We start from the raw sequence: 72,089 nt of genomic DNA on the forward strand, positions 1-72,089 counted from the left end.
AGTTTAGTTAGTTATTTAAAATAAATAAGTGTTATCTTTTTAAAAATATCCATACTACTAATCAAGCATATTGGCTAGAATTACTATTCTTACAAGGACTATCTTAAAAAAATAAATAAATAAATATGATATACAAAGTGAATTGGGATCTTACATTTATGACTAAAATAAAAGTCAAATGAGTTCTTATATTAAGGACTGGATGTAGTATTATTTTCACTTTTTCCTTTATCTGAAAATCCAGGAACAACGATAAATAATACAAAAGTAAGTAATTCATTGATATTTTAACATCACAATAGTTCTAAAACAAATTCAGCACGTCAAAAGAAATGAATGATACTCGGGTTCTAGAAAAAAATTTGAAAAGTGAATTGCAGATATGGATTTAAATAGTTATAAATAGGAATCGCATATGCAAGCTGCGTTATATTCAAAATATGAATGGGCCATAAAAATACCCGAATTTGGAATTGTCAGCCGGACCAATAACATTATTGCGGGTACATATTAGCGTGGTCTAAGCAATGTTTTTATTTTTTTTATTAGATCTTATTTACTTTCAAAGGCTTGGACCTCTTATCATTAGTTACAAATTTCTTTTTGGCACAAACGAGGAAGTATATCATACAATGCCTCCAACCCCAAGCCTCCTAAAACACTCGTAAAGAATGCTCCAATAAGCGGCGAGGAAGCCTGGTCATCCAGTTGGTAGAAACATATATATAGCCAGCAAAATCGCTAGGTCCAAAAGCAGTGGAAAACTACATTTCATTTTAGGAATAAAGTGAAGAAGATTGTTTGACAGTATAAGAACTTGTTGAAACAAGAAAAAGTGTCAATGCCTATAATACATACAATTTACACGCCCTGAAAGAATCCCAGCTATGCAAAGGTGAACCATCAGAGAAAGAATTAGTCTCCACGAATCATGCATGACTGATAAGGCTCCCTCTTTATTTCCAAGACTGTCGACAAGTTCTTGTTCAGTGGCTGTTTCCAGGGTTCTCCATCCATTTGCATATACGCCTTTTCCCACTCCCCACCTATAAGTTCCAATCGGACAGCTGCTGCCTGTAAAGGTAATTATAATTTATCGCCGGGATCACACAAATTTCACTATGCCAAATGATGGTAATTAGATTTGACATGTATGGTATGGACTACATTTTAGACTCGAGTACAAGGTAGACAATGATGGGATTCTTCGCATTCAAGGGAAAAAACGCTTAGTTGCATTTACACAGAAGGAGAAAATTGTGCCTGTGAAAAGAAAGCGGATTTCACACACATTTCTATTCTTTTTATGTCGCTATATACAATATATGAAATATCACCACAAAAGAATTCAATCAGATAGACAAGGCAGCAGGCTACTAGCTCACATGGCTCAAATCTCAGTCTTCTAAGATTATGTGGGCTAAATTAAAGGTTCATAGCCTAATTGCAAGGCAAAGATTTTCTTCATCTGAGAAATGATTAAACAAAAAATGTAGATTACATTTTATTAGTCGGCAGATAAGAGAGAAAGTTCATGTTGTCAATTAAAAACAAAAAACAGAGAGCAAGCAGAACTGAAATAGTGGCCATACGTCATCGCAGACCCAGTTCAAGCCTGCACCACAATGTCGTCCATCCAGATAATCAATGATTGTTTCAAAAGTGTTCAAAGTCAAATCAACCAACTCCGATAATAATTGTAAGAGTTAATTACTAGATGCGATGCCATAATTCTAACCAGTAGTCAATAGACCATCAATACAAATGTACCCTAAGCAAAGTTTTGGACACCATAAAGCAATACGAAAGTTGGAACCCCAATCCTCATAATTCCAAGTCCAGCAATGAAACATTCCACAAATGCAACTAAAATCTACTTTGACCCGGATGATTTCGAATGTTTTCAACCTCCAATACACCAATGTAAAATCTACTTTGATTCAAGTATTTAGGATCCGTTCACCCTCCAATACACCAATGTAAAATCTACTTTGACCCAAGTATCTACAATCCGTTCACCCTCCGATACACCAAGCAGTTAGGCATTCCTAAGTCATATTTTGCATTTCAAAAGCATAAATTACCAAAAACACAACCCATAAATAGTTTCAAACTAAAACACATGGTACCTGAGCAATGTGCTTCGCGGATATAAGTTCAAACATGACAAATGATGCATGCCATCCTTGTTTTAGGCCAAATATTTCCAGAAGTCCATCATCGACATGGGCTTCAACAAAGCGTCTCTGGAATTGCCAAAAAGTGTTTTCAGTGAACCTCCTAAAAATTTGCAAGATATACTTGACCACTTCATCAAGCAAGTTCATATTCAGTAATAATCACTTTTCAGGCAAATATAGTGCATGATGTGATACCACAAAGAGGGGGGAAAAAGTATTGCTTTATGGAAATATCTCTTGGAAAAGAAAAAATTAAATCCACAGTCCAGAGACCCAAGGGGCACAAAGAGAAGATATTAATGTCTCCAAAATAATACTTGGGTATCCCAGCCACTAAAAAGATATAATTGCAGAATGAATGATTTAATAGCTTAAAATTATCAGTATAACAAGAAATATTAGACGACAAGAATATAGTACCTTTTCCAAATACTCTGGTTTTGGTTTACCCCAGGGATTTCTTCCACTTCCATAGCTATGAAGATTCAGAGCAACTATTGCTCTTACACTGAAAGGAAATAACATAATCTTATCACATAAAAGGGGACAAACCAAAAAGAATAGCACAAAATTGACTGCTGATACACTATTATTTACTGAACGATTGGGCATCTATGAACATAGAAATATAAGAACCAAACCAAGATGTCATAAATTTAGCATAAAAAAGAGAAGAGACACAAAACCCCCTGCAACCGGACTGATGTCAAAAATAATGGTTTTCAATCTAATCGAGCATTTCTTCATTACCTTTTGACAAAAATGAACTAGCAAAGAAAATAAATACCTTGAAGGAACAGTAACCTTCTTCCAGTCTGAGCAATTGGCCTCTTTGATATGCATCCGCAATATGTTGTTAAGTCCCCTAATACCAGAAAATTAATACTTAAATCATTAAGGACAAAACAGGATATTATTAAGTCAATCATCATCCTTAATTAATGGAGTAAAGAACTTGAGTTCCTCGTGAAAAAAGTTTTCATGAGATTAGTGTAGATAATCAAGTTCAAATTTATGAACTGCATAGGAGTCAAAGGCATCAAGTGAAAATGCACATAAATAGAAACGTAATCCTGACAGAGAATATAAAGGAGAGTCAGAACAAAGGAAGAAAAAGAGGATGCATCTATATGGTCAGACAAATCAAAATTCAGATAATGTGTCACACCAACACAAGGGAAAAAGGAATTCCTAAAAACTTTTCTAACCAGCAAACATGCCTTAAATTCTCTTGCAAGTATATAAACGAACAACTTCAATTTTAGCAGGAAATTTGATCTCTAATGCTACAATAAAACATCACCATTCTTCCTTTGGCCACATAGCCCAGTTCAGGAGTATGGTCTTGCAATTCTACCTTAAATCACATATCATGGAAAACACTAAAGAAACAATATCTTCAGCTTGAAATCGAGTTTACCATTTTCATAAAAACAGATATATCCATGTAAAAAGTATTAAAATTGGAAAAGTATCGAAGTTTCCAGGTTAAGAAAGGATTGAACTACTTAGAGAAAGAGTTGTCATTGAGCACTTTATAAGCTTTGTAAGCTTCCACTTGAGGCTGATTTCTAAGCAGCCTTGATATTGATAGTTTAGTAAACCATGAGGTTGTGAAAATAGCTACTCTAAGAGTTGCTAATTATTCAGTAAAATACTGTGGATTATCAAAATGGTTATTTATACTGCATCCAAAATGAAAGGGGTATGGCCGCTTGTTTGCTTATCATGTTAGTCTAAACTTGATTACAGACAGTTTATAGACAAAGTTGTTGAGCCTTTAATAGTTCTTTTGAAAAATACAAAGAAAGAAAAGAGAAACAGAAAAGAAAACTTTGCCCCTTCCTTTTCTCCTTAGGTTCGTTCTCCCTGTTAAACATTGATATCATCGTATTAAGCAACATGGCAGAGAGCAGCTGGAAGAATGTCAAGGCAGTCATTTCAAGGAAGCAGTTCAAACAATTTTATGGAGTCATTTTTTTGCCAATGTAATTACGAAGAGAAATTTTAGTTTCTTAAATTCCTAAATCAATGGTTGAATTCTTTGGAGTTGGCTAACTAGTATTTATTCCTTTTCCTAGTGGATTGTACTTGTAACATACTATATGCAAATGGGAGAGTTAAGTGGCATTAAGAATTTAAAATAGTCTCACCTTAAACTTGGACTGCTGGTGCAAGGAGTGAAAAACCAGCCCTGGGTGCAACTGTAACCAGAATATATAATCTGCAACCCAGAAAATAAGATTGGTCCGCAATCATGTATAGGAATGACTAAAATCTATAATATAGTAAAAAGGGCTCCGAATAAATGGAAGATGTTGGCCAGTTAATGCAACGACAAAGAAGCTATTATAAACAAATAGCTGTACAAACACAAAAAATGAACTAGCTTTTCATAGATTACCTGCTCATACAGGTTACCATATAATTTAGTAATCTAACCAGAGGAGCCCTACTTTGGGGGTAAGAATAATTTAGGGTACCCAGGCAAGCATTAGCCAACTGGTCTAGGTATACCTTATTAGCAATTGGACCATTTGCAAGGTATGGCTTTTCCTCACGTAGATGATGGAAACCATAAGCCACTTGGGCATCCATTCCTGTATGATAAAATGGCAAACTATGAATAATAAGACTGTTCACAAATAGAATAGCAATTTATTTCTGGCATATGAAATAGCTATCATGTCAAACCTACAAGCAAAAACAGTGCATTCATAGTTTCAAAGTTTGTTTTGTACCCAAAAAATGAAACATGGAAAAGAGCTAAAACAAAATTTCATGTAAAGGCGTTCTCATTCAAATGACGAATTGCAACACCAATGGCATCATGCAGCTTGCAAAAGCTGCCGAGCCCATGCTTGCAAAGCAGTAGACTTTAAAGCCAATTTGACCCCATTCTTGAAATTTTCTCAGGATAAATAAATACTGGGCAGACCAATCAAATGGATAATCTCTTGAATTGACAAACAGTTGGCAAGACCATGATACAAATATTGTACACATCACAGTACCTATACTGAAATAATTGTAGAACACTCCTTCGTGACATTTAGCATTCTCGGGCAGTTTTCCCTCAACTTCCAGACCCTGCACACACAGGAAACATCCTATATTGAGAGAAATTTCTTTGCTGATATAACATGTAAATGGAATTAGAATAAATTATATTTGATACTACAAAACACAATTTAGCACATAAGCACTTTATTATTAGATTGCAAACTTCAACAGTAAGTATTTTCGAATATGCCGAAATAGCAATTATCAAGATATGTATGAGGGTTGGTTTTTAATGACTTGAAAAAAGCTTATGATCATTTGCCAACATAAGTATTTTGGAAAGCTTTGGAAAAGAAAGGTTGCATATATCAAAAACCATACAAGATATGTATGAGGAGGTAACTACTAATGTACGAACGTCTAGAAGTGAGACAAAAGACTTCCCTATTAAGGTTGGCCTGCAACAGGAATCTTCTTTGAGCCCTTACTTATTTAATACTATTCTAGACATTCTAACTGAGCTTATTTAAGAAAAAATTCCAAAGTTCATGTTTTTCACGGATGACATAGTTCTCATTGTTGAGTCTAAGAGAAGAATTAACTCCAGATTAGAGTTATGGAGAAAGACCTTGGAGTCAAAAGGTTTTCACTTGAGCAGGAGCAAAATAGAATATATGCATTGCAATTTTAGAGGGAGGCAAGTCAATGGTGATTTGGAGGTGAAAATGGGAAATCAAATCATTCCTCAAGTATTAAAGTTCAAATATCTAGGATCTATTATGCATTTGGATAGTGAAATTGATGGAAATGTTTCTCATAGAATACAAGTTGGGTGGTTAAAATAGAAGAAGGCTACCGGAGTTATTTGCAATAAAAAGGTACCTGAGAAGCTCAAGGGAATTCTATCGGACTGCTATAAGACCAGCTGTGTTGTATGGTAGTAAATGTTGGGCAATAAAGGGAAAACAAGAGCATAAAATTGTGGTAGCAGAAATGAGGATATTGAAATGGTGTGTGGTCATATAAGAAAAGATTAGATTCGAAATGAAAATATCAGAGTAAGAGTAGGTGTCGCATCTATCGAAAATGAAATGGTTGAATATCACTTGAGGTGGTTTGGGCATATGCAAAAAAAGCCATTGGAGGTGTTGATGAGAAGGGTAGATTAGACAGTATAGAGTCCCATAAAAAGAGGCAGAGAAAGACCGAGAAAAACACCCAATGAGGTCATTAAACAAGACATTCTAGTTAATATATCTAAAGATTTGGTTGTTGATAAAGCACAATGGTATCATGCCGTCCATGTAGCCAACTGTATCTAGTAGGATAAGGCTTGTTGTTGTTGCTAACATAGCAATTATCATAATAATTTAAGCGTTCTTAGTGTGAAAACAAACATTGAAGACTCCCAAGTCAATTTCACAACAATGCAAGAAAAACCTGTTCCATCTGCTTCCGCCTAATATAGTATAAGTTCTCTTCAGTTACACAAGACTGATAAAAAGCTCGACAATGATTAATTAATAAGGGTTTTTAGCATGTTTGGTTACAGCTTTTAAGAAACCAAAAGTCCTTTTGGGAACTTTCAAAAGCCAAAAGGTGTTTGGGTAATTTTTTGGCTTCAGAAAGTGCATCTGGAATGTTTTTGAAAGTCCATTTTGCCAACAGTTAATATGGATTACTTTCCAAAAGTTACTTTTCGCTTCTGAACTGTAAAAGTTGGTCTGAGTTACCTTTCAAATGACTTTCAGTTTATCAAGCTAATTTTTCCAAAAATGTATCCAAACATAAATTTCATTACAATAATTATTTAAAAACCAAACTGACTTTTGATAAATGGACCTTTTGTAAACAGACTTTTGACAAACTGAAAACCAACACTTTTAAGTGGCATTGAGAACGCAGAAAACACTTCAGGAGAAAGGAAAGACCCAAACCAAAATATATTATTTAAAGACTCAATTATGGTGTGCATTGACCCCTCAACCTTTACTTATACTAATACCATGACCAACAAAGACAATTATGCTTTAGAGAGCATACTTTTCGTGAGCGACCATCTCAACTGATCTTTACTACATGTGCTGCACCCCAAGACACCCAACAACATGGCGACACAAAGCACCCTTACTAGTGCCTAGTCTTCAGTATAGAAATCCCAGAATCTCTATTGCTTAGGGTACACTACAAATGAGAGTGGAGCATTAAGGAGTCAATATCATAAAGGATCAATTGGCAACAACTCTGACACAGATATCACAACCACAAGAGGAAATTGGGTCAACTTCATATGATACCTTATTCAAATATTTGCAAGGAAAATTATTGTCAAGGGCCACCCTTCAGCTTCCTACTTCCTTAAGGAAAGGTTGAATACTGTATGTATATTCTTAAATGTCGAAGCGGCTTAAAACCTACTCTACGGATCAAGCACAACATCATGACCACATAGAAAATCCTAGTCATGGAAATGAACATCAATGCTGTTATAAAAAATAAACATCCATGTGAACATGCACATGTCACAAAAAATATATGATAGATTCTGCGATCTAAGCTCAGTTGTGAACCATGTGTAGAGAACAAGCCCACGCACGTCCTTATATACCTGTACAGTCCAGGGGCTTCTCATTTTATTGTTACTTTATTTATTTCTTTCTTTCTCTAGAAGGTAGTTTGTTAGAATATTTTTCCACCTAATCTGTTCCTGTTATTTCTGAGATTAGGACCTGTGTGTTATCAAGATTTAAGTATTACATTCGATAGGGTTTTCTGTTAGCTCAGATCATCCTAGATATTAGCCAAGCTTCTACTTTTAAAACAAAATCTTCAGGGAGCTTACAAGTCTGATTTTTCACGATATGCACAAATTAAACATTGTTGAACAGTTTGTTATAGAAATATTTGTTATTTCCTTTGTTAAAGCAATCACATTCATGCCTTCAAGCAAAATCAAACTAATGACGTACTCCTTCAACAACTTCACATATAGAATTGCAATTGGCCGAAAGATGATGACAACAACAGCAACATCAATTACAACAACAATAAAATTTTCAAAATAAGATTCATAATATGCTCAACCTGAACCAGACGCCACAAAGAAAATCACATATTGCAAACCTTAAATAAAATGTAAGGTAGCATTGAATATGGTGCTTCAGAGAATATGAAAACTAAGTGTATACTGAAAGATACCAAAAACACAACCTCATCAAAATTTAACTCTTCGGTAGGCTTCAGAGAATATGGTGCTTTCAGAATTGTGCCATCTGGCATTGAAAGGGAAATTCGCCAACTGCATTAGAAAACACCAAGCCAGAAAAGACAACTAACAAATGTGAGAAAACAAGAAAGGTCATCAGAGCAAAGCGAACCTGGAAAAAGACAAACATTTCAGACAATTCTAGTAATCTACAGAATTTTGTCAATGTTGACATAGAAAATGAAAGCTGCACTTTAAACTCATAAACCCCATGCTTTCAATGATACTATTAATGGATATGTAAAGCAGCAAGCCTCTGATGTGTGATTTATAATTAATATAAGTTATGGTAGTTAAATGAATGTGGTAGTTATAATAGGTAGCCGTTAGGAGTTGGGAACCCATATAAAAGGGAAATATATGCAACTAAAAGCTTATGCTTTCAAGTAATCCAGTGAATTATTCAGTTTTCTCGATCCCCCAGTCTCTCTCTCTCTCTCTGTGTCATCCTCCTCCTCTCTTTTCTCTTTCTCTCTACCACTATCCATCAGCGTCAATCATTCAATTTTAGTAATCCATGTCCAGCACCTAAACAAACTGTGTCAAAATGAATATGAATATGATGGAAACTACTCCGGAATTCTGTGTTACTCACTGAACAGAAAACAATCCACAGGGTATATACAACCAAGAGGTAACCCTGTAGCCTAGTGCATTCGAGAACACTACTCTCCTTACCACTCTCTAACAATTTCCATGCCTCTCTCCGTAACCAATACTCACATATATCATTTCCCCTCTCTAACCGTCCCCCAAGTAAATGCCACAATTACCCTCAACGAACGACTCATGCACCCACCCTCATAGATCGGGTTACATATGGGCTTTCTTTCTAACATAAGTATACCGAGGCCCATGCTTAACAGAATATCAAGTAACTATTAATAAAAACTATCTATAATGATAGTAGTTACTACTATTAATATGATCAAATCTTGTCAGCTATTTGTTGAATTTTTTTTTTTTGCCACAGCGGAAAGATAATTGATAAAAGCTGCAATATCACACTGCAAAGCGCAAGCTTAAGATAAGCTTACCTATCCAAACGATGAATTGCACCAGTACTGGCCCTGTAAAGAGATCTCTTAATAGCTGACTTCCAAGCATAAGGAAACGACCCACCCTAACAGGATGCCAAAAGCACAGATTAAAAAAGTAGACAGCAGTAGTCCAGCCCAAAGTTTCCTCATCTATGGATGCTTACCCAACCAAAACTTCTAGATAGATCATTGCCCGTACCAAGTGGTACAATCCCAACAGGAGGAACTGGCAGTCGGCCTTCTCTATGAAGTTCTGTGAGACATCCTAACACCCAACCGACTGTACCATCACCTCCTGCAACCTGTCCAAACATTCAGCATAATCCAATGGCAATTATATCTTAGTAGGATATGGATTTAACTATGACAGAAGGAGAGGAATATTTTTTTTAAAAACTGTAAATTGGGCATAGAAAGCAAATTCATGATTGGAGTAGATTCTTCAACATACCATAACTCTTATTCTTTCACGACATTCTTTGGCACAAGAATCACCAAGACCAGCCAACATCTCCAAGCAACCTAACCCATACTTAACAAATTCATGAGGCTTCACATCTGATAGGTCAAAAACCTACGGTACAAAACATAATTACAAATTCATGAGGCTTCACATCTAACAGATCAAAAGCCTACAGCACAAAACATAATTAATCATGACTTGAAGCATAAAAAGAATAAAGAACAAAGCAAGAAAAAGCAATTCCAGCATTCATTTTGCCTCGTCTCAAACTAAATTTGAATTATTTGGCCAAAAAAAAAAGAAGAGAAACTAAACTTGAATTATGTTAATGTAACACAAATCTCATGTATAAGTATGTTCTAGAGCCAAGATAAACGAATCATCGTCATACTGACAACAAATGGGGGAAAGGAAGACAGATCAGATTAATGTTGAAGGTGTCTGTAACTAAGAATGGCTAATTCTAATTTTCAGTAGTTGAATTCTTCAATATTTCCTTTCTGATAATAAAGTTTGATGAAGGCATACTACCACCAGAAGACTTTTTGTAAGGCGTCCTGGGTTTGTTTAGTAAGAATGAAAATTGGAAGGCCTAAGTCGGGAGATGAAAACAGGGGGGATGCAGAAACTTAAATATATTTAGTTTCTTGTCAGAATCAGTTCAGAGGCCTCCTGAGTAGATCTTCAATTTCTCAGTTGTGGCGATAGCCTGTTTTATTTCTTTCCTTTCATGTTGCTCTCCAGTTTTAAGCCAAAATGAATATGACACCGGCGTTGGAAACCTTTGGTCTTTTTGCGCTGATTTAGTCTGCCCAACAAAAGAGTACTCCAATGCCTTGAGCAAAACAACCTCAAATTAGACTCCTTAAGAGCAGAGCTAATCGAAGAAATACATTTCATGCTACCACCGGGAGCAGTCTCACTCTCCTTGCTCATCACTCCAACTCCAAGTTCGTCATCTCATTGCCAAACAGCAAATGCATGCACTCAGACAATATCAACTCAAGCACATAACAAAAATTCTGAACCAGCCTTGATAACGCAGTTTAAAAAGCCATAAAAAGATTGAATTTCGAAAAGCAAATAAAAACTGTCTATACGTATCACCTGTTCTTCACCCATCAAATACTGAAGCCTCTCCTTAAGCACAGGGCCAAGGCGGCCACCACTTTTGCGATTAATAAAGATCACCATAGGCATCTCCGGCGGCTTGACATTTCCGTCGCCGTCGCTCCTGCTGCTTATGAAGCGGCTCTCTCCGGCAGTGGGATCCTGCAAGCGGATACAATCACGCATTGCCATCCGGAGGTACTGAGGCATCATGAGTTTCTGCTTCAACTCCTCCTTGTCAATCCGGAGCCCCGATAGCCCACATGCTCCTAACGACTCGATCACCGACGACCTCACCATAACCTTGTGGGAATCTCTCGCCGTAGACGGCCCTTCCATCTTCGTCCCCGGCGAGAAAGAGAAAGAAAACTGAGACCTGGCTGATTGGTTGCCAGACTTCAATTTGAAACTGCAAGCTGTCCTCGCTGGATATATTATTCAAATCAAATTCTAAAAATTCATTAACTTCTTTAAATATAATAATATTTTTTAATATGCAGGTTCGTGGCCACAATTTTCTCTCTATAGATACACAGGGTGGTAAACCGCAGTACTTATGGAGAGAAAAAGTGCGAAGAAGGCGTGCGGGTAAGGTAGGGTAATTTGATTGGTCGATCAGGAGGATATTCTTGCACAGGCACAGGGGAAGTAGATCGTTCCCATTTGCCGGTTTCAGATTTGAATCTTGTCGAGAAAGAACATTTCTTCGCAATCTGGGGACTTGACCCCCCTCCATCACGCCCTTAATTACAAAAAAGGCAGGTCAAACGGTAGATTGCACGTTCAATTCAGCAGAAACTTCCTCTTTCTCTCTTTCACCTTTGAGCTGGAATTAATACAGCCAACCTTTACGACATTGGAGTCAATTTAACAGCGAATTGCGAAGTTTCGTCGTTAAATCTTCCGTATGAACGTTAAAAATTCAGTACGGAATTGGTCATATTTTATTCCTTTCCTTAAATGTGTTTTAAATTTATAAAAGTCACACATTTTACAATGTGATTGGAAAAAAAATCATTAATTACCTTATTTCTTATATTTTTGGGCAAAAATTTTTTTCTACAAAACTTCTTATATTATGAATAGAATGGAAGGAAGTAGAATTTGAGTAGGCAACGCAAAAAAAAAAAAAAAAAAGAAGTAGAATTAGAATTACCCATAGGGAAATTGATAATGTACTCCACTTATACTGGTAATAGTTGCTTAATTTTCATCCAAAAAAAAATAGTTGCTTAATTAATTTATATATATTATAAAATTAAATAAATTTTTTATTATAATAAATGTAACATGATTTTTCTAAAATATATAGAAGTATATGACATAAGATTATATATCAAGTATGGTATGAAAACCCAACCCCAATCTCCTGTCTACCCATTAAACCAGTAAATAGTTCTTTGACCTTGTTAAGAGTTTTAGATGAGTTAACTCAGTTTAATCTTTTTTTTTTTTATTGAGCCTGAAATCACATCATTTTGAATTTAAAGATCAAGAACAATCCATTAAATTTGTCAACAGTAAATTGTTATGGTAACAGTGTCACTTGCCATGCGTAGATGTATGATTTTATGCATAGATATTCTATTTACTTGTGAATTTATAAGTTTTATTTAAATATTGCTATTTTTAAGATTATATGTGAATATTTTTGTATTCATAGTCTCTCTCTCTCTGGGTTTTTTTTTTGGAGCATGGCATTCTTATATTCCGAATAAAAAATATTTGAGTATGGTTTTAATTTATTTTTATGATAACCTTAAATCAATAGATCTTTGAGTGATTGATTTAGTTTGAAACATATTTGAGAATTGAACCATAAGAAACGATTTGGATTAAACGACACATCTTCATGCTACGAGTGCCCCACTCTCAGGAAACGACAATTTGAAGCCGATGGGACAATTCACTAAAGTGGGAAGTTATCGGATGCACATTTCGTCAACTAATCAATTTAAGCATCTCAATGGAATTGAGCGTCACAAAAGCTACTGCCTACTTACCCCCAAGTTATATTAATTTAATTAGCTACCTACTCTCATAGGTCCACTTTTCAGGTGTCATTATGGTGGAAAGTGGAAACTTGAAATTTGGATTGCAAGAAATAATTGATTAGCTAGCAATCAGCTTAAGGTAAGTGGATGACACTCGATGGCAAAAAAGAAAGAGCATGACACTGATTTGTGAAGGGGAAACTCAGCCAGCCTCCTCTTTTCTTTGCCATTAATTTTTTTTCATTAGAAATCAAGAGTATTCCCTTCATTCCTTTTGAGATAAATTTTGGAAAATTTCTTTTAAAAAAAACCCAACTTAAATTATTATTTGAGTCATTAAGCTTATTAAATTCCTAATTAAATCATATAACCTAAAAAGACATTTTAAAATTTTATAAAACGAATATAGTGTTACTTCCATTAGAAAATAAAAGAGAATTCTAAATTAACACGTTTTAATTTTAAATTAACAACTTCTTGTTTCCATAATATATTTACAGTAAGTTTTTTAATAAAAATTAATCACAATAAAATTTTAAAAATTACTAATTTTTCTCCATAACACACTTGCAGGATTAGGGAAAGAAGATTTAATATAAAACTAACTCACCGCTGCCTTTTTTTATGGATTTTCCAACTTTGCAATGATAAATGTCAAATTCCCTTTCTTAAGAGTTTTTATACAACATGCAAATCATAGAAAATTCTCATCTCTCTATATTTCTAACAAAAAGAGTATTAGAGTCACTTCATAAAATTTTAAATTGTTTTTTTGGATCATGTGACTTGATTAAAACTTTGACAAATTCAATAATTCAAGTAAAGATTTGAATTATTTAGATGTCTTTTTCTCGTAAAATTATCCAACTTACATAGGATAATAAAACATTTTTATTAGTTTATGTCCCAAAAAGGCTTTTATTTATCCATTTCCATCTTCAATCAATGTTCAACATTTTTATAAGAGCCGAAAGGTATTTTCGCTGAGGGGGAAAATATTTTCACTCATAAACTATTTTACAGGAACCATATCATAAATTATCTACTATTAAAAGAAGTCATTAATGTTAAAATCGTTGTAATGTTGCCTGCAGGCTAATAGACGTTAATATCGATTGTTAATTTCATATTTACTTTGAGTTAAAAACCATTTCTCTTGTGAAGTATTCATAGATGAGTAATTGACATTAGCAAATTCAATAATATGAAGCAATTGACTTCCTTTAAAAAAAAAAAAAACATGCCGCATCATGTTTAGGGTATCATTCCACCAGCCGTAATTCACAAATAGAAATTATATATTATAACGAGATTATAGGCTTACACCCTCATATATTCTTTCAAAATACAAAGTATGCCATATTAGTTATACTTCATAAATTGCAAAGTGCATGATAATTTTTTAGTGGATGAATATTTCTGATCAATTTCATGTTTTATATTGATATTGGTATTAACACGTTACAGTCGAAGATATTCAGTTATTCACTTTATTTTTAGAAAAAAATTGGATTTCATAAATATATTTTCCTTGATAAATTCTAATCAAATTCTAGGTGCCCCGGAAGAGGAAGCTGGCAGTGGCACCGCCATTTATATGGCCTTCTTTTTGCCAACGCTTTTTTCGGCCATCCGAACGAGCATTTAAGTTTATTTATTGATTTGTCGTTAGAATTCATTCCAATCCTCATAAAAGAAATATCTTCAATACGGGAATGATTTTTCTTGGTAAAATAAAGAAATTATTACCTACGGTCCTTGATATAAAACTTTATTTGATTTTTATTTTAGTTATAAATATAAAATTTTAGTCTATTTTGTCTCTCATATTTATATTTTTTTCAAGACAGTCCTTCTAACAATAGTAGTTCTATCCAACACATTTAATTAGTAAGTATATTTTAGAAAAAAAACAACATATATTTATTATAAATAACTAACATATTTTATTTTTTTAATCTCCCCAAATTAATTAACTAGCTTTTATAATTAGAACCGGAGGTAGTATATGCACTTTTGGATGAAATCATAATTACGATTATGAAAAGATCAAATTACGAAGTTACTACAGGGAAACATACTCCCTATAATTCACAATACAAGTCACTTCTAGAAGGCTGATTTTATTCAAAATATAAGTTGCTTGAAGAATAATTAACACTTATTTGTCAATTTTATCCATTCAATTAATGCTTATTTATAACTCTATATTTTTCTCTCTCCTTTATAACCTAATTTAATGTGGACGAAGATGAAAAAAATCTTTCAATTCGAAACCCATTTAATAAATTAACTACTCCTCCGGTCCTAATTATAAGACCCAATTGACTTATTTGAGGAGATTAAGGAAGTAAGTTAAGTTAGTTATTTATAATAAATAAGTGTTGTTATTCCTAAAATATCCTTGCTAATTAAGTATATTGGCTAAAACTATCATTATTAGAAGCATTATCTTGAAAAAAAATGTATAAATATAAGAGAGAAAATGGATTGGGTCTTATAATTAGGACCAAATAAAAAGTCAAATTGGGTCTTATAATAAGGATCGGAGGAGTATCATTTTTAGATATTTATGAATTGGTTAAATGACTTGTATTATAGTATGCATCATGGTCCCCACACTTGAAACAGGACAATGAAGTGGAATGAGATATTGAAATTGTTGGTGGAAAAAAAAAACAGAGAGATATTGAAATTCAGCCACAGAAATAGAAGTACATTCAGATATTAAAAGAAGAGAGAATTACAATGATATTCTAGAGAAGAAGAAAAAATTACACAATAAATCTTAGAAGTTGTGATTCTTGACTATTATTCAGGTTGTTATTAAAAAATTTTAATAATTATTTTTTTAAGACTTAATTATAATTTTTTCTTAAAAGAAGTCAAAACCCTTTATCGGTAACCCCTACAGTATGGGTTGCTGGTGGGACATCTCGTGGAAAAGTGGAAAGGACGGAATTTGATTCGCCACCGCTAGAGATGCTAAGAACTAAGATCATTATTGAGCCACTAATTTTTCCAGACACTTAAAGAAAAATATTTTAATAAGTTTTAGAACTTTGTAATGAAATTTATAATTAGGGAAACCGTACAATCTTAAACGCTACTCATATTTATAATCAAGGAAAGGGAAAGTATTTGGTTATTTTTATGCAAACGCATATTGGGAAAACGATGCAGACTGTAATTTTTTTAACCAAAAACAAAATGAAATGTATATTAAAATGAAACGAGTTTAAACCAACAAAAAGAAGACTAAAATTTACAAAACAATTTTTAAAAATAATTTTAACAGTAACAGAGGAAATATCATAGCAGACGACAAAAATGAGTCGAGCATGCGTGGCTGGCCATAAACCGAAGCGGTTGGGCGTTAAACTCAGGAAACAACATGTCGCTTCACAATGGAAATGACAAAGGAGAAAATAAAACGGCGAGACCAAGGACGTGAATCCTTTCTGGTCTTTTTTTTTTTAATATAAGACTCATTTTATGATATAAATTATATAATAAAATTTATCTTATATTTAAAATGAAAGGAGTACTGAATTTTTTATGCTGAAAATTATATATATATTTAAAGTGCATTTAAAACATTGAATTTCAATATCACCTCTAATATTAATTATTAAATATAAGATTTAGTTTACCGTTTACATTGCAAATTAAATTTTATACTACTTCATGTCATTAATATAAAAGTTAGTTGACTAATTTGAGTAGATTAAGAAAGTTTGTTAAGTTAATTATTTGTAATAAATAGGTGTTGTGTCATCTAAAATACTACTTTTACTAATCATATGTATTAACTATAACTACTATTTGATAGAATTTTTAACATATATAACTGCTATAAAAATTATTTTAAAAATAAATAAATATGATAGATAAAATAAATTAATATTTTATATTTAAAACTAAATTGAAAATTAAATAAATTTTTATATTAAAGATGTGATGTTACCTCCAATCCTTAATATAAGACCTCATTTGATTTTTATTTTAGTTCTAAATATAAGACCTCAATCCACTTTGTCTGACATATTTATATATTTTTTTAAAGTAAACCTTCTAATAATAGTAGTTCTAGTTAATATACTTGATTAATAAAAATATTTTAAGAAAGACAACACATATTTATTATAAATAACTAACTTAAAACAATATATATTTATCATAAATAACTAATTTAACTTTTTTTTTTTTTTTAAATTAGTTAACTAATTCTGATAGCTAGAACTAAGATTAATGTTTAACAACCAGAGGTCAATACTTCACAACCAGAGGAGGGGACAGCTCCGAGAGCCGGCCCCGCGGTCTAAAGAGAGGGGTGCAGGAGGGAAGGTGACCGTGGGGTCGGTTTTGACCGATTCACGAACCCATAATGAAAATGGGAAGGTGGAATGAAAGGCGGGTAGTAAAAGTAGACGGCGGTCCCCCCCCCCCCCCCCCATTATTCTTTGCCCCCGCTTCTACGAATCACACATTTTGATAATTCCATCCCTTATTTCCTCCGTCTACTTTTATCTTACTTTAAAATCCATCACACATTTTAAAGTAAGATAATACTTTATTTAAAAATAACAATATATTTATGTAAGAATTTAGTAATTTCAAACTTCTTTTTAGATTCTTCCTATTATTATTATTACTACATCCAATCCTTAATATAAGATCTAAGTTAACTAAAAAAATTCAATTAACTAATTTGAAAAGATTAAAAAAATTAAAAATTACTTTAAAATATTTATATTTACCATTTTTTTCCGTACTAATTTGCGTAATGTATAAATAATATACATAAATATTTTTTTAAAAATCATATAACATATGTTATAATTAAATATTTCAAATTACTCGATTGAGTTTTATATTAAGAATCAGAGCTAATAATTAATACTACCTCCAGTCCTTAATATAAGACCTCGTTTGACTTTTATTTTGGTTCTAAATACAAAACCTCAATTCACTTTGTCTCTCATATTTATTTATTTTTTTAAAGATAATTCTTCTAATAATGATAGTTCTGATTAATTAACTTGATTAGTAAGAATATTTTAGAAAAAATAACACATATTTATTACAAATAACTAATTTAATTTATTTTTTAATTTATTTAAATTAGTTAACAAGTCTTTAGCACCGGAGGTGGTATGATACATTCCACATCCCACCTCGCAAGCAACAGCCCAACTGACATTTCTTTGAACTCTGTTGCTTAATCGGGCGGTCGAATCTTGTGCCAATCTTACAGACAGGAGGATTAGGACCCATGCAAAGCCACCGAATGTGACCTGCTATTATTAATGACACGGCCCGCTTCTTTGATTCGCTCCCTTTTCTTATTGTCAGTAAATTATTTTCTTAATTAATTTTTATTTTAATTTGAAACGAGAGAGAGAGAGAGGAAAGAATAAAACCCTCTCATTGGCTCTCAGTTTACTTTCATTCAAACGACGACATAAAGCTAAGGACATGGGTATCGATCAAAGTGGAGGCGCATGGGCCGCAGGCCCAATGGTGTCATTCAAAGTATAAAAGGAGGAAAGCCATTAGCGCTTCATTAAGGACTTGGGGGTATGATTTGACTAACTTGGATTTAAGTTAATCTCACTGTCAAATATAGCTAATACTTCCAATATAGAGTATTCTTTAAGGATCTTACATTTAGTACTGAATGACTAATTATTTGCATTCATACAATTTAAAACGTGAATATATATTTAAAAGGTATATTGAATTCTCTTCACTCTATTTTTTTTTAGCCAGATCACTTCATAAAATTATTTTAGTTTCTCACAATATGAAGAATGATTATCCAAATTCATGTTGAAAGAAATATTTATATTTAGTACTTGATAGTAACTTGAACAAGATTGCTTCCAATAAAAAGATATCAGTAACTCGAAAAAAAATTTATTTTATTTCTTCTTTGCAAAAGTTCAAGTTAATTTAAACGATATAAATTAATTTTGAAAAACAATATTAGCACGTTTAAAAAGAAAATATGTTTAAATTATTACAGTTCAATTTGAATGGTTCAAAAATGGAAAGGAGGGATCCATATGAAACGTTTTAGTAGTTAGGATGTTACTCCTCCGATTTTTAATTTAAGATCTATTTAAGTAATTTAATTAGATTAAAGAAGTTAGGTAAGTTGGTTAATTATTAAAAATATGATTTTTTTTTTCTTAGAACACCATAATCATCTTTCTTAATATCCACGTTTCCTGATTACAGTTGAGGGAGTATCCATAAAAATAATTTAGAAAAAAATGATAAATATGATAAATAAGTTTTATATTTAGGACCAAAATCAACTCAATAATTAGGTTATATATTAAAGACCGGAGGAGTATATCTGTTCAGGCCGTTAGACCCCCTCGCTATTCAGCAACAAAATAAAAGGGCCACCTTCTTGTTTTCAGAGGACCTGAAATAATTTGCCCCTTGTTTAATCCAAAAAGAAAGGGGCCAACCTGGAACAATCCCCGTCTATTTTTTGTTAGGCACAAGTATCTTCTTATTAAAACTAATCGTATTACTAATAAGGATTGGGTCTAGTAAAATGGACTAGTTTCTCACAATGTGATGAATTAATGTCTAAATCCTTACTGGGAGAGGTGCCCATATTTAGTACTCAATAATGCCTCGAACATGATTGCCTTTAATAAGAAAATACACATACCTACCGAAAAAAAAGTAACCCTATTTGAGATATTGTTGGGTACTCCCTCTGGTACTATATATAAACTTCACTTTTAAAGAAAGGTCTAGTTCAAAATATAAGCTTCATTTTTTAATTTGTCCGAGCTTTTATTACTTTTTTTTTCCTATTTTGTCCTTAGTTAACCATATTTAGTACCCCCTCTCTCTCATTAACATCACCCCATATGTTCTCCTTCTTCATTTTTTTCTTTTTATTGCCTCTTTTATTTACTCTCTTAATAAATATGGACAAATTTGGAGGGAAAAATACATTTTTGATCTATTTATTATTTTTAACTAATTTTGACTGCTAGTTTAATAAACACAATTAGGTTATTTGAAGCTTGTATATGAGATCGGAAGGAGTATTAAATATGGCTACTCTTTTTGTGAGGATTCAAATATTTATTCATCATGTTGTGAGTGACTAACATCTTTCATTAAACCTAATCCCGTTATTATTTAATGCTCTGTCTTAGTTAATTTCCTCCTTTTAATTCAAGATGATTATTTTTTTTTTCATTGGGCTTTCTTCATCGAGCTTCAATTGGGGAATATTAACTAAGAGAGAGGTGATTTAATGTTCATGGCCCTGTAACTTAGTGATGTGAATTTTTTTTTTTCATAAATGACAGGTTGCAAATTTAATCTCATTTATAACTTTCGGCTGTTAATCCCTGCTCTTTAAACTCAAAAATAATGATTTAATAACGTTGATGTAAATATTTTTATTATTTTCAAGAGATAATTTCTCATCAACACCATTGCATCATATGATTTGTTAGTCATATAAATTTCAATTGAAACTCAGTTGTGGCAGCCTCTGCTGAGGAAATCCCCACAGATTCCTGCTCGTGCTCTCACAAAAATCTGACCCATTTATTTTCTATAGTTTGGAAGAAACTTTTCAAGCAGCCATCAAATTTAACAAAAATATAATATTTGAATGGACAACTGCCAATATTTTACTACTGTCCAGATCATTAATTTTAATTCTTATAGCACCTCGATTAAGGATTCATTCAACAATATTCTAATCAGTGCCTAATAATAATAATAATAATATGCCACAATAAGGTCATTACACTCCTAATTTTATAATATAATTATTTGATATCGAATTCTATCAAATTCAATTCCACCATTATTGAGATTAATTTATAATAATCCTTTAATATAATTTTTTCATACACATGATTCGAATGCCAAGTATACTTAATAAATTATATTTCATTCTTTTTTTTTTAAGGTTACATAAATCTCATTCATTTGATTTGACAATTATTTGGCCAATACTTTGATTTTTTTGACCATTGCAATAAAACATCAGGCATAAAGCAATCAAAGGATGCAAAAAGAATAAAATCTTTTTGACAAAGAAATCGCTTTTGTCATTAATTCCATGGGAAAATCCTGTCTTTCCAAAATAAGGTAATAAGCCAATATTCTTCCTCGTACGAATGCAAGAATAAAGGTGAAGATTCTTTGTAACCAGGTTATGATCAACAAAACTTTAAATATATATATATTTACAGAAAAAGTTGAGGTTTAGAATACTAGACTCATTTAAACAAAAGAAATCCCACGCAGTATGGACAATCAAGTTAATTCAGGCAGAAAAATCCTAAATATGCCCTCAGGCGACTCCTTTTTTTTCTTTTTAAATTCATGTTGTGGTGCAAAAAATCACATAATCTATTTTCGTGACTCTGGCATATTGGAGGAAAAATAATACTCTTCTAAGTCCTAAATATAAGTGTTCATTAGTTAAATTATTTAAATCAATGTGTGTTGATTTTCTAAAATACTCTTTCATCTTTTGTATTAAAAAATTATCATTATTAAGAACTCTTTAGTACATGTAATATACATTATATAGTGTCAAATTGTTTGAAAAATTATAAATTGGTGAGATAGAATGAATTAAAGTCTTATAACTAAAGTAAATACTCCTCCGATCCTAAATATAAGAACCTTATATACACTATATAAGGATCTTACATCTAGTACTCAAGAAAGTATATTCTCTGGGATGAGAATCCTTAAGCTGCTCAGAAGTAACCTTTACAGAGTCACGATGAAAAATTAATTGTACAGTTGCCGAAAAATATATAAAATCGCAACACATAAAAGCAAGGAAAACATTGTTAAAGTGACAAATAAATTATAATCTTACTTTATATCAGGTAGCTTGGGTTCAGAAGGGTTATAATTGAGTTGATTTGTTCATTGTTGTAAAGTAAGGATGAGCAAGAAAACTAAAGAGAACTCGTGCCTAATCTCTCCCTTTCAATTTTTTTGGCCAAAATTTTCCCTTTTAATTAATTAATTAATGCAAAAAAAATTTTATTTATAAGGAAAAATCTCTAGCATCGCATGGCCTGAGATCATCCAAGACGGGATTTCTAACAGTGCAGTAGTTCCTACTTGCGCAGGTTATTTTGGCAGTGTATTAAAGTCCAATGCTTTATAATGGTTTTTCACTAGTGGAAAGACTATGAACACTGAAATATTTTCGGTTAGTCTACTTTTATCATGCTATTATTAAAAAAAATTAAAATTGCTAAATTATGAAAGTTATAAAAGACAATAATAAATTAATAATATGTAAAGCTACAAAACATTAATTTCCGTCAAAATTCTGTAATCATGTATTCTACATTTTCTTATCTAAAAAAAAAAAAATCTCATTCATCTTTCATAATATTTGTCACCTTATAACTTTTCTTTGGCACAATATGTATTTTAAAAAAAAAAAAAACTGATCAGTAATTACATCCTTGCTGAATGCAGCTAAAATAGTGAATTTCCAATTTTTTTCCAATTTTTTAATCACCGATGAAAGAATGCACGCTTTACTGTAAAATATTAGTTTCTGCTTTTTCTTTCTTTCTATTTTTTTTTTTTTAGCTTCCAGGATATAACGCCTCAAATTACAAATTTGCTTGGCATAGAATTGTAGTCCTTTATAATTTTCCACCCAAGTTGAAGAAATTAAAGTTATGTGATAGAAGTTTCCATCACAAGGCAACAACATCAGAAATATATTCAAATAATAAGTGATAAATAAAGAACCATAAGGCAAATCAGCTAGGAGGAAACAAGCCTACATAAAATCACTTCGCTATATCATATTTACTATCAAAACACATTACTATAGGCACATCAAGCTTCTAAATTTAGTCTTAAGCACAAAACATCTGCAGAACAATTCGACGATTGTTTTTCTCAAAAAACTAAATCATAGATATACTTAAAAAAAGCTACATTCTAGTTATTCAGCAAAATAATACAAGCAGCACAATCTCCTAAAACACATATCTCGTACTTGATAACCTTTGTAGATTTTGAAGCTGAAAAGTCAAAGTTAAGAATATCGGATAGACTCGCGCAGGTTCAGTAATGGGATGTCATCATCCGGATCAGTTGCTAGGAGTTGACAGCATCATTTCATTGTCTCCACAATCCAGAAATATTATCCTACATTCTATACAAGAGCATGATTTAGTTAATAATTATGTCTTCATTTATTGCATTAAACAATCAGAAAAATTAATATAATTAAAGGAAAAAAGAACATGATCAAGAATTTTAGTATGAGATGATATAGGCTTGAGCAGATAAGGAAGTGATAACAGAAATATCAGGGACCTTCATGATGTTAGCAAACACTAGTGTGATCCACTTGATTTGAACCTTTTAAGTCGCCTTGGGTTAAATCAAAAATAAAACCAAATTATGCAGTAAAGCACAACTCGGGTCGAGTCTCTTGAGGAGCTTTTTATTAATTCCTTAATTAACTAAGTGACAAAGAATTGAAAGGAGGGGTTGAAAAAGGATTTTTCAATTAATAAAACTAATTAAGAGAGTAAGAAATAAATCTAAACTACTTTTTTTTGGTATTTTTAAGAAAGAATGAAAAATGCAAATTTGAATTGTAAGAAATCAATAACAAGAATGCTCTTGAGGAATGAATCAATGACTATCCTAGCTTGTTTAATGATATGAGAGTAACTTAAGTGGTTAAGATTGGTTTATATAAGTTATTCCTTTTAAATTAATACTCAACTAGAACATTAATTACTTGTTAAATTCACTTCAAGCATAATTTCTATACAACTTGCATAAAAATCACACTAACAATGAATTAACAAAGGCATAAACATAAATATATGTATAAACCAAGTACTCAAACTTATAAATACCAATCCAAATATCAGCAATTCCAATCCAAACCAAGAATTACAACTAGCAACTCTTAGCTTTAAACCAAATATAACAAACTTCAAACCAGAAATCATCAACAAAATAGTCTAAACTAAGGACTAAAATTAAACTCCCCTTTGTAGCTCCCAAACTCAAGCCATTGAATTCAATCCCGAAGAGCACAGTGAATTTAGCCTCTCATAGCTCTGAACCAAGCTACAACTCGTGCCAAAGATAAAGTAGCCATGGAGGATAGATGGAGGGGAAGAAAGATGAATTTGGAAGATTGAAATTGAAGTGTTGCGGCAGTGGAGTATGCGTGTGATGCGAATATGGCTCTGTGGTCTTGCGTGCGGCTGTGAAGGACGTGAAGGGGTGCGCGGTGGCGTGAGGCGTGGTTGCGTGTATGGCCTGCTCTTGCAATGGATTTAATATATAACCTAATATCTTTCCAAAATCCATGCCTTCCCTCTCTTCCGTCCTTTTCTTTCTTTTTTTTTTTAATTCTTTTTCTTTTGTTTCAACTTTCCTTCTATGTTTATTTTCTTTTCTGAGACCTGCAAAAGATAAATTGAAATACTATCATAAAGCCCAAAATCAATTATTTAAAAAGAGATAAAATATGATAAGATTTTCTTTTAAATTTCTAATTTTGTGCAATCAGTATTTGATTCAAAATACCCACAATTAATGCAATTTATCCCACTTTAATTGATAAATATCTCCAAAAAGATATCAAATAAGATATTAAAATCAAGATTTATCAGTGATGCATGAGAAATAGTCTAAAATCTGAATGACCAAAAACAAACGTAAAAGTTCTGGTGGAAAAAAAAAAAAAAACAAACAAACGTAAAAGTTACAAAGTATAATTTAATGACATCAATTTACTACCTGGGGATCAGAAAGAGTGAAGTCTCCAATGACGTCTGCATCATCAGATAGATACTGAACACTAATGCTTGATGATCTGTACTTGGAATTGTATTCACTCAATCTCAATTTCATGACAAATGTCCGACCAACCAAATCCTCAAATTCATCAGGAAAAGAATCCGGCCGTCCTTCCTTTTTTTTTTTCGTTTTGGGAAATTATTAGTTAAAGGCAAATAATAACTGGATTAAATTGTACTGAATCAATCAGAGTATATTTTGAATAAAAATGTTACCGCAATCAATTCATCCTTTAAGAGCTTAGCACTTTTATTCAATAGCCTTGAGGCAACACCATCAAAAAGGACAACCGATGTAGTTCCAGTATCATCAGCCACCATAAAGTGTATTTTATATCTAGCATCAATAACATAAATGGATAAATATTATCAGCAACAGTTTTGAATGGTCTATGTTTTCTTTACGCAGATTTGAGATACAGTACTAATTCCTGCCAATGAACAACAAATGAAACAGTCCCAATGAGTGTGCTAAACAGAGAACCAGAAACGTAGATAGATCCAACATCTAGTCAGAAAAGCAGAAGTGAACAAAATTAGATTAAAAAAGGATTGCTAAGTTCTCTTTCTTTGTTTTCTCCCCCTTTGTTTTGTTTCGTAAAAGCAAAGTAATTTAACTTGTCTGACTGTCATCAAAAAAAGAAAAACAGAACCATTTAATCGAACCAAATTTTAAAAAAAAAAAAAATCTATAAAAATGTGTTGATAAAAAAACATAACTTACTTAACCACAATCCCTGACGCTGGTCTTTGACACCCATGACAGCTGACTCTTAGAACCTTGCTCTTCAATTTTGCACCACAGCTGTAGTTGTTGCATCCCTCATAATACCATCCAAAGTTTTTCTCAACTTTCTTTATCTCAGCCCGTATCACAAAGGAGGAAAGCTACAAAATCATCAGAAGTTATTAATATTAATTATTTTATTTGATATACAGAATCTGTCAGTACATGATATTGTTAAAAAACACACCTCCTTCATGTTGGCAATATTAGAAATGGAGATACGTGGTTCATGGGTCAATAAATCATTCCCTTCCGAAACACTTGTTGGCGATGTTGGCAGGCTGAGAGTAAACAAACATTGGGTCAAAAAAGTAACTTTGATAAAAATAATAGACTTTGGGATACAAAAGAAACAACCTAGCTACAAAATTACGATCATTGCTTAGGCCAGCAAAAGTTGAAACCTTTTCAACAATGACATTACTATTGTCATCAATTCTATAGGAGACATCCAGCCCCTCCAAAATAAGGTGATAAATTACTTCGTTGGAATATAGAGAATTGTGCTCTTTTTCAAGCATACAAGCTGCTTCATCTAGGCTCCCATCTATATCAGAAGGGTCATCCATCAATGCATCATTGTCATTGTCTTTCTTTGAAATCGCATCATGAGGCCTCTTCCGCTGACTAACCGACCGAATATCCCATGAAAGAACCTGCTTTATCAGGCTTTGGAATTCGCCTGCTGATGCATAAAGTGATTTCTTTTCCTAAAGCATCAAGATGGTCAACAGATATCATCCAAATGAGTGGCAATAAAAGGGTGTGCGCGTGTGTGCGTGTTACACAACAACCCAGAGCTTAGAAGGTACCATGCCATTTTTAGTATCTCACAGTGAATTGAGAGGTCTCATTAGCTACAAGGGATCTTAAATCAGGCAGAAAATGCAAGCAGGTTTTATGCAAGTTATTAAGAAGGGAAAAAGAGTCTTCACATCATTAACAGCATTAACAGAAATTGATAAAAACTAAGCGTGCTAGTGCAAGGTAGAGTATTTTAAGGATTGAAAAACATTATGGTTTTTGGGGATACGCGTTCTTCAATAGGATATTTATCTTTGCAAGTCAATAAATTGTACATCAAAAGTCATCATGATTCCGTACTTATCAACAGTAGTATTGAATTAACTAACAAAAGTGAAGATTTTCTGGTGATTCCTATGAGATTCTCCAACCAAGACATAGCATGAAAAGAAACTTTTAAAATAGTCAATTAACTGTTGCTGAGCTGCAAATGTGTCATGTTTTTATTGGGATCATGGTAACTAACATCTTAAAAACTCTGCTTAAATTTTGTCCTAAATCATATAGGTACACCTCAAGCTAGCCAATGCAGAGGCAGGTATTGAATTCAACATTTCAAGCAAGTCATTAACAACTCACTGCCATTCTCCAGCAATTTTCTAGGGTTGAAGTAAAGTCCTCTGAGAAGCTTATAGAAGCTACAGCAAGTAAGTTATCCTCCTGGAAAAAAAAATGAAATTAATCAGGAAAAAAAGAAGAAGAAGAAAATCGCTTTATAGACTCAAGATGAAAGAAAAAATAAACTATTACTCAGATATTTGATACCTTTAATGTGGATCATCAGTAAAAATGATTGTTGGAATACAACATTAGGATTTTATTGACTACTAACGAGTACCACGGTTGAGCAAGTCCTTTTCTTCCCACAATCTAGGTGATGATTATTTTTAGTTAAAAATCATTGAAGAAATGCATCTTCCGGATTTAGCACCCTCCTACTGCCCAAGTTACACAGTCTACGTTAAGATTAATAACAAATCTTTCTTATTAGATGTATACGAAATTTATTACAATGATCTACCACCTTAAACTGTGCGACACTTCATAAATAGCATCTAGTCATGCTATTATAACCTACGTAACACAAGAACTGCAATATCCCACATTCCTCATAAAACATGGATCTTTCGTTTAAAAGACCCAAACATAAGCATAAGCAGTATTAAATACAAATAAAGGATAATGGATCATTACCATCAACCAATTAGGCACTTTTGCTTCCACAATGCCATCAGAGTATGGTAGATAGGGCTTGACATCAAGCACTGGCTGTTGATGATGTTCAGAAATAGGTATCATTTACTCCGCATCATTATCATAGAACAGCATCAAGTTCATGGTTAAACAAAGCAATCAATAGCCTAAGCAGCCCATAATGACTGTAGTGTTAGCATGGGGAAGCATAGATTAGCCAACTTACAGTTCCATCAACCAGGTCCACACCAGAGAGCAAAACCTTATTTCCCTGGACAGCTTCCACCTGTAAAACCCAGTTAGCTCAAGGAAAGAAAACCAGGGCTACTATTTTGTTTTGTTTGTTTCAAGAGAAAAAGGAAAAAGGAGTACTTTTAATTTCAATGATTAATAATTATTTGCATATAATTTTTGCAATGGCAGGAACTCTAGCAGAACAAGAATTACTTCCTTTCACATACTGAATAAGTACTAGGGAGGGAGGGCAGAGATAGACCGTTCATTAATTGTGTACAACCACTATAAATGTGAACAAGAACATTGAATCACTGATATCATTTTACAGGAGTTCTTTTTAAGTATGCAACAATTCAGAAATGCCACGAGGATTTGCATAAATATCCATTAGAATTTGACATTTTCAGGGAGATCAAGATCTAGATAGTTTGGTGGTCTTCTAAATTGAATAAACTAGCTATACATTAGTGGGGGCTTGGAAGCAAAAAAAAAGAAAAGAGCACTTTTACACTTTACAAGACAAAGCGCCTCTCATGTTTACCTCGTATAATGCAAAATCACTTAAAATAAGCTAAGTCAAACACCCACTAATTAAATGAAGTAATCGTAGTACCATGCAATTATGCAAACTTATGTTTGTTTCAGCAAGCACGTCAGAAAAATCTACAGGGAGCCAACATTTGTTATCACCTTCGCAACTGTTAATCCAATGGGGCAAGGACGATGAGGGGAGCGTGTAGCAAACACTCCCTTTCTTCCACCTTGCAATCTTGGAACCCTCACCTGCACATCCATCGACTAAACATTAATTTTCAATAGAAAAAGTGTCAAACTGATATCCCATATACGAGGTTGGAACACACTTTTGCCTTGAACTTTGACTTAGATGGATGGTTCCATAGCTTCTCAAGATCTGTATTTAGATGAAATACATATATAACCCAGCAGTGAGAATATTCTGCAAGACCCTCAAGTGATGACGGTGGTACACGAGTTGTATTAAAAATCAAAGATGCTCTAGCAAGAGGTACAAGTAAGGGTTGCCTTGGTGTTCCATTTCTGCAAATATGTCAAAAGACAGTTAATTAACGGAGCATCAAGCAAGCAATTATTCGCTAAAACCAGGCATGATGCCCACTAAACACAAGAATGGACTCAACCAGAAGAAGAGTTTCGATCTATGGTCCAAGTGGAGGCAGATTACACCACAATTTATCTACCTCAACACATGCCTTAGTGCCTATGGAATTAGTAAAAATAATTATAATGGAGACTAACTGAAGAAATAATTATAGCTGTTAACAGTGTAGTCGTTAGTTCTTTTTCGTCTGATAAAATGGACTGAAATCAAAATCCAGTTTCTGAATTCGAGGGCAAGCATGGTGCTTTAAACCATTGAATTTCAATGGAAGAGCAATTCAAACTGCTTGACTCGGCAGTATCAAGCTACCATAAATGAACGGTTTATTCATAAAATAAGATATGAAATAATCAACAGATATTTTACCTTGTAGTGAAGCACGATTGGATGATGCCAATAGGTGCCATGGGATAGTAATTCATCTCTACGTTGTCACTTTTAGGTTGTGCTAGTGCTTTTCTCAAGGACTGCAAGCAAAGAAATTAGCACAAGTGAAAATAAAGTATCAAAGACAAACAATAACATTAAGTCTCTTAGACTTTATAACACTGACACAAGAATGCATGCAAGTGAAGATCAGATTTTATTTAATAAAAGACAAATCAATATTTAAATACATATTTCTTCTGATGACAATAATCTAAATTCACGTAGCAAATAGTTAGCCACCAAGTTATACAAAAGTGTCCTTATAATAAAGAATTTAAGTTCTGTCACACGTTATTCGCCACATTCATCAAAGGTCACTCTCTCATGGACCAAGTAAATATACATATAAGGCCTCTTCAACTTGAAAGCTTTGGTTCTCTTTGAAAGTTTTTGAAGAGAATAGAGAGGGTGCGGTAGAATGGGAAGAGAAAGAGATATCACAGTAATGTTTGAAGGTCTAATGCAGAAAAGGAGGGTAGCCCCTTTTCAGTTATTTAGAAGTTAAAAAGCTAATAGTGATTACTTGTGTGGGGAGGGTCAAACTTCCAAGTTACCCCAGTATTTCATTTCCCTTAATGCTTAGTGAGAGCAAAATATTAATTGAATAAAAAGTAATGAGGCAAACCGTTCCAAATCCTCCAACTTTTGTTCTGTTCTGTTTTGCTTTTGGTGTTTGAAAGTTCGGCTTGAGGGTGGGATATAATGGTTTGGGAACTCAGCATAATCCACCACACTCCATTAAGTTTATAAGATAGAAACAATGCCTCAAGGTTAAGTTCCTGCCTCTACCCATCATTTCCCACCCGGCAACCATCCATTATAAAAACAAACTCCTCTTAACTTGAGGCCAGTTATTGGTTATATTAATAGCTCTATTATGTTCATTAGCCCAAAAACAAATTTCTAGTTTTCTCACGTGAAAGGCTTGTCGGCTTAAAATGTAAAGAGTACATGGTCACCACAGCTTATGCTAAAACATAATTCTGATCACGGAAATGTGAGCAATAACAATTAAACTCCTTAGTCCTACCACTTAGCCGTTAAGATTAATACTTCAAGAACAGCTCCAACATAACAGTTAAATGCTTTGTTTGGATGGATGGGGATCAAAGGAATGGAAAGGTATAATCTTGCTGACAACTTCTAAAAAACGAGAAGGATGAAAAAGAAGCATCACTCTGTCCGTCCGATATGCTTCCCCTAACAAAACATATTTTTTCCTGTTTGTAAAGCGGGGGCTAACCAAATTTCATTTACTTTTTTGCACTTCATATTAAAAAGAGAAAAAGAAATAGAAGAAAGAAAAATTCAGTCATTTGAATAAAATAAGTGAGGTAAGGAAAGAAACCTGTTGTGCCCTAATGCGGCCTTGCCTCTCAGAGGCACATTTCTCTAAGGATGACTTGAGGGATGCCTCAAGCTCGCGAAGCTTGGAGTTCAAAGCTTTCGTTTTTTTCTTGAACAAGTACACTGCACTTTCAACAGCTCACATGAAGTTCTTGAAGGTTGGGGATTCAAAAGTTTGAAGCTTGAGCGAAGCCAAACAGGAGAAAAGATAATAAACACAGACAGAGAAGACAGAGTTTATAGCTCATACCGGACACAGCAGCGGTAACGGAAACAGCAGCAAAAAGTAAGGTTACGGTGAATCCCGACCATTTTGCTTCCGAGTTGGAAGAGTCCGTGGTTTGTCGATGACGAGTTTGGTTTCGGAGGTAGCTAGGTAAGAAACGAGGACGAAAACTGAAGTTCATGACAGTGGTGGATTTGTCTTCCTTAGTCGAAGCCTAAACAGTGGTGGATTTCACATTCCTGTGTTTATGTTCTAGTTCAACTTGCAAGGCGGGCCTCTTTGATCGCGCCCGGCTGCGTACCAGACTACCAGGGACCGACTGATTTGAATTCTCATGTCATCCGAAGCTCCGGTACGGAAGGAAAAAAATTACAAGAAGAAACAAAAAATTATAAAACAAGTATTAAAAGTTATCATTATTTATTATTTTTCTGATCTAAATATAAAACTATTATTTTAAATAAAAAAAACTAATTTGAAGGTCTTCATAATTTTTTTTATTTTAAATTAGGTCCTTGAATTTTTTTTAATTAAGTTCTTTAATTTTCTCCTGTTAAATCAGTTAGTCCTTCTGTTAATTATGACTAACACTGTTAAAAAATCTCTATTATCTCGTCTAATCAACCCCGGTCTCCTCTCTCCTTCGATTCCAAAAATGGTATTCGGAGGAGATGAGTTGAATGGCGGAAGCGATTAGGGAACACGTGCGACCAATTACCGAGAGGCCATTGATTGTACTGAAGTTGCAGGAGACATAAACAAGCACGGAGAAGAAGTAAAGGGTAAAGGGAACACTCGAGAAGCCATTTGTAGGGTGTGTTTGGATGAAACCAAACCGTGGTTTGAAAAAGTAATTCTGAAGAATAGATTCTGAGAAAAATAGATTCTGGAAAGAATAAATTTTATGAAAAAGTGATTTTGAGAAGTGAGAGTGTTTGGATAGTTGTTATCAGAAGCACTTTTTATATATACAAATTACTAAAAAAAAAGACATAAGTTAATATGATAATTACAGAGAAAATAGATTTTATGATATATTTTAATTTGAAGGAATAAAATTGTTAATAATATATTTTTTATTAACATAATTAATAATACATAAGATAATATAATTAATAAATAATTAATATGTATATATATTTATAAAATATAAGATTAAATATGTTTATAAAAAAATATGTTCATAAAAAAATAACAAGATACATATCCTATAGGCTCTCACACTCTCCCTTTTTTCTCCAAAAGTAAAAAAAATTTGCTTTTTTCAAAACCATGGTTTTGGCCCAAAACCATGGTTTGGGCAAAATAGGGTGGTGTTTGGGTGACTTATCACCCAAACCATGGTTTGGGGTGTCACCCAAACGGTACCGTAATAAGAGTGAAAGTCGCTTCGTTCTCGTTGCAACCTGGAGTGTTTGAGCAAGAGCTTCATCCTAACATAGAGCACCCAGTTCTTGGTGGCTCTAATAATCTAATCCGCCATTGCATTTAGAGATCAAAGAAAATGGCAGAGAATGTGAAAGGTGAGCAAGGTGTAGAAGTATGAGTAGTTGAGGAAGAGTTGTCGAATTCTGGTCAGGAAGGAGGAGAAGAAGAAGAAGTAGGAAGCAAGAGTGAAAGGAATATGAAGGGGGAGGAGAATCACTTTGTTTAAGCATGAGTTCCAACACTGAAATTAGCTTTATATTTTGCAATGGAGGGGACGTGGGAAGCTGAGCCATTTACAGGGGTAATGGTAAGGAAAGAGACGAAGTTGAGGATTCAGTGGAGAGAAGACTGAGATTGATGATTCAGGGTGTGTTTGGATGAAACCAAACCGTGGTTTGGAAAAGTGATTCTGGAGAATAGATTCTGGAAAAAATAGATTCTGTGAAGAATAGATTTTGTAAAAAAGTGATTCTGAGAAGTGAGAGTATTTGGATAGTTGTTATCAGAAGCACTTTTTATATATACAAATTACTAAAAAAAAGACATAAGTTAATATGATAATTACAGAAAAAATAGATTTTATGATATATTTTAATTTGAAGAAATAAAATTGTTAATAATATGTTTTTTACCAACATAATTAATAATACATAAGATAATATAATTAATAAATAATTAATGTCTATATATATTTATAAAATATAAGATTAAATATATTTATAAAAAAATATGTTTATAAAAAAAATAACAAGATACATATCATATAGGCCCTCACACTCTCCCTTTTTTCTCCAAAAGCAAAAAAATTTTGCTTTTTCCAAAACCATGGTTTTGGAGTCAAAACCATGGTTTTGATCCAAAACCATGGTTTTGGTTTTTGGAGAGGCTGTTTGGGTAGCATTTTTCCCAAACCATGGTTTGGGGTGCTATCCAAACAGAGCCTCAAACGGGCTTAACAGAGATTTTTTAACAGCGCTAGTCACAATTAATAGTAGGGAGTAACTAATTTAACATAAAAAAAATTAAAGGACTCAATAAAAAGAAAACAAATTTTAAGGACCTGATTCAAAATAAAAAAAAACTATAAAGACCTCTAAATTAATTTTTTCTATAATATATAGACACACATATGAATTTCAAAAAGAGCCTTGTTCGTAGGGTAAAGAGTGGAATTTCAAGAGTAAGTCACAAAAAATTAGGCATGAAAAGGGGACTAAATTCCCCTCTTATGCATAGAATCAGAGTGGGTATGAAACAGACATGTTGGACATATATAATTAATGCAGAAAACACGAGGAGTCACAAGAAAGGTTGAAGAGAGTGGACAGGAAGCACAAAAAGTGGAAATCTGAATTCAGTGAATGAAAATGAAGTATGCACCGATGAAGCGGGATTGGTTTTGTCATGTTGTGCTCTCCATTGCGACTGCATGCTGTAAATAGAATTATTTTTAATAAGAAAATACAATATCTGATTTTTAATATAAGAGTTACTTAAGTAATTTGTATAAATTAAAAAAAAGGGTTAATTAATCTGCAAGTCCTTATAGTTTTAACGAATTTTGAATCAGGTCCCTATAGTTTTTTTTCTTTTTATCAGGTTCTTATACTTTTACCTTTTTTTAATTAGGTCCTTGTATTTATTTTTCTTTTAATTAAGTCCTTATAATTTCACTAAATTTTTAATCAAGTCCATGTAGTTTTAATTTTTATTTATTAATTAAATATAAATTTAATTAAATAGATTAATACTGAAATATAAAATATTAATAATTAAATTAAATTAATAATTATGTAATAAAAAAGTAATAGAATTAATTAATTCAGGAAAATTCTTTAAAACAATTAATTTTTTTGCTGAAAAAATTAAAATCATTATAATAATTCAATATCTCTAGAATATTATTGTTTATAAACTAATATTAAATAATATATACTATTTTATGTTTATATAATAGTACTATTATAATTTATAAAATAAAGAATAAAAAATTCAGGGACTTAATTAAAAATAAGGTGAACTTATAAGGACTTGATAAAAAGAAAAATAAATACAAGGACCTAATTAAAAACAGGTGAAAGTATAAGGACCTGATAAAAAGAAAAAAAACTATAAGAACCTGATTCAAAATTAGTTGAAACTATAAGGAGCTGTGGATTAATTATCCCTAAAAAAAATTAGTTTAGTTAGTTATTTATCACAAATATAAATTAGTTTTATTAAATTACTCTTTTTAAACATAACTACTTTTAGATGAAAACTACTTGACATAAGTAATCAATAGTAAACTACAAACGTGGATGGACAAAATAAATTAAGATATTATATTTATAACTAAATCAAATTCTCAACTAACTCTTATATTTAAGGTAAAAAAACCAACCCTTATATTAAGGACAAAAGGTAGTGCTTATGTGCTAGAAAAAAATTTGTTCCATTTAGTAACTTCGTCAACTTGCACTTTTAATAAATTTGTGACCTGTTATTCCAAATTAAGAACATATTCCATATTTAAAATTTCACAAGTAAATAAGTAATTATTTGCATTAAAGGAAAATTACGTATAAAATATGAGAAAAAATGATATAAAAAGAAGTTGAAAATTGTAATATTCCAATTCAGGTACCTAAGGGGTCAAAACCCCAAGGGAGGAAGTGAGCCCGATCTGATATTTTATAAATTTAGTTAAATGACAAAAATGTCCCTGTATGAAAAAGTTTATTAACAAGTTGTGAAATAGTAATAGCAAGTGTTGAACAACATATGATAAGAAATGTATTGGCAATAATAAATTATTTAATAATAAATTGTAAACTGACAATGACAAGTATTAAATAATTAATGATAAGAAATGTATTGATAAGGACAAATTTGATAATATTTTTTTTTAAAAAAATGATACAAGGGCATTTTCATCATTTGACTACCTTTACAAAATACCATATCAGACACTACTTCTTCTTTTAGGATTTTGACATCTTCGCTGCCTGAATTGAAATATTATAATTTTTAATTTCTTTTTATATCATTTTTTTCAAAGTATAATCGAGTGGATCATTAAGATTTAACATATATATTGGATATAATTTTCTTTTAAAAAAATAAAATATGGACAATATTCTTTACTAAATAAAAAATGTACTTGTAAGTTACAAATAAAAATAATCAGTTTATTACGAATTAATTAATCTTCTGTGGGAAAGAAAAGCCATTGTACAGTCGACACGCGTCCCAAATCTCTTCCTTGTAACGGTTTTTCTTTTCCCGTTCGTTTGTTAGAACCTTCTTCGTCTTTTCCCCGCCATTTGGTTAGTCAGTTTATTTCTATATCCCAAGTCCCAACTAATATCTTATAATTACCACTTTGTCCCTTTCCTTAGGTCTCAACCCCCACTCTTACCCAAGGACGCAGCAAATCTGTATATCTCCGGCCACCATAATCTCCGTCGAAGTCATCTTCAAGCCTAACGACTAAGGATTCACCATCGTTACTCTGGACGTCCAACGTTCTCTTCAACTGCTTCACGCTTGGAACTAATGCTTTCTCTATCCATTCATCCAAGCTTGTTTGGCTTAGCCTCACCCCACTGGCAATCTTTCGAAGAGCCACTTCCTGTACTTCAATGCACATGTTCTTCTCGACGATGTCGGAAAATCTTTTCTCTACGGCGGCAGTGAAACTGTGGCGAATGCTGGCGGCATCAATGGGTTTGAAGACGACACAATCATCTACGCCATCCAATAATTCTCGATTCAGGAATGGGGTAGAACTAGTGGGTGACTGGATGTTGTGAGTGACATGGTTGTCTTCATGATCCACTGTGAGGTCACTAGAATTCATTGAGCCATCTGTCTTGTCTTCGTCTGATTCTACAGCTTCGTTTAGATTAAATGTTAAACCCGAAGCACTTTCTTTTCGAGGCTTTGTGAATCTTTCGTCATGGCATAACCAATCTAGTCGACGCTTGGTTGTTCTCTTTGCAATCGAAAGTCGTAATTGCCAGCTTCTTCCGTTTAAATTTGCAACGTTTTGTTCACTGGTTGAAGTCTCGTTTGCAGTAAGGATGAACATGATGTTACCGACACTAATTTCTCTGCCATGGGAATCACAAAACCGACCCTGCTCCATCGCTCGTTTTATACTGCCGCGAATTAGCAAATCTGCTTCGTGAATATCCTCCAAGATGATCACAGAGAATGGATTCCTCCTTATGGCTTCTGCTATTCGATCCAAAGCTGTTTTGCCACGAACAGGGACGTCGGTTTTCGTCTCTCCACGCTGTGCACCGAGATAGAATGTTATCGGACTGGACCCGGATACAATCTCAGAAAGAGCTTCCGCCATCTTCTTCTTGCTTGCTCTGTCAGGACCCAAGAACAGCAACCACGTATCACCCTTTGTTACTCCTCCTCGCTTTTTCCCATTTCCCATTTTACATTCCGTCACAGTTGTCGCTATTGCAGATGCTGCATCTTTCTGCCACCATACCTTCCCTGCCAAAGCTTTGAGGAGCTTCTGGAAGGAGTCGTCGTGATCCAACAATTTGTTGCTCTGAGTTTGAGATTCTGAAGAAATGGAACCCAGAAGGTCCTTAACATGACCTGACTTTACTTGTCCAAGTGCCAGCTCGGTGGTCACTGGACTTCCCGGTGGGCTTACTGATGAGCGTTCCGGTGGCCCCAGTTGAAGCGAGCATCCAAGACTTTTGTTGAGCTCTAACTTGGGTTGAGATTGACGCCCCAACAAGTTTTGATTGGAAAGGCTCATAGATGAGAGTGGAGTTGGAGCAATTCTCTCTGTGCTGAACTTCGGTTGATGAAATTTAGGATGCAAATGCAAGCAAGCTTCGTGCCATTTCTTCTGCAATTCTTGAGTCTTCGTCGTCATCACTTTTTGTCTATCATTCTGGTGAAAGACGAATACAAAATAAGTACCTGTTCTATTTGAGGGAAAGGAATAGTTAATATATAGTCCAACTCTAGATAAATTTACCTGCATCATCTGATCCTTCATTTCACTGCCAGTTCTAGCATTTTGCAACCACTGTGGAAGGGACGATCGAGTTGCTTCTAATCTGATCATGGAATCAGTTTTCTCAATGTCTTTCATCGCATCTGCTACTTCTTTCTCATAGGTCTGCGTGCATTGTGGGCAGCACATTGATCTTGGAGCTGAATCTGCTTTCTCATGCCTAGGCACCATTGTCGTACAAGGAAAGCCCTTTAAAGATTCAAGAGAGACACCAAAAAAGCCGTTTGTCCCAAACCTATTTGTTGCAAAGTACAAATCATTACATATCACAAACAGCCAACACATTGTAAACATCTCTTAAGAGCTTAATCAAGCTTTTTCAATGTTTCTACATTTAGTATTAATGAAAGTAAGCAAGATCCCTTCTTGTCCTAGACTCCGTATCATAAAATGGGAACACCTTATGCTTTGCGTTTAAAACAGAATAAATAGAGGTGTAGTTATAGAAGTCAGAATTCATTAACTAAAGCTTCAAAACCTCCAAATTAAGCAAGTTTCCGCTTAAAACTAACAGTGTTTCTTCGTAATCAAGACAGCATGAAATAAACTGATGAAGAAGAAGCAAGCACCTTGGAAACGTCTGAGACAGGGGTGCTCTGGTTGCAACTGGAACTGCTTGAAGATCCCAATCAATCTCCATGGAAGGGTGATAAACCTGACACCTCAAGTACGTCTCACATGTCGCGGTACCCATTAACCAAAGCCGACATGTATCTCTGAACTTGGCAACCAGTTTTGTCATTTCTGCAACGATGGCTCGCCCAATCTCTGTAAGGGCTTGTTGCTGCATAATACTACCAGAACCAGCAGCTCCGATACCCACAGGCTGCTCAACTAGCCATTTCAAGTCACCCAAGTTCAAGAAAACACCTCCAGAACCAGAATTTCCCATTCGAGTCTCGATCAAATCCGCCAACTCCTTTAGCCTTGCTGGTATTTGTGCTTTATCTGAAGGTAGCTCTTTCTCTAGGAAAATCACACGAGCATTGTTAAAAGCCATCCCTTGCATCTCCTTATTCTCAATTCTTCTCAGCAGCTCTTTCATCACTGACTCTGGCTCAGATTCACCCACCAAGATTGGATTCCTTTTCTTTGTCCTCAACAATATATCAGTAATTCTTTTCACTTCGTCAACCGTTTGCTGTCCCGACTGGAGCCTGGGATTTATGTATAAATTCCGACTATTTGTAGCCGGCGGTGTCACAGTCTTCGGCCGGATTCCCAACCCTATTGAATTCGAAGTGACTGAGGAAGACGAAGAAGAGAAATTCAATGACTGTTCAACCATAGCTTTCACGGCGGGGCTAGAAAAGCTAGCTTCCCTCATAACTCTACTAACACTTGGGTCATCGAGAATGGATATGATAAGCTGTTCAAGTTCAACTTTCACGGCTAACAGGGGTTGCTGCTGCAGCTCGGGACAGCCACGACGTTGATGAGCTTGAGCACGCTTCAGGGCGGCCATTAAAGCGTTCGAAATCGGAGGTTCTGTCCCGGCGCTCATATTCTGCGAAGTTTGCAATCGGTCAAGCGCGACACTGAAACACAGTTCAAGGGCTCTGCACTGGAGAGGGTGAGATGAATTGGGATGCGATTTTATACAGGCTTGCCGGAGGAACCCAGAGGGCGAGGCCAGCAGCGACGCCGCCACATGAAGCGGCGTCGTTTGGCTGTGGTTGCGGCGACCCGCTTCGGCGATTGACTGGTTGAGAACACTCGCTGCTTCTGGCGTTAGAGTTTGCTGGATCATGCTCAAAGCCGCTCTCATTTCAACAAATGGAAATCTGCTCAAAACACAAAATGAATTCTTGGTCTGATTAAACAAGAAGATGAACTAACTAAATGGACGTTATCAGCAGCATCTAGTCTTTCGGCTGCGCTTTTTGAGAACTCAGGACCCTTCGGAAAAAGGTATGAATGTGAGAAATTCACAGAGCATCTCACTTTCTTCCACTTTTATCCGCAGGCGTGTCACCCTGCAAGCTAGTCGTCGAGAATCCAACGCCAAAAGGAAAAATCAGATCCCACGGAAGATCCAAACAATTATCTCTCTCTCTCTTTCTCTGTGTGTGTGTGTTTTATTTTATATATACCTCAATCCATGGCACCCTAGCTATAACCAAATATCCCTACAGAATAAAGAATGGGAGTGGTGAAAGTAAAAGTCGAGCTTTATCGAAGATTACAGAGAGCATGAAGAGGGAACAGAGAATATATAGGACGGCGAGAGAGATGATGGCTGGCAAGTGATAATACTTGGGCCAAAAAATCAGAACCAGGTCGGGGTTAACGTGTCATGTGGTGGATTTTCCAGATTATAGATAATAAGCAGTGAAAGGGCAATTTGCGAGCAGGCGAGTACGGGAGAGGGATAAGTTAAGAAGAAGGAAGAAGAGACAGAAGGTTTTATGAATGTAAAGGGAGGGTGGGAGGGTGGCCTTTCTCAAAGGGACGCGCTCAAAGGGGTGTGTCGTGTGACATGACAGTGACAGATGCTGTCTCTCTCGTCTTTTCAGCCTCTCAACGACTTTTATGCTTTTCACACGCAACTCCTGCAAAAAGTTTATTCTCCTACTTTTTGTTTTGAATAGTCCAAATTTCAACTAAACCCATTTAATATTAAAACGTAAAATCACCGGTCGTATTCATTTCTATTACATACACAGATAGTCCTCACTTTTAGTAATAAATTTCCCTTTATCTGCTCTTACATAAAATATTAATAGACTGCTAAAATATTCTTAAATATTTACGAACAGCTACTTAATATCTGAAATTTTTTCTTACTCTTATATGTTTTTGAAAGTTTTATTTTATAAGATTTCTGTCATAAATTTTTATTCATCATTAAGTTTGATTGTTAAAAACACTAATCAAACCATATAATTTAACAGTCAAATTTAACGACAAATAACGATCAGGATATTTTTGTTACAAAAATAAATTTTCAAAACATATAAGAGCTAAAAAAATTTCAAATATTAAGTGTTCTTTTATAAATATTTCCGGAACATATAAGCATTTTATCCCATATATTAACATCAAACATTTCTTTTTAGAACATTTTAAATATGAAAATAGGAGTCCGATTTTTTAGATTTTTAAGTCTCACGTTAGGATGTCTCATAAGTTTAGTGTGATTTATAAGTTTAAAAAATTTTTTCAAAGCAGTTAACTTTTTGGGATTGTGCTCTCTCTCATGAGTTTGTGTATATTACACAAACTCATGATTATGACAAATTCTCAATAAAAAGTATGATGGATATGTGAATTGATTTGTACTTTTAATATAAAGGTTAATTGGCGTTAAATTTAGTCTTAAGTATAAAATTAAACCCCATTTCACTTTATCTCACGTCTTTTTCTAAAATATTTCTATTGGTTGTAAAGAGTTTCCGGATAATTCTGATTATCCAATAATACACATAATTGAGGAGGATAGTTTGATGAAACTAATACAAGCTTAACTAATTTTTTAATATCTTTAAATTAATTATCTAAATTTTATATTAAACAACGGACCTAGTACATTTTTAATATTAAAACATATTCGAAAGTGGGGGAGTATACAGGTGAAAATGAAAAAAAGTTATAATAGCACGTCATTCGTGAATATATTTGACTCTACATGAAGTTCCACCAGGCAACCGCGGAGAGTTGATCAATTCAAGTTGATGTTCGCTTACATTTGGATAATCTATGGTTTTAGTAGTAGAGATAGTGAAGTATTTTGTTATTTTAATGGATTGACACAGATCTTCTTTCTTCTTTTTTTCTTCGGTCAGAAGGATTAACACAGAGCTAACGTTTACTTTATGATAATTAATGTTATTTCTTTTCATAAGAAACAAGTGGGATTTTAATTTTGTTGCTTATCATAAGAATTACTCATCTAATCCTTAATATAATATCTATTTAACTAATTTTATTAGATTAAAAAAATTAAATAAGTTAATTAATTATAAAAAATATGACATATTTTTCCTAAAACACCATAATCATCTTCTTTAATATCTTCCCTCTCTCTTCTACTTGATCATGGTTGAGAGAGTATCCACAGAAGTAATTTAGAAAAAATTAATAAATATGAGCAATAGGCTTTATATTTAGAATCAAAATCAGCTTAACAATTAGGTCCTATATTAAGGACCAGATGAGTAATTAATTTGCTTTCATCTAAAGTATTTGTATTTATTTCGTTTTTCTAGTTATATCCTTACTAAAGAGGGGAGAGAAAATTGTTGGCAAAAAAAAAAAAAAAAAGAGAGCAAAGAAAATATTTGTGAAAATTTTCTAGTTATATCCTTATATTTATTGTTTTTTTAAAAGTAATTTGACTCACTTGTGAATTGATATATAATCTAATGATACGCATAAATATTTTAGAGAAATCATGTAAGATATGTTATAATTAAATAATTTAGTAACTTTCTTAATCTTTCCAAATTAATTAACTAGATCTTATATTAAGAATTAAAGGTAGTACATAGTAGCATCGACTTGGCTGGCAAAATAAATACTACTTTCGGTCTTTAATATAAGAGACAGTTGACTAATTTAAGTATATTGAGAAAATTTATTTAATTAGTTATTTATAATAAATAGGTATTATAATTTCTAAAATATCCTTACTAATCATATGTATCAGTTGAAATTACCATTTGATGAAACTTTTAACATATACAACTATTAAAATGACTACTTTAAAAAATAGATATACATATATATATATAAGAGGCAAAATAAATTAAAATTTTATATTTAAAAATAATTGAATACCAAACTAGTTTTTATATCAAGAGGTAGTACTATGTGAAACAAAAGAAAAGCCCAAGTCAAAACCGTTTACTTAGAAATTGGAGTGAAAAAGAAGACAAAGCATTAAATGAAAAAAGAAATGAATTGAGAATGGTTCAATCCATGTCTACAAAGCCGACGCCGCCCAATTAATATAGGTTACCCACCACATTCAACGCTTACTGCTTCCTCAAGCTTCTCGAGCGCGCGCGCGCGCAAATGTGCATATATATGGGTGTGTATGTGTGTGGATGCCGTCCCATAAATACATAAAATAAATTCGCCCCCACCAAACTCAGCTCAAATCTCCTGCGAAATTCATCTAATTAATTTGTTAATTTTTTGTAATACTTTTTATTTCATACAATTAAATACATGCATACATATAAACATATCAACCAGGACAATTAGTAGTGTTTCTGCCAGAACAATTAGTCATTGACAATTTATTCGTATCATTCATCTTAAACCATATGCTAAAAACGTGTTTGGTTTTATGTTGAAAAATACTTGAGCCTGTCTTCATCACTAAAACCAATAAACCATAATTTAAATGATTTTAACTATAAACTAAATACGCATTACATAAAATGAAAGTTTAGGATGATGTGATTATTTAATACTACCTTGGTCATATAAGACCTTATTTGATTTTTATTTTAATCCTAAACATAAGATCCCAATCTATTTTTTCTCTCATATTTCTCAAATTTGTTCAGGATAGTCCTTATAATAATAATAATAGTTCTAGCCAATATACTTAATTGATAAGGATATTTTAGAAAAAGTAACATCTACTTGTTACAAATAACTAATTTAACTAGTTTTCTTAATCTACTCAAATTAGTCAACTAGTTTTTATACTCATCTGATCGTTAATATAAGACTTATTTAACTAATTTGATTAGATTAAGGAAATTAGGTAAGTTAGTTAATTATAAGAAACATGACATGTTTTTCCTAAAACACTATAATCATTTTTCTTAATATTCTTCTTCCTTCACTTGCTTGATTATAATTGAGGGAGTATCTGTAAGGTTAATTTAAAAAAATTGATAAATATTACATCCAAAAAAAAATTGATAAATATAAAAAATAAGTCTTATATTTAAGATCAAAATTAACTTAATAATTAAGTCATATGTTAAAAATTAAGGATCGGAAAAATATTAAGGATAGGAGGTAGTATTAATCCTAAAAAGAAAAACACGCATGGTTCATGAATCAGTCTAGAAAAAGGTCACAAGCTAAGCTAGACTTTATTATGAGGAGGCTGACCAAAAAGCTTCCCTCATTAAAAGTTTTAAGGGTCAAGAAAAAGGCAAACCCGTCTTTTCTATGCTAGATTTTGGCACCGCCAGTTTCTATACAACTTTCATTTTTTTTTTTTTGCCAACCTATACAACTTTCATTTTATAATGACAACTCATCAGCGAACCACAGCTTTGTGCCATTATTATTAAACACTGCCTGTGATGTTTGATATATATATATATATATATATACACACACACATATGTATACATATATATAAAAGAATTAGATAACTAATTTTAAGAAATTAAAAAAATTACTTAAATTGATTACATAAAACTAATATGTGTTGGCTTTTAAAAACTGCTCTTTTTAATTATATATATTGAAACTGTCTTTTGATAGGAATCTTTACAATCAATAGGATATTTCAGAAAAAACATTATAAGTTTTAGAGACAAATATTTGTGACTAAATTCAATATTCAACTAACTCTTATATTAAAAAAATCAATAGTGTTAGTTATCTCCATATGATTTTCCACTTGGTGTTCTGGAAAGTCTGTGATTATTATACTCCCTTCATTTCAAATTTATACACATGAAATAGAAAGATGCTGGTCATAAGGGAGACATTATAACAAGGAATTTAAATTTAATACCATATAAACGAGATTATTTTGAGTTCAAATTTTATGAATATAACAAAAAGGAGAGAGAGAAAAGAGATCAGCTTATTCTCTTTTTGTTAAAAAAAAAAAAATCTCTGCACTAGACCCTCGCTAAGTTGTAATTAAGAAATATCTGTTATGAATGAGAAAATAAAGTGATCATTTGACGTTAATATCAAATGAAATGATTTTTCACAAATTAATGACCTTGACTTTGCACGAAAATAATTAAATGGTGAAAGGACATCAACAAGTTGCTCTTGAGTATCTTTATGTAATGTAATCTCATATAAGCGGCCAAGCATGTTGTCCTTGCTTTACTACTGGTCATCGAGTCCATTAATTCTTAGGGAATCTGTGATTTATTAATTAAAAAGAAATCTCTGAATGTTTGTCTTTAGCATAATGCACACATGATCTTAATTTTAATTAAGCGTGACGCTTTTAATTATGTCCTCCATTTAAAATCCCTTTAGATGGTGACCTCATCACACATCAGCTAGCCCTACCTACCTCTTCCTCTTACCCGTAACTCTCTCTCCCCCTCTCCCTCTTCTCATTTTACGCCTCAAATTCAGATTTTACACATCAGCAGTATATAAGAAGAAGTGCTATAAAGTCTTAAAAAAAGGATATAATTACTAAAAGGTTTTAATAATAATAGAGCAGCATGTGATAACAGATTTTAGCGTAGAAATGACACCTGTTCACTTGTCATTAGAACTTATTGATAATTATTTTTTTTGTTTAGGATCTCATTGTGATTTTTCCTAATATAACTCTCTGAATTACCTGTGATTATTACTTGAGAAAAAAGAAGAAGAAGCCATAATTGTCGCTTTATGTTTGGTCTCTTCAATTAGGAGAAAAGTAGTTAACCCCACCATATGCCTGCTCCCTTTTAAAAGCCATTTCCCTCCAATCATAGACTAACCATGATGTTTATAAGACACGTCCCTTATTTACCTTTGACTTAATTAAAGAACACCAATTATTAATCAACCTGTGACATTGTTCCCAGGATCTTATATTGAACACGGAACACAAATGAAACCAATTGAAGAATTCACAAACACACATGATCGATTCTTGAACTGCTCATGGTTTGACAGAAACGAATACAGAGACAGTGATCTCTAAAGAAGAAAGACTGGGGAAAATCCATGGATTTGAATTTGGTGTGTATCTTGGATCAATATCATGGGAAAAAATAATAATAACAATAATATATGCTTTAATTCTGGGGGACCATTTTTGCATCATCAAATCATGGAAATGAGGAAGACGAAAAGTTGAACGTACGCACTTCCCACAAGTTAAAAGGTGACAAATAAAAGGTCTCTCACAAAAGGCAATTGAGTGAATATAATTAATGAGGCAAAAGATCCCACGACACTTTTCACTATTGCAAGCAAATCCACCACCGGGCATGCTTTCTCATTACTTCGATATAATCATGTCGCCAAGGTCAAACTTGAAGCAAACGCTCACAATAATAAGAATAAGAAATCACACGCTGCTGGATATAGAAATGATGAGACCCATCTTTGCTCATCAAATAAGTTATATATCAGTGGCTAGCTTCTTGCACTCAAAGAAAGTGAACCTTTTCGATCATCATGTTCATCTCCTTCTACTAAACTCCTTCACAAACCTAGCTCATAATTCTTCCCCTCTTTTTCTCTCCCTTTTTCGAGATTAGAATCAAGGAAGTGGGATTGATCGGCGAAAGAGCACCAATTACAACAAAAAGGAGTTTGTTACTTAGTTGCTTCGCCTTTTACATATGCAGGACTTGATAATTGCCTTTTAGGAAAGTTTAGTACATGCGTAGTTTTTACTCCATCTGAAAGCTTAATAAGCGGATATATTCTTAGTATTTTAATGATTAGCAGTAGAATACTGGTTGATTTTAAACTAATAAAGAAATCCAAAAAAAATTTAAAAAATATAATATGTTAAATCGTAATTAACAGGCATGGCATGCGTCGGCATAAATGGGCTATTTTTATGAAGGAAGGAAAGAAAAAGTTTCAAGATAAACCACTTTCGGTTTCTCGCTTACGAAATATGACAGGTTGATTGAGAAAACACAACCTAGTTAATTATAATAAGAGAAGGCACCGCCCTATGGAATATCCCTAATCCACACATTGTAATACTGTAATTAACTATGTAGTTACTCGGATGGGACGAGCATAAGACGTCAAATTCCCACCTCAAAAGCTTTGTTTGAGTAATCTTTTGGAGTGCTAATTGGAATCCTCAATGCGTAATTAACGAGCATTAATAGAAAATATCCCACTTGGTTGATTAAGCCAGCGTCCCCCCCCCCCACTAATTAATTAATTAATGGTGTTTCATATAGCTTGCTCGTGCTACTAATCCACTACTCCCAAAACTTTACACCAAATATTTTGGCTTTTTTCAAAGTGAGTCATCCCTTGCTAATTGGGTTACATATTGGAAAAGGAAGCACGCCTACGTAGTACACTTTAACCGCACTATAAGACAATAATCATTTAAAGTTGTGATAATTACGATCCAACCAGGTTATATACAAAAGCGGGGTTTCACAATAATGTGCTTGTTAAAGTGATGACAAATCCTTGGGATACCCGTTCCCTCCAGGGCCCTAGTCCTTCACTATTTCGTTTAATGATTATCACACACACAGAGAGAGATCTACACAGAGAGAGAGAGAGAGAGAGAGAGAGAGAGAGAGATCTTGCGGTATGTTATGTTAGCATATCTTCCCAACTAATGCAGAAACAGATCAATTGTTCCGGTTAAGCATGCACGTAGCAGCTTTTAGGGCTTTTGTTTGCATTCATTCGGCAGGAATTATATGACTTTGTTTAGAGTTTTGTTGCGAGAGAGAAGCAAAGTATATATGTAGGTTTGGAACAATTAATAGAGTTAATGTAGGTTTGTTCATCTTTATAGTTTTTTTTTTAATTGGTTTTAGTTCCTATAGTTTCAAATCATAATTTTTTTTTATTCCAATAGTTTTATAAGGACTTAAATATGAGTTTAACGAGATCAAAATTAGAACTCCTTGAAAGTACATGAGTCAAAACGTAAATTTGCCTGGTCTTTATTAATGAGTTTTGAGTTTTGATTTTAGTCCCTACACTTAATAGCATTAGCTAAAATTAAACCTTTATAAAACTATAGGGTTCAAAAATCATGATTGGAAGCTATAGAGAGAGCAGATCCATAATTCATTCAAACTGGAAGGAATAATATTGCTTTTAACCCCTTATAATACCAAGAAAATGTATTGAACACCTAAAACCACATGTATACAAATACTCTGTTCAATAATGATCTAGTATAGCCTTGCGGCATAAATACTAGGTTATTATTAGTAAATGTCTCTCTGATACAAACAAAAGAGCAGTCTATCTCAGTTTTAAATAAACCCAAGCCAGTTATCACATCAAAATTACTGCCGATAATTATGTCACCAACATAAATATAACTGCATTGATCGAACAAGATAAATAATGAGTGAGAATATATACATATCTGATTCTGATTCCGAAGTTCTTGATTCCAACATGATCAAGAAGATATATAGGCAATAATGTAATTAATGCCAGCCAGCTGGTACCATAAGGCAACATTGAAGTGACCATGTGAAGATGTATGAGACTAATTCAAGTGGAAACAGTTTGTTGTCGTCATGAAAAGTTTTGACACAGTTCTTTTGTTTTTTTTTTAATGCAATACAATTAAACACATATGCATACATAAATATGTTAACGTAAATTCAAACTCGAAATCCCATCCAAACATTACCTCCGCTCCTAATTATAAGAGTTAGTTGACTAATCTGAGAAGATTAAGAAAATAAGTTAAGTTAATTATTTGTAATAAATAGGTGTTGTCTTTCCTAAAATATCTTTGCTAGTCAAGTTTATTAGCTAGAACTATTATTATTAGAGGGACTATCTTTAAAAAAATGCATAGATATGATAGATAAAGTAGATTTAAGCCTTATAATTAGGACCAAAATAAAAATCAAATAAGATCTTATATTAAAAACCTAGTATAAGTTGTTGGGACAACATGATTTCATATGCAACAATAAATAAATAAACGTGACTTTTTTGTGGTGATAATTGTGCCACCACAGACGACTTTCAGAATTGACTCATCTTATGGCACTATCGATATAAAAGATTTCGCAAGAATATTTTGGTGATCACAAAAGGAAGTAAAGGTAATTTCCGTCCTGTAGTAACGGAAATTATGACAAAATAACACATTTTCCTTTGTCTTACCTTTGAATTTAAAGTGAATCATAAATATTCATCACTTGTATTTAAATATTGAAATTTCTATTAGATTTATGTTGTATATTAAGTATTTAATATTAATTATAATGTATCATTAGCATATTAATATGTATATTAATATATATAATAAACATATCTGTTTGGTGATACTTGTTATTGATTGATTTTGGTTTTGAAACTGCGGGCTCATCCTCATGTCGCTATCTTAGTTTAAAGCTTCTGTGCTCTTTCTTTGTTTTCCCCCCCTTCAATTACTGCGAGAGATTTGTGTAGATCAGTTCACTTACTCTAAATTAACACAGTAAGCTTGATTAGGACATTTTTACGTATATTTTTGCACTTAAGAATCAAATAGATGGCATTTGATGTACTTTGATAAAGATTCATAAACATTTTTGCACGTTTACCTTAATAAATACAAGTCTAGTCCTTTTCAATTGTTATTTGCAATAGTTTCTCACATATCAAGGAGATCATTAAATACATAAAATTTTTTACTTTTATCTTTATTAAATAGTTAGTATATTTTTTTTCTTACTCATTTCCTTTCTTTTCATCTTTACATTTGTCTCCCTTAATTAATCGAAACAGAATTAAAAATAAAGCATTCAAAAGAATACAAGTGACAAATAAAAAAAGATCAAAATCTTCTCCTATAAGTGATAATTAAAAATAATCAGTGTTAATGTAGTTTTTTTTTGGGGCCAGACTAAATAATGTAAGTTTTTAATATTTCTTATTTGTTGGACCCACGTACTTAATGCAAGGAAATAAAAGAAGTGAGAAAACAAAAGAAGCATGCGGCGGCTGTAAGATCAACAACGGCTGAGGAAACACACACAAAAAGTTTGATTTGATTTGATGTTTCATGTTTGAAACAAAGCAAAAAGCCTGTTCAATCAAACAAATCTGCGAGTGCCAACTTCCAAACGACTCGGAACACACGACTCAGGCCCATTTGGTTCTTTGATGAAAATAAAAACCAATTAAATTTTAAAACACGGTTGGTGTGATTGAAAATTTTCAAGAAATTTTAAAATACTTTTTTAATACATATAATTATTATAATAAAAGATTAAAAATACTTAGGAGACAATAATACATCTCCTATCTCTCCGCTTGCTAATTTCTTCCGGTTTGTATTTGCAGTGGAAGAATTAATTTTATATTTTATAAGATAAATACTCTTCCGGTCCTTAATATAAGACCCATTTAACTAATTTGATTATATCAAGGAAGTTAGGTAAGTTAGTTAATTATAAGAAATATGACACATTTTTCCTAAAACACCATAATCATCTTTCTTAATACCTCCTCTCCCTCTTCTACTTGATATGGTTGAGGGAGTATCCATAGGGGTAATTTAAAAAAAATGATAGATATGAGAAATAGGTCTTATATTTAGGACCAAAACCAACTCAACAATTGGGTTCTATATTAAGGACCGGAGGAGTATATGAGAAAAGTTTTATTCTCATAAAATATAAAATTGCTTTGTGTTGAGTGGTTCCAAATTAACATGAGCTCGTCCGAAAGATTGTGCTCCTTCTCAAATCTTCATCCTACAAAATTTCAATGATTAGTAATTAATTTGGATTTTCCTAAGAAAATATGGATTTTTTTTAAAATGGTTTTCCATTTCCCAACTCATCAAACATCTATTTTTATCTAAGTTATAAGATGGTTTTTATGATTTTTGAATGTTTTTCCAAGATATTACGTTTTAAAATAATTTTTCCCATCCTTTTAAAGTCACCTTTTGCCCGCATTTGGAAAACCCCCTTTTAAGTTAATATGTCATTTTGTGATTTTGAGGCACTCAAACAATTACAAGCATTTTTTGTATAGACATAAGACAATACTATGTATTAAATGTAAGCATTTTTATCAGCAGAGATTCGAAAATTGATTGATTTATTATGTTGTGAGAAATTAAATCTTTTACTAGACCAAACCTTGTTGGTACAACTACAAGCATATGTCAAAACTGGGTTTTGCAAAAGTCAGTTTGGGTCTTATAAGATGTGTTTGGATTAGCAATAACAAAACAGACTTTTATTCTATCTAACTTTTATAAAAATCATTTAGAATAAAAGTCAAATGTGATTTATGTTTAGATTGACTTTTATAAAAAATTTAGTTTAACAAATTCAAACTTCTTTGGATAAGTGAAAAAAATAAGTTTAGATGTAAAATAACTAAAAAGGTCACAAACTTTATCATATATATAAATAATGTATATAATTTGATAAATTTAACATAAATATTAAAATTAAAAGTATAAAAATAAAAAGAGTTAATGTGTTATAAGAGAAAATTATAAATTCTAGAAAAACACCTAATAGGATATATTTAATGTAACTTAAAGTACTTAGTAGTATATCCAGCAACTTAAAATATTTTTTTAAGTACGTTTAGCATCTTAAGTTATATTTATGTGTATCCAACATCCTAAAATATTTTTTTAAATGTATTCAATATTCTGAATTATTTTTTGGTACATCCAATACCTTAAATCTCTAAAGGTAAAATTACACTAAATAATATTTTAGGGTGCTAGATGCATCTAAGATAATACTTTAGGATATTAGATATACCACTAAATACTTTAAGGTACTGAATATACTTAAAAAAATACTTCAAGATGCTAGATATGTCTTAATCCTTTAAATAAATCATGCAAAGTAGGTATTATTTTGTCTATTTATCACTGATTGTTTTTCTCTTTCCACGTTATGAACGAATTTTTTTTCATAACGCATCAGAATTTAGCTTTAGACGCAACTAGAAATTTTACCCCCGTGTGCTACACGGATTTGCCTATTTAAGTAGATCTAAAATTCTAATAAATTATATTATATTATTTGTGGTAGCTCAAGATTTACTTTTTATATGAGTATAATTTTTTTATTCATTCAATTAAAATTTGAATTAGAGAAGGGGAATTAGGGAGAATAGATGAAAATTTGAAATTATTTATTTATTTATTTATTTAAGCCTTCAATTGATATACTATTTAATCATGATGCTCTCCATTTTATTCAATATATTCAAATCTTAATTAAGATATTATTCAAATTCAAGATTAATTATTAATTTTGTCATTTGAGCTTCTAGTTGAAATTCTATTTATTTATAATGTTTCTCATTTAATTTAATATATTCAAATATCATTAATTACATATACTTGGATCCTATAATACCACATCCAACCCAATTTTAAAAGAACTGGATATCATAAGTTTTCGAGGAGATCGTTGATGGTTGATTCGCGATGAGGCTCAACAGTTTTTTGAAAAAAACGCTACGCAAACATAAACATATTGCCAGGCGCATTTGCGGTCTTTATCGGAGATCCAAACGCGCTGATAATCTTGTAACTAAACATACACAATACCCCCTAGGTTTATGGCGTCCAGGCTTGGGTTCTTGTGGCCTAACAGGAAAAGATGGCCCATTGGGCTGAGTTCTCGCCCACCTGCCCAGGCCTGTTTGACCATTTTTCTGGTCAAAACACAAAAATCCATGATTATAATAAATTTCTCCCTTCGCTTCGGAAATGTTCAGGAGAATTACAATCATGTCTTATAAAAAATAAAGGGAAAACTAATTTGGGGTCCTTGTAATTTTATGTCATTTTTAATCAAGTCCTTGAAGTTTTTTTTTTTTCTTTATGAGCTCCTTTAAGTTTTCACCGTTACATCCGTTAGCCCTTGTCCTTCAAAATCGTTAAAAGATTCTTGACAGATGTTTGAGAGGACTAAGTTTGCTAACAGCAGAGTTTGAAGACTGAGCAGAAGATGCCTTTCGCACCTGCAATGAACAGGTGCCCTTCCCTCCCTCCATTTGCTTTTGGTTGCTGCTCACCACAAATCCATCGGCGGAGCGAAGTACAAGACTGCCGATCTGGTTCAGACCTCAAGGAGGCCTTCTCCAAGTTCGTTAACGGTGGGCTGGCATGTCTGCCGACCAATTCCGCAATTCCTAGAGGAGCGCCAAGGTCATGTGGACTGCACTGTATTGGAATAGGAGGAAATCATGGACAAGGTGTCTTGCTGGTTCTGCTGCAAAATTTCTTCTTCTTGAAATCCCAAGGATGCCTCTTTGGTTCATCAACTATTTCAAGCCAATTTGCATTGGTAGCCTTTGTAATTTCATGAGCTAAATGTATTGTCCCAATATTTGCCAAGGTATGCCCATTCCATATGGGATGAAGAAGATCTGAATTAATATCACTCACCTTGTTATTAAGAATTTGCATTGATTTTTGGTTGAACAACCCTTAAGAGTTGAAGTAGTGCGACGTCAATTGCAGCTTTAAACCCAACATCACTTGCATTGTGATTTTCACTGTTGATAGACTTATGGTTAGCAGCAAACAAAAACAAATGGAGGAAGGGAAGAACACCTTGTTACTCAGTCTTCAAACTCTGCTGTCAGCAAACTCAGTCCTCTTAAACATCTGTCAAGAGTCCATTAACGATTTTGAAGGACAAGGGCTAACGGATGTAACGGTGAAAACTTAAAAGAGCTCATTAAAAAAAAAAAACTTCAAGGACTTGATTAAAAATGACATAAAATTACAAGGACCCCCAAATTAGTTTTTCCTATATTATATTATATGCTTACTGAATTGGGAGATTTATAATGAAATCCAAACAAAAAATACTAATAAGTTCTTATAACAAGCGATCAATTATCATTTACTATTCCGAAACTTATCATTACAAGCTGCTATGTTGTTATTGAGACTTGGTTAGTAGTTATACTTCTTACTAAATTGCCAAAATCTCTTTCACTATAATCCACACGGGCTATCCAAACTCCATCTTTACGCCGGGCAAAAACAAAACTGCATCTTTGGGAGTCATTTGGTAAGTTGAGTTGGTTGGACTTGGAATTCCGAGTCATATAAGAAGGACCTATGGGCTTTCAGAGGGGGCTAAATCAAAACTTCGGTCTACCTTCCTCACGGATTTCAAGTTACGACAATCATCTTCTTGCCATGGTTGAGGAAGGTTCACATAACCGTGTCTGAACCGCAATTTGGAAATTCTGGACAAGAATAATATAAGTGCTAATATGCTGAGCGTAATCATCACTGGCAGTTCTTACACTTGGATAAAAGGTTTTCATAATCTTTTGTTTCTGTTATTCCTTAATTTTTCATCTTACTACCTCCTATCCTTAATAAAAGAATAAGTTTGATATTCAATTTAATTTTAAATATAAAACCTCAATTCATTTTTTTTTCATATTTATCTATTTTTCAAAATAATTCTTATAATAGTTGCACATATTAAAGATTCTATCAAATAGTACTTCTACCTAATATACATAATTAATAAAGGTATTCTAAAAGAGATAACACTTATTTATTGCAAATAATTAATTTAATTAATTTTTTAATCTACTCAAATTAGTCAACTAATTCTTATATTAAGGATCAGAGATAGTATATTTCTACAAGAGACCTATTTTAGATGTCATTGGACACTAAATATAGGAGCTACTCTCAATAAAAAATTGAAAACGTTGGTTTGCCCATTAAAAAAAAAAAAAACTAGTTCTTGATCTTTTTTCCTCTTATTAACACGTTGCATATTCTAACTTTTCTTTTTCAAGTTGTACTCTATGCATGGGCATCATTTGCATATGACAAAACCAACCATTGCCTTATATAGTACTCCGTCCATTCCTTCTTATTAAAAACAACTTACTATTTGTAAAAGATATTAAGAGAATGTCTTAAACTCTCTTTATTAATTTCTTATTTTGCTCATATTTAGTTACTCATTTTAATATCAAGACATTTGTCATTACATGGCCCCTCAAGCATTCTCTCCACCATGCATTCTTTCTCTTTTACAATCCTTTTTATTTTAATAATTTCCTTATTTTCTCTTGAACTCTCCTCCCTATAAATAAGAATTTAAAAAAAAAAGTTATAATTTTTACATATTTATTGTCTCTAATCAATTTTAACTAATTTTTTTAGTTGATATGATTTGATTAACTATTTCTTATATAAAAAAAAAAGGACAGGGAAGTATCATATTAAGCACTTAGAGAAAATAAACAAATCTTTCAATTTCATCTGATGTTCTCTTCTCTTCGCTTCAGTCGTCCGTGTGCTTGAAATGATTCGTGTCTCTGTCTCTTTCTCTCCCTCTGTAAGTTTCATGACTAATTACAACTTCCGGATAAGATTTTCAAGGAAGTGGCCAATAAAACAATATTTCAAGAGATCTTATACGCAGTGATATGATTGTGATGTAGAAGAACATCTTAATAATTTGTAAACGCATGTGTGAAATGACGCTTTATAGTTATGATACATGGCAATCTTTAACAGTAAGCAAAGTAAAAATTCTTATTCCTTAGCTTATAGACAATTTTTGAATCATCAAGTCTCCCTTTTTTTAACCTATAGCAGCATCTTATCCTTTCCATCTTTGTCATCAAGGTGGTTGGGTGAACAGTTCATTTCAATTTTCATCAATTTTTCCTTCCTTACTTAGCATCAACCATAATAAATTAAAGCTTGCCTTGCAATTCTTCACAAAACCACAAACGGGTGTGTTCAGTAATAATAACCAGTAGTTCTTTCTGTACTTTATAGCACAACAGATATATGTAACTTCAGTAATTAATCCATCAGTTTTTGCCTTAATAAGCATTTATTGCTTCCTAAATGAGAAACAAACGTGCAGCTTTATCCATTGTGTTCAAACTAAAACAAATTGGATTCAGTCATTCAAACATGATCTGAGCGATTTGCTGTTCAGTAATGAGTTGGGGATGGTCATAAATCTTTACTGCAAAATATCAAAATCCTCATTTTGATCAAAATTTAAAAAAAAAAAACCATATTTTAACTAATTCAATTTAAGGCCAAGTTCAATTTTTTGTCGGTCCAAACTTTTAATTGGATTTTTATTCTCTCTGTAAGATATAAAAAGTGAATAGATTGTAATAGTCATGATTGATTCATCTTATCTTTCTGTTGTATTAACCAATCATACCACTAGATGAAGTTGAATCTTTTTATATTACGTAACTTGATAAAATTTCCTTTAATGTCTTCCTTCTTTATCAATCACTTACTTCCAAGTCAAGAATTTCGACATATACCTAAAGTGTAGATAGAAGTTTCCACGGATTAATAAGAGGTGACAGTTTGTCAGGATAAGTTGCTAACTGCTACTAGCTTCATAATCTGTTGGAAAAACGGAAGCATTCAACCACTTGATTAATGACCGATTTACACTTCATCAGTGAAGAAAATTCTGTCCTTTGAATGATCTTCCTTCTCGTCAAGCGATTGCAAGTCTAAATGGACCTCGATGATTAGTTTAACAACAGTTGATAATAAAGAGGAAACAGAACAAGAATATGTGCAGAAGAACTAATGCAAATACTGATTTTTATTGAGGAACGCTTTCTTTGCACAGAGAATGAACTTGAATTTGTAAAAAGATTTCCCGCCAGTTGTATGCAGAACAGAATCATCTAACCTGTGGGTTTCTATGTATTTGACTTTTTAAATGAACCTATGGAAAGTAAGCACCATCACTATCTGTACAAAAGATTGTTCTTTTAGCATCATCAACACCAGTTTCTTTCTAACTCTTTTCCTTCTTTTCTATGGAGACCCTTGTGAATCCTCCAGAGAATATAGAGGCCTTGAGGGTGGTGATGCAGAAGTAGCATTAGCAAGTCCTTTGAGCAACTTGATGACTTCGCAGGTATCATCCAAATAATATTCAGCCATGCTTGGTTTCTGACCAACTGTGCATGCAAATACATGTTCTATGGTTGGCAGGTTTGGATTAGAGACTGTGGAAGCAATGCTCTCAAACATGTCTTCATCTGAACGATCATCTCCTATACACAACAGAAAATCCAGAGACTTTCCCTCACTCCTCATGCTTGATATGAGGCTTTCCACTGCTATGCCTTTGCTCACACCCTGCATCTCAGAATTTCACATCCCATATATATTATATCAGAGAGAAAAAGTGAATCTCATACATAACTTATATACTGTGATTTATACCTGAGGGTTTACTTCCACAATGTGTTGTCCTCTTTTAACAATGACTGGTTCATTGGCAAGAACACTCTCAAGGTGATCAAGAAGCTCTTTGGCTTGGGATGATCCAAAGTGAGGGTCAGCTTCTTGATGATGCCAAACCAGTGCGCTTTCTTTTTGTTCAATGAAAGAGCCATCAGTTGCTTCTGTGTAAAGCGCCATTACCGGTTCTGCAATCCTTTTCCAATCAAAGTCCATTGTCAATCCACATGTCTCCCAAGAAGAATCACTACTCCACCTGTAAAATGGAAAAGGAACAAAGATTGATGCGCAAAGAGATGAAGACCCGAACAGTTACTAATTGTTTGACATGTAACATCAGTGTACCTTGTGAAGTAACCATGCTCAGCAGAAAGACCAAGCTTCTCACATGGAGAAAACCATTTGCTTAGGCACTTCTTATCTCTTCCACTCACAATGAACACCATATTCTTGGGATCACTACATAGACAATTCAAGATGGAAATAACCTCGTTGGTCGGAGTTTTGTCGATAGATGGCTGTGGCAACATAGTACCATCATAGTCCAGAAGGATCAAACGATTGTGGGTGTTTCTATAAGCAGACGCAATGTTATCCACTGAAAGCTTCCTGAACGTAGGATCCAAAGCCACAATTCTGAACCCCAAGCCTAGACCAACGCCCCAATATCTCTTGAGATAATGCTGCCTGCATGCTCTCTCCAAGTCCTGATCAAAACTTCGAGCCCAATAAGTTACATCGTGAGAGCTGATATACTTGTAATGCTTTTCATGACGCAAATGCTTCTCCGCCTCTGGCATTGTGATCGCCAAATTCATGGCCTCCGACACCTCATCGATGTTCCATGGGTTCACTCGGATGGCACCACTCAGAGACGGCGAGCATCCAATGAATTCAGAGACTACGATGACACTCTGCTTAGGCGTTTCAGAATCATTATCATCTTCATCAAGTGCTCTGTCCAGCACAGGGCTGCCCTGTCTGCAAACAGTGTACATATAAGGCACCAAGTTCATCCCATCTCTCACAGCATTCACAATACAGCATTCAGAAATGGCACAGTAAGCAGCTTTCTCAAGTGTTGAAACAGGGCCGTTGATGACGATAATTGGCTGGTACCCTGTTTCGCCGTATTTCTCATTGACGTCCTTCGCGATCGCATTGGTCTCGTTTTGGACATCTTGAATGTCTTTACCTTCGCTCCTAGCAGGGTTCAGAATCTGAACTAGAACAACTCGCCCCCTTAAGTCCTCGTGCATATCCAAGAGCTTCCCCATTGCTAAGAACTTCAAGTTGATACCTTTGAACAAATCCATGTCATCCATACCCAAAATTACAAATTTCCCCTCAAATCGTTTCTTCAATTCCTTGATCTTCTCAGCCGTCTCCGACAAGGAAAACACCGATTCAAGCTGACCCATGTGAATTCCGGCCGGCAGGATCTTAATCATCACTGTTCGACCGTAATAATCCAGTCCTATGTAACCCCTCTTAGACTCATAATCCAGACCGAAAATCCTGCTACAACAGGACAAGAAATGTCTGGCGTAATCAAAGGTGTGGAATCCGATTAAATCACAATTCAACAAGGCCCGAAGGAGATCATCACGAACGGGTATAGTTCTATAGATTTCCGAAGACGGAAATGTGTTATGCATAAAGAATCCCAGCTTGACCCGGTGGAATCGTTTCCTCAGTAGCGTAGGCAAGATCATGAGATGATAATCATGGACCCAAACGTAATCCTCGTCTGGGTTGATCACCTCTGTTACCTTGTTCGCGAAGATTCTGTTGGCCAAAACATAAGCTTGCCACTGCGAGCGATCGAAACGAGCACCTTGGCTCGTGGACATGGGTACCATGTAATGAAACAGAGGCCAGAGGTAATGCTTGCAGAAGCCATGGTAGTACTTATTGTGAATTTCAGAGGGCAAGAAAGTTGGTACGCACTGAAACTTCTCAAGCAAAACTTGCGCCACTTCGTCTTGCTCCGACGGGTCGATCTCGACCTTCAAGGAGCCCACGTACAAAACGTCGACGTCGGAGGGTAATCCGTCTTTGAGCTGCAGCACCAAACTATCACTATCGAATTCGAAACTCCATTTCTTCGTGTTCACATCCCGATAAGCCCGTATCGGCAACTGGTTCGCGACTATGATCCTGCGCTCTGGCGACCCGGACGAAACGACTTCGTCGGATCCGGACCCAGCGTCGGCATGGTCGTCTTCGGCGGCGTCGAATTTTGATACAACTCCCGGCACCGTCGAGACTCTCGGGATCTGACACAGTGCTCGGTAATCATCGACCGAAACCAGACTCAATAGGTCTAAACAAGATCTCGAAAGCATTATGCTGAACAATGAAAATCAAATTGCCCAGAGAAATTGAAAAACAAAAAAAAAATCAAAACTTTGCAGGTGGGGAACAACCGGGGTGGGATGATTTTGCTTTCAGGTGAGGGAATTTATATACGGGCGTTACAGTTTGAAATGGGAAGTTCAAAAAATCTTCGAGAAATGGAAGTTCTTGATACTGATACACCTCCCATGACAGCAAGCTATGTCTAGAAGGAAACTTAATGCTAGTAAGTGCGGATAAGAACGAGGAGAGACCGAGAGGAGTCTTCATTTTATATGGCAAGATTGACGGTCCAGATTCGTTGAAATCACGATCTTCTTCGTGATCCTTTTTTTCTGGGACAATCCGTGAGATAACTGTAATTGATTATTCTCTTCGCTGGGGTGCCTCCATAATTAGTTTTAAAACAAAAATGCATTTCCCTGCTATTTTTCAAATAATTATGACGCCGGTGATTCGTGAATGTTGATGGATAAGAATGTGAATGTGAACATTGGAGAACATTAAAAAGAAAAAAGTTCAAATTTAAAGGACCACGTCGCGCCGCTTTGTATTTAAAAGTGAAGCAAATCTTAAATGCATTCATTTTGACCCAAGAAAAGTTTTGATATGCATGTATATTTAGTTTATATGATGTATAGTATCGGATTCTTGTATATATGGTGTTCGCATTATTGTAAAAATTATTTGGTGTGCCTAAGTGGTTGTATAGTGAAATTAATAGGAAGCAAAAGGAAATTAAGAAATAATTTGAGATAATATTGGGTGATTAAAGCAAATCTAGTTTTTAAAACTTGGGATACGGATCCTCTTGTCTTTATCCTACAAGGCTAGGGATTTTTGTTCTGTTTTGTTTTCTTGCTGATTAATGTGGTTCTCATGTTTACTGCTCAAAAATGTGGTTTTCATGTGGACATATAAATACAAAATCGTGATTGGAAAAATCATGAGTCATAAAACTAAAGGAATTATTGATACTTCCTCTCCTTTGTATATGATCTTATTAATTAAATTATGTTATTTTAAAAAATAGTTAAAAGTAATAAATATATAAAAATTAAAATTTTTTTAAAGTATGTCCTTATTTAAGAAGGAAGCAAATAAAAGAGAGAAATAATATTTATGAGATAAAGGATGAAAGAGAACATAAAATTAATTAGGGACAAAATTGATAAAAAATACATTTAATATTCAAACAATTCTTAATAGGATCTTACAAAAAAATCAAAATAATTCAAATTTTGAAATATTATAAATAGGACCGGAGAGAGTAGCTATCTAGCGTGATTATCGAGAATTTTCAATTAGTTAATTATCTGATAATTTAAATATTTAATTAGGAATTCATGTCTTGAATTTTTGCCAATAGTGGGATCTGACTTCTATTAAAGAGTTATATTGGTTAACTAGGTTATCATCTTCATTTTTATTCCCTATTCATCTCATTATACATTAAACAAAGTAAGGAATATAAATTGTCAACTATTTATCTCATAAATGTAAGCTTGAAGCAATCTAGTACTCATTGATGATATAAATAATATTCTTCCGATGCTAAATATAAAACTCATTTTGTAGTATAATTTTGTATAATAAAATTACATTATAAAATAGGTTTTATATTTAGGATAGAAGGAAGTAACAATCAACTTCTAAATTAATCTCTTAAATCTATTATAACCTCTATTATAAAACTATATTACTAGGTTATCCATCTTCATTTTATTTCCTACTCATTTCGTCGTAAAAAAACAATGAGTATAAATCATCAACTACTTATCTAGTAAATGTAAGCGGGTTGGAATTTAGTAATCGTTGATATATAATGGCAATTTAGATTGGTTCTTATCTTCCTTTGCTTCTCAATATAAGCATTTAAAAAAAATTAAAATTAATGATTTCCTATAAAATATCAGAATTACTTTAAATGAGACTCGTTAGTTAGAGGAGTTTGATTAATTAGTTAGAAAATTTGCAGACAAAAAACTAGTTAAAAAAATTTATAATTAGTTAGGGTCACTAGTTAAAAAAAAAATTAATGTTTTAAACATAACATGCTGGAATCTAACGGAAGTTATCTGTCCTTAGTTCCTGTTCTTTTTCTTACCAACCTTACTTCCTGTTCATCAACTCATAACAAATTTATATATTTTTCCTCACAAGATTGAAGATTAAAAAAAAAAGTTTAAATTTGGGGCAAATCAGAAAAGAAAGCACGGAAAGGGAGTAGGTTAAAGAAGTAGATATAAAGGGAAAAAATAAAAAGAGTGGATAATGTGATTAAAATAATAAATAGGGTTGTCTGGTGAGTTTCGGCGATGTGACTTGGGGAAGAAGAAGGTTGATGAGACTTCTTTCTTCAGTTTTTTTTTTCCTTGTTGTTGTGTCAAGCTCTGATTGGCTAATGCCCTTTCATTCAAAATTCGCCATCTGGCCCCATTCTCACCTCTTACCTTCGTCAAAGGCAAATGCCTCCTAAATTTCTCCTAAATTATGAAAAATTCTAATTTGGACTTAAGACCCACATCTTATTTTTTGGAATACGGAAACCCATGTAACGTAAATAATTCATTCCATGTCAGGTCAAAACTAATGAATTTTAATTTGAATAAAATGAAGAGCGCGGGCTCAATGTCATCATAATTTGACTTTTGACCTGACTATTTAATTTAAATTTAAAATATTAAATCAGCTTAGCACGTGAATTTTTTTTAAAAAGCTGAAATGTGAAATGTTTTATTTATCCTCTAATCAATTAGAATATATTTCAATTGATCACCAAATTTTCATCAGGTCCCTCCTAAGGATTGATGGAGTTTTATGAAGTCATATGACGTAATAACATTAAGTACTTTTCTTAAATTTTTCTTAAACAAGTGACGTCGCAGATTCAATATTTATGCGAGGGAAAAATTTTTTTAGTATCCTATTTTTTATGAGGCCACGTGGCAGAAGGAGGATGGTAATGGGGGGCCAACGTGTCAGTCAGTCAACCTCGACGCCTTTCCCAATAAATATATCGCAAACCTGTGAATCATATCGTTATCCATTCCACCACAGGCATTAATTATGCTTTTGATGGTCATGCGGATTGGAGTGGGGTCCGCCTTCAACGCCACGTGGGAAACAGGGTCCCACTTTATCTAAACAGCAATTTCACTACTTTGCCCTCAACGCTCCATCGGCGGCATCTTTTCTTCGACCGGCTGTCTTCGGCAGGGGCCCACTTCATCCGATGGTTTTCCTTTTTTCTTTTCCTTTTACTTTTCCTTTTTGGCTGAGGCTTGGAGTTGGAATGCGTACGAGGGATTATGCTAGGCCTCTTTTCATTTATTTATTTATTTATTTATTTATTTCTTACTTCCACTCCAGTGTACATCTTAATTTTTAAGTTAAATTTGAACCATTTAGAACTACAGTAAAAAAATGAAAAAGATTATTTTATCACAGGTTTCTGGCAATTTTTTTGCTGAGGGAAAAAACGGCAATGTCTTTGAAAAATTACTTTAATTCCTTTCTTTTTACAAGAAACAAGTACTTTTTTTTTTATAACCTTATTCATGTTTATAAGAAACATTTATAACATGTCTCAAATTTTATTGGCTGGCTTTTTATTTTGTCCTTATTAATTACTTATTGGCTAGTTTTCTATGACTTGCCCCTCTATTTGGTTGTATCTGTAAAGGAGGAACTGAGGAAGAGAAATTTTTTTATTATTTATAAGTTATCATGTTAAACTTTTAATATAAATATACTATTTTATCAAAAAAAGAAAGAAAAGTATATGCATTTTATTGGAGTAAAATTGTTAAATTTTAAACCATAGTTAATAAAATTTAATTTAAGTTTTTTAAAATCTCGATAAAAACATGTTAAAAATACACTACAAATAGAATCATATAGATAAACAGAGCCAGATGAAAATTTTGCCATGTCAGTACGGTGCGTACATCATTACGGCAATGTTAGCTGATGTCCATAACAGCCTCGTATATGAGTACGGGATCTTGCAACGCCAGCTAACATTAACAAATCTATTTGCGGTGTGCGGTTTCCTTCGTTGTCAGCTGTTAGGTTGGGGCCAGGATTTTCCTAATTTTTTAAGGAAAAATAAATTTTCCAAGATCAATTAGTATATATTATTTCATGTTCTTAATATAAAAATTTATTTATTTTTTATTTTAGTCATAAATATAAAATTCTAATTAATTTTATCTATCATATTTATTTATTTTTTAAAGTAGTAATAATAGTAAGTCTAGTCAACTATCTCTTGTACGAAGAAGTAGTAATTTTCTTACATGTGATTTATGGTAATTTTTCTTATTTTTATCCTTAATTTTAAAGCCCTGCTTTAATACTAGTATATTGGAAGGGAGAAAAACTTCTTTTCTTTGGGGACCCACACTCCAAAAATCCGTCTTTACGCCAAATATCTACTTGGACTTGGGGCGCCGCACTTTTCTATTGCTCCCACATAAAATTTAAAAACTCACGAATCAATATATTTAAATAAATTAAGAATATTTTTACAAAAACTATATGAGATTAATATTTAATCCCGATGTTATTGCGCGCTGCTAAAAAATAATTCTAAAGGGTGATAAAAGACATGGATATTCGCCAAATGATTAAATAAAAGTTGGGGAAATTTTAAGGAGGTTGAATATCTTCTGGGGGTAAAATTGACAGTGGGGGACTTGATCTTCTCAAAAATCATAATTAACCTAATCTTCTCGAAATTATAACCAAGTCTCTCTTTTTAAAAAAATATATTTTAAAATTAAAGATACATATTGAACTAAACTTTCCCAATAAACTAAAGTTGTAACGCACCAATCTCATTGGCCTCCAGCCAGCATGTTCAGTCCGCCAACTTTGTTCAATTTGGTCAAATAGAAAATTTCACAAAGTTCAGTCCTCTTATGTGTCGTCGCATGTTTGTTGTCCATCCAATTAATATAATAATTAAGCAGATAAGGTTGAGTTATTATTTTTATTATTATTTAAATAAAATTATTATAGAGCTGAATCAAACAGCTTCTACATAGCATAGTCTAGCCAGAATAAGTTAATCGATATGGGAATATTCATGGGTATCAGCCATTGGACCAGTCTAGCTTTCTCTCTATCTCACTGTTTTATGCCAAAGATTATTATTAATTACCACTTAATCATTGGTTTCAGGGCAATACATATACTAGTCTACTTCGTCTTCTTGTCACTTGTAGTGTTAATTTCTTGGAAGGGAAACATTTTTTATTTTATTTTTTATTGGTCTTTAATTTCTTTATTAATTAAATAACTTACGGCAGTTGACAAAGACTTCCATTAATGTTCTAGTCTTTGTTTCATGCTCTAAATCCAATCGCATTCTACGATCTTATCTCAATTCAGACGAAGAAGCTAAGCAATTTGAGTTTTAAAAGCACCAGAAATCTGAAGCTTCATCATTTTCTAAAATAACTTGATCCATCGCTTTGATTGGTAAGGTTATTCAACCTGACTTTAATTTGATTCACAATTTTTTTTAATCATTTCCTTCACGTTTTTGCATTATTATATTTTATATAAAATAAGTAAAATTTTGATATATGATGAACAAAAAATATTCGGTTTTCAATTTTTTCCGAAACTTCAAAGATTTAATATTTCAAATGTTTCATATTCTTTTCAATTTAGAGTGTTAAATCTTTAAAGAAATGAAAATACCAACGCATATATCATTAACAGAGTAAATAATACAAAAATAAATGTTAAAGAGCTTTACTACTCTTTATTGGATTGGTCGAGAGATATAAATGCAAGAATGACATTTAATTAAGTACTAAGTGCTTCAACTAAAACATTATCTTCATCTGCATTTCTTGTATAAATTTTTTCTTCGGTTTTAATTATAAGACCCTATTTACAGTTTATAAATAAAGTCTTATAATTAGAATATAGGGTAATACTCTTCCGGTCGTTAATATAAGATCTATTTACCTAATTTGATTATATTAAAGAAGTTAGGTAAGTTAATTAATGATAAGAAATATGAATGATATATTTTTTCTAAAACACTATAATCATCTTCCTTAATATCCTCTCTCCTTATTTTATTTGATTATAGTTAAAGGAGTATTTATAAGAATAATTTTAAAAAATTAGTAAATATAAAAATATATCTTATATTTAGAATTAAAATTAATTTAATAATTAGATCGGAGAAGTATAATTTAAACCTATACGAATAGATACAACTAATTACAGAATATTCTTGGATTTCTTTGTGTGATCTTTGATGCTAGAACAATAAAGAGAAAAGAGAGGAATATTGTATTCTAAAAAGAGGATGAGGAGCGAAAGAAAAGCACAACAGTCGATCTGTCCTTTTTTTGGGCTTTGTGTGTATTATTAATATAATGTTATAGTACTGTAAACCATATCCTTATCTTCAAAGCCATAAACCTAACTCATTTAGACATCATTATGGTTGCATCTGACAAAACAAAGCAACCCTTGTAACAAAATTAATAACAGTATAATTGTTTATAAAAAAAAATCAAATGAATAGTCTCATTTTAATCCACAATGAAAATTATTCCTCTCATATTAAGTCATAGTGGAAAAATCCAAATCACTAGTTAACGTTGGATGTCGCGTTTTATTTATGCCATGCTACCTAATTTGCAAATTGGCCATGCGTAAGTTCTCACAAACCTAACACTTCCTCTTATCCAAAATGTAATAAATAAATAATTTATGAAAATTAAATTAATTATTTATAAAAAAATTGTGTTGATTTTTACAATACTTGATTAATCATTTTCATAACAAACTAACCAATCGATGAGGAAATGTCATTTTAATATCTGCAATAATAAATATAATTTAAAAAATTATAAGTTTAAAGTACAAGATGCATTAACATTTTATATTTAGAATTAAAATAACCATTTCATTTAGCTTTCATGTTTAGGATCGGAGTTAGAAACTATTGTAGAAACTAAATTAAGAGAAAATTGATCTTTGGAGAATGAGTCTTTATTTTATAAAACAAAAGCATTTTAACAAAAATGCGTAAAAATGCAACAAAACGTCATACTAAAGAAGAAAGAAGACATAGGGCATTTTAGAACTTCAATGCAAGTGGAGTATATTCGAGATATTGGTTCAAACTTCAAACAACAAAGAGCAATACTACACCACGTACGAGTCCCTCTCCTACTCCTTCGATTCTTTGCTCTTTTCTTTGTGCTAATCACTACACACACAAACATAAACTAGTTTCGGTATTTATCATTTTAATGAGCATCCTAACTCATCAGATTTTAATCATTGGGATCTCATTTGAATGGTTAGATTTTAAATTTTTAATTAACTATTTTTAAATGAAAAAAATTATTTTTTGAAAAAATAATAGTTAAGAAATTATTTTTATTTTATATTCTATAGCTCTTAAAATAATTATCCTGGACAAATAAAAATAAAAAAGTAATTAAATCTAGACTATCTAAATAAAATCTAAATGATTTAGATCTGATAAGTTTAAAGTGATGATGATGAGCATCGTAAGTAGTTCCCTATATATATATATTAATCTTTGTCCAAAACAAAATCACTATATATATATATATATATATATAACATTATTCCTACTTTACTTTTGACGAATATAATCATGCTTATCAACATTTTGCCTTGGAAACCCCAATGATACGCATGAACCGAAAACCAAACGAAAAATCATGAGAGATGTTCCGTTAAACATTGCGTTATTTCTGATTGGCCGGCATGTGCTGAACAAAACCTTATGAATTATGATAACAATGTTGGTTAGCAGGCTGGCTTTATATACCTGTAACAGTAAGAATAATACATGATCATCTTCTTCTTCTTATCCTTAATAGTACCCCCAAAAAAAAAAAAAAGCTAGGGTTTTATAAGGTGCTTCATTTCATGTCGGGTTTGCTTGAAGCATCTTTGAAACATTGTACCACACAAAAGCCAGACATTAGGTAGACCAATGCATATGTTAACATACACAAATTGTCCACCTGTCTTTGATTAACGATATTGCTTACCTTTTTCTTTTCCAAAATTACAATTTGTAGATGGACATAATCTCATGCTGGTGGGGCAGGTGTGGAGTCCTCTTTGAATTAATTCCCAGAATTTGAATCCAAATCTGTAGGAGGAGGCGCCTTACCCTAAATGCAAAGCTCATTTATTAGTTTTCTATTTCAGTAGAAAATTTGAATATACTAATGAAAGGCTTATAACTTTGAAACAGTGGGGCAGAAGTCTCCCATCGAAAGTTTGAAAATTTATCGATGAGTGAGATCTAAAGAATACTCGTAAGTGCTATGTGTATATAGAATTTGCAGACTATCGATATTTTCTGTGTATAAAAATGTATCGGTTCATTCTCATCATTAAAATTTTCTATATATAGAGGACTTTTCAGTTTTTTTCTATTAGTTTTTGTTTTGAAATATCTATCTATGCGAGGAATAAATTTTGAGAAATATCTTTATAACCTATAAGTAATTTAGATTGATCATTTAATATAGTGAAGTGACATGTTTTCATTATTTAAATATATAGATGTATATCTTTTAAGGATATATATAAACCCTGGTAAAAAAAAAAGAGGATATATATAAACAATTTTTTATTACTTATTATTCATCGTAGTATTTTTTTTTACTGGCATCATATTAGATGATCAATGAAGATCAAGTAAAACAATTTTCAATATTTGTATCATTTTTTTTATCTTACCGTGTTTTTTATTTTTACGTTGTCCTTAATAGTCGAATAGTTCAGTAAATAAAAAAAGTTATTATAGTTCTATTAAATATAGAGTTCATGAACCTGATATCAAGATCGATGTATGGGTACAAAATGTTAGATTCATGGTTAAGAAACGTTACACATCGGGAATTGAAGAATTTGACTTGCTTCTCTCAATCTTGTTGGGTGGGAAAACTCAAATAATCATATATATATATATTAGTAGTATATGTTTTATAATTTAATTTCATGTTCCGTTGGTGGCAAAAAAATAATAATTTAATTTCATGTTCAAATTCAATATCGGCAAAAAAGAAGAAGAAGAAGAAGGGAATATTTGTTTCTTGAAGCTGAAGATTCCTTAAGCCTGCACGTATGAACAAGGACGCAACACGTCGGTCAAGGATAAGGGCCACGTCCATTCGTCCACATGGTGGCCAACTCAAATTAAAACACGAGCTCCAAAAGTGACCTGACCCCACCGAGATTTGATAAGAGATTGGAAAGAGAAAAAGGGAAATTAGAGAGGATTAACATCACTAAATAATATATTTAATTTCCCCCTTCAAATATGAAAGATATTTTTTACAATAAATTTATATATATAATTTTTGGGTGTGGAGGCAGGGGTTAGATGGGATTAGAAAAGTAAGTGAAAGAAGAAGAAGTGGTTGGAGGGGAAATTAGCCACGTTGAAGAGAGTTTGGCATGAAAAATATTGGGTTTGCGTGAGGGAGGAGGGAGTTTAAGTGAAAACAAACTTCTCCATACGAGTGACCGGAGAGATAGATAGAAAGCTTCAGTTTCGTGAGCATCTCCATCTTTTATCCTTTGTTGGGTTTGTTCCAACAATGCCTCTTTCCTAGGAAGCTACTTCGTTTGTTCACTTGCCACTTCCTCCATATCACTCTGCTTTCCCCCCACTCCCGCCTTCTCTCTTGTCTTTTCTCCCATTTCAACTACTATTTCTATCTATCTATCTATCTCTATAGTTTTTAATATAAAACCTATTTAACTAATTTGATTAGATTAAAAAAGTTAGTTAATTATAAAAAATATGACACGTTTTTTCTAAAATACCATAATCACTTTTCTTAATACCCCATCTTCCTCTTTTACTTGATTATGGTTGAGGGAGTATCCATAAGGATAATTTAGAGAAAACTGATAAATATATTTAAGATAAAAAACAACTTAACAATTAGGTCTTATATTGAGGATCGGAGAAGTATTTAAGTAGAATTATAATGGTAAAAAATGAAATAATTATTAGTAATTCTTAACAACAAGTACGTAGTTGTCATTTATAATTTTAAAGTTTATCTTGTTGGTTATTAGGACTTTTTAATAATTATTTTTTTTATTTCAGATTTTATAATAATTGTCCCACCTATCTACTCTCTCTCCCTGCAATTTCTTCAAACTTTGCATCCCTTCTCTCTCACTACTATTCAAATACCAACCTGGCCCTCTTTCTTGACTTATCAACATTCAGGTTATATTCTTTCTAAGATAACATGCCATCAAGGCGTCTATCATGTCATAAAGGTTTGAACTCTAACTTGATAAATAAAAGTTTTGAGGTGAATTTTTTTTTGATAAGGTGTTTAAATATCTTAAAAATATACATAAAAATACTCAATACCTGAAAGATTTTTTAACTCTTATATGTTTCAAAATTTTATTTCGTAACATTTTTGTCACGGACTGTTATTCATTATTAAATTTGATGGTTAAGAATATAGTTAAACTTAATGATGGATAGTAGCTAGAATATTTCTATTACGAAAATAAACTTTCAAAGCATAGAAAAACCAAAAAGAATTTTCAAATACTGGGTGTTTCTTTATGGATATTTTCAGAATATTTAAGTATGTTGTCCCCTTTTTTGGAAAAAAAAATTTATCGAAAGTTGAATCTTAAGTTTTATAATTTACGGAAAACTTTATAGGTTAAGAGATGCCTGTAGATCATCAAATACTGAAATAGTTCATCTCAAATCTTCATTTAATTTTCTTTCTCAAAATAATGCTACTTTATCCTCTCAAAATCTAGTTTTCTTTCCGCATCAGCTAATAAAAACACTGTTGTGTCTCTCTGAAAAAGATCCAATATATAAGCATATAGAAGATCACTGTGGATCCTATGGCCAGCTGGAAAGGAAAAGGAAATCACACCGACAAATTGAAAAATGCTATTTGGAGGCAGAATGAAGGAAAAAGGAACAGCCATTTGAGGGAACTTTCTCGTAACTAAATTCGTGGGAATGAAAAGGTGATTGATGTAATCGCAAACCTAAGAAACTCAAAGCAGTTGAAATATCATGGGCAGTACTCAACCGGGTGTTTGGCCAAATTAGATATTCTAACAATGCGTCAATAGGCCTTCTATATATTTATTTCTTCCTTATGCTTTTTTTGTGCATTCAGTGTTTCATATTATTCTTTCCATTTATGTGAATATTCAATTTCTGAACTCAACTTATACTTATTGCCAGTTGTTCTTGCCTTATATGATATATCCTCCACCCCTTTCTTTACGGCAAGTCATGTTCTTACTCCAAAAATGAAATGAAAATGCAAATGCAAATCAAACCTTTTCTTTTTCTCTGTTTTTTTTTAAAAATCCGAGTCAATTTATTATTCAAGTTTCAAACGAAGGTTTTTTTTTTTTTTGTGTGGGTCAACTGTAATGTGGATGGTCTGAACTCATGAAAAATTAAATAGGTACAATAATACCAATTTAATTACTATTAACTTTTCGTCCCTTTTGACTTCATAGGATAAGAACAAGGACTTCTTTTCATGACAGGTTTCATAAAAGAGAAGTTTGGAAGTTGTCTTGTGTTGTGTTCAAGTTGTGTGCAGTACACAGCAGACACCATGAAGGAAACTATATCTAGAATGTTTCCGCCCACACTTGATATTTTCAGTAAATTTAGTAGAGCGCGCGCATTGGTAACTGTTATCTTCTTTCTTGTTATATTCTTTCTTTGTTAATTCCTTTCCCATTAGTGGATATAAATTTTGTTGGCTATGCTTCTTTTTCCTTTACAAGAGAAAATGGGACAAATGGGGAAAAAATTAAAGCAGTCATTCCTCATTTAGTTTATGATATCAACATTGGGATTGCGCTTTTCGGTCACTGATGCAAAAGCCCATAGACGTTGTTCATTCAAAAAGTTTCTTCTCCAGTCCAAATCCTGTAATAAGAATCCGACCACAACTCTTGACATTTTCTTCTTCAGTTTATTTATTTTTTATTTTTTCTTTCTACCTTTTCTTGTAACGAGTTGAGTTCTGCACTTCACTCTTTGCATGGATGAAGGGATTGAGATGAGTTAGAGAGGCTACTTAGATTGACTGAAGATTTGGCCATCTCTTATCTCAGAGCATTACTGCCCTTACTATGAATAAAACAGGACCACACAGCCTATTGCCCCCATTTTGATCCTGTTTATCTTCCAACCCGATCTTCCTCCATAGCAAAGCAGAGATCCATCAATATTCCAAATTCTAGAAACACCATGAACTTACGCCTGGGTTTTATTAATACGAATTTCCTTCACCAGAGTATCCATCCCTGCATTGAGAAGAAACCAAAGCAATTCCCATCCCATACCTTGCTTCCAAATACAAGATTTAGAAGCTCACATGCACTATCCTACAAACTTTTCTACACAAGGGACGAAAAAGAAAAAGGCCATCATTAACCAACATGCTGAAAGTTGTAAAGACCCAAGTGTGCAAAAGTTTTCGTTTCTTGTCATAATATTAATTTCTTTTTTGAGGCCATATGAGAGCAGTGAAATGTGGTATAATTACTGCTGCTGAAACATCATCCGGTGAACTGAAGATTACTGCCAGCAGACCCAGAAAATAATAACCATATATAGCAAAACTGAATTCATTGCGAGAATCTCATATCCGAAGTAACATCATCTTGGATAAGTAGTTACAGGTTACAGGAAAACAGAGTGATGCACGTTGCATGGCTTTATACATCAGAGGAAAGTTAACCTCATTGGTATGGCTTGTATATAGCAAAACTGAATTCATTGCGAGAATCTTATATCCGAAGTAACATCATGTTGGATAAATAGTTACAGGTTACAGGAAAATAGAGTGATGCACGTTGCATGGCTTTATACATCAGAGGAAAGTTAACCTCATTGGTATGGCTGGTACATATTGATTGCAAAGAATGCGAAAGAATCTGTCGTTCTTGAATATGTAACCATGCACCTCTTGGAAGGGTCTACCGCACAAAAAAGTGAATAATTGCACTCAAGTAGTCTGCCA

At 32.8% G+C, this 72,089-nt stretch overlaps 5 protein-coding genes across 6 annotated transcripts in view; all 5 read right to left on the reverse strand.

Moving 5' to 3' along the window:
* Positions 1-703: 703 nt before the first annotated feature.
* On the reverse strand, positions 704-11,812 carry LOC114746929 (diacylglycerol kinase 4). Its single transcript, XM_028935204.1, has 13 exons — positions 11,620-11,812; positions 11,059-11,486; positions 9,940-10,062; positions 9,653-9,790; positions 9,486-9,571; positions 8,394-8,481; positions 5,195-5,270; positions 4,698-4,780; positions 4,334-4,404; positions 2,968-3,045; positions 2,601-2,688; positions 2,130-2,246; positions 704-1,074 (listed from the first exon to the last, which is right to left on the reverse strand). The coding sequence occupies exons 1-13, from the start codon at positions 11,795-11,797 to the stop codon at positions 916-918; spliced, it is 1,713 nt and encodes a 570-aa protein (XP_028791037.1). The 5' UTR covers positions 11,798-11,812; the 3' UTR covers positions 704-915.
* Positions 11,813-26,334: 14,522 nt separating this feature from the next.
* Positions 26,335-31,370, reverse strand: LOC114746928 (tRNA (adenine(37)-N6)-methyltransferase). Its single transcript, XM_028935202.1, has 8 exons — positions 31,115-31,370; positions 30,866-30,987; positions 29,455-29,555; positions 28,811-29,006; positions 28,638-28,730; positions 27,937-27,996; positions 27,711-27,785; positions 26,335-27,176 (listed from the first exon to the last, which is right to left on the reverse strand). The coding sequence occupies exons 1-8, from the start codon at positions 31,269-31,271 to the stop codon at positions 27,084-27,086; spliced, it is 897 nt and encodes a 298-aa protein (XP_028791035.1). The 5' UTR covers positions 31,272-31,370; the 3' UTR covers positions 26,335-27,083.
* Positions 31,371-35,777: 4,407 nt separating this feature from the next.
* LOC114746931 (protein SUPPRESSOR OF MAX2 1) lies at positions 35,778-40,431 on the reverse strand. 2 transcript variants are annotated; one of them, XM_028935207.1, is made up of 4 exons: positions 40,421-40,431; positions 38,120-39,363; positions 37,512-37,785; positions 35,778-37,424 (listed from the first exon to the last, which is right to left on the reverse strand). In XM_028935207.1, exons 2-4 carry the CDS (start codon positions 39,316-39,318, stop codon positions 35,895-35,897), a joined length of 3,003 nt encoding a protein of 1,000 aa, XP_028791040.1. In that variant the 5' UTR covers positions 39,319-39,363; positions 40,421-40,431; the 3' UTR covers positions 35,778-35,894. The 2 variants fall into 2 exon arrangements, with proteins under 2 accessions (XP_028791040.1, XP_028791039.1); XM_028935206.1 differs by lacking the exon at positions 40,421-40,431 and adding an exon at positions 39,644-39,780 and having other exon boundaries at positions 38,120-39,533.
* Positions 40,432-55,973: 15,542 nt separating this feature from the next.
* Positions 55,974-59,218, reverse strand: LOC114746930 (probable alpha,alpha-trehalose-phosphate synthase [UDP-forming] 11). Its single transcript, XM_028935205.1, has 3 exons — positions 56,998-59,218; positions 56,635-56,908; positions 55,974-56,547 (listed from the first exon to the last, which is right to left on the reverse strand). Exons 1-3 carry the CDS (start codon positions 58,998-59,000, stop codon positions 56,221-56,223), a joined length of 2,604 nt encoding a protein of 867 aa, XP_028791038.1. The 5' UTR covers positions 59,001-59,218; the 3' UTR covers positions 55,974-56,220.
* A 12,460-nt stretch (positions 59,219-71,678) lies between these two features.
* LOC114746926 (uncharacterized) overlaps positions 71,679-72,089 on the reverse strand; it is a 4,034-nt gene continuing 3,623 nt past the window's right edge. Inside the window, exon 5 of the mRNA XM_028935200.1 lies at positions 71,679-72,089. This exon is cut by the window's right edge and continues 1 nt beyond it. Coding sequence (XP_028791033.1) covers positions 72,046-72,089 — 44 coding nt within the window. The 3' untranslated portion in view covers positions 71,679-72,045.

Source organism: Neltuma alba, unplaced genomic scaffold (assembly GCF_004799145.2).
Source record: "Neltuma alba isolate B1F8T4 unplaced genomic scaffold, ASM479914v2 tig00005139_pilon, whole genome shotgun sequence".
NCBI lineage: Eukaryota > Viridiplantae > Streptophyta > Magnoliopsida > Fabales > Fabaceae > Neltuma > Neltuma alba.

Bases quoted from the DNA above. Each gene is read 5' to 3' on its own strand.
- LOC114746930 (XM_028935205.1), bottom strand. From the start codon at position 59,000: ATGCTTTCGAGATCTTGTTTAGACCTATTGAGTCTGGTTTCGGTCGAT. The intron at 56,909-56,997 runs GTACACTGATGT...TCCATTTTACAG, and splicing joins GAGCATGGTTACTTCACAAG to GTGGAGTAGTGATTCTTCTT. The intron at 56,548-56,634 runs GTATAAATCACA...TCTGAGATGCAG, and splicing joins TTGTGGAAGTAAACCCTCAG to GGTGTGAGCAAAGGCATAGC.
- LOC114746931 (XM_028935207.1), bottom strand. From the start codon at position 39,318: ATGAGAGCGGCTTTGAGCATGATCCAGCAAACTCTAACGCCAGAAGCA. The intron at 37,786-38,119 runs GTGCTTGCTTCT...TGCAACAAATAG, and splicing joins CTGTCTCAGACGTTTCCAAG to GTTTGGGACAAACGGCTTTT. The intron at 37,425-37,511 runs GTAAATTTATCT...GTCTTTCACCAG, and splicing joins TGAAGGATCAGATGATGCAG to AATGATAGACAAAAAGTGAT.
- LOC114746928 (XM_028935202.1), bottom strand. From the start codon at position 31,271: ATGAACTTCAGTTTTCGTCCTCGTTTCTTACCTAGCTACCTCCGAAAC. The intron at 30,988-31,114 runs GTATGAGCTATA...TTGAAAGTGCAG, and splicing joins CGTTACCGCTGCTGTGTCCG to TGTACTTGTTCAAGAAAAAA. The intron at 27,997-28,637 runs GTGATAACAAAT...TGGGTTTTACAG, and splicing joins TTGGATTAACAGTTGCGAAG to GTGGAAGCTGTCCAGGGAAA.
- LOC114746929 (XM_028935204.1), bottom strand. From the start codon at position 11,797: ATGGAGGGGGGTCAAGTCCCCAGATTGCGAAGAAATGTTCTTTCTCGA. The intron at 10,063-11,058 runs GTGATACGTATA...TTTGTACCGTAG, and splicing joins ATTTGATGGGTGAAGAACAG to GTTTTTGACCTATCAGATGT. The intron at 4,781-5,194 runs GTACTGTGATGT...TTTATCATACAG, and splicing joins CTACAATTATTTCAGTATAG to GAATGGATGCCCAAGTGGCT.